The sequence below is a fragment of the Vidua chalybeata genome, chromosome 1 (genome assembly GCF_026979565.1).
Source record: "Vidua chalybeata isolate OUT-0048 chromosome 1, bVidCha1 merged haplotype, whole genome shotgun sequence".
NCBI lineage: Eukaryota > Metazoa > Chordata > Aves > Passeriformes > Viduidae > Vidua > Vidua chalybeata.
This window is the reverse complement of record NC_071530.1, coordinates 52051668-52121789: the sequence shown is the minus strand read 5'-3', so window position 1 is coordinate 52121789 and position 70122 is coordinate 52051668. Positions and strand designations below refer to the sequence as shown.

Here is a 70122-nt window from a genome sequence, read left to right as displayed (position 1 = left end):
GATCAAGGGGGGATTTTGAAAACCAGGAAGTAGAAATCCTGGAACCAGTCCCTGAGGAAAATCGTCGTGTTACTCGTAGCCTAACAAGGGGAAAAGCGAGAGGGAAAGGCAAGCTCTATATCCATTAAGGGAAGTAGCTTTGGGAATGATCCCTAATCCTAATGCTGGTCAGCAGGGACAACCAGCCCAAATTCCGGGAATAGGTTATGTGGAGGTACCTCTTAATTCAGGAGATGTGAGGGAGTTCAAGAAAGAAATGGGACATCTATTGGAAGACCCCCTTGGAGTTGCAGAGCGGGTGGATCAGTTTCTGGGGCCCAACGTGTATACGTGGGACGAAATGCAGTCAATACTGGGGATTTTATTCACATCTGAGGAGCGAGGGATGATCAGGACAGCCGGTATGAGAATTTGGGATAGATACCATCAGGCAGGACCCCAAGCAGATACTAAATGGCCTTTACAGCGTCCTAATTGGGATAAGCAAGATCCCCTGCATAGGACACATATGGCAGACTTAAGAACAATTCTTATCCAGGGGATCAGAGAATCAGTCCCTAAGGGGCAGAATGTGAATAAAGCTTTTTGTGAGAGTCAAAAGAAAGATGAGGACCCCACGGAATGGTTAGGACGGCTCCGGAGATCTTTTCAGCTGTACTCCAGAGTAAATCCTGACACTCCGGAAGGACAGATGTTGTTAAAGACCCAGTTCGTGGCTAGAGCCTGGCCTGATATTAGGAGAAAATTGGAAAAGATTGAGGATTGGCATGGTAGAGGCCTGGATGAATTGTTGCGGGAAGCTCAGAAAGTGTATGTACGGAGAGAGGAGGAAGGACATAGGAAACAAGCAAGAGTGATGATGGCTGTGGTACGTGAAGGGCAGAGGGGAACGCTTAGTCAGTTCCAGGGAAGTAAGCCGAAGGGCCAGAAGGTAGAAGAACGGAGAAGAGAAAAGGAGAGTGGACAAGGAAGCTGCTTTTATTGTGGTAAGAGAGGGCATTTTCGGCGGGAATGCAGAAAAAGGTTGGCAGATGAAAAGCAATTCAAGGAAGATTGAGGGGGTCAGGGGCTCTATTTGCTGGGGACCCAGGAAAAAACAGAGCCCCTGGTAAAACTAAAAATTGGTCCCCAGCAGCAAGAATATGAGTTTCTTGTGGACTCAGGAGCTGAGAGATCAACGGTTCAAACCCTTCCCTCAGGGTGTAAATTATCAAGAGAAACAATACAGGTAGTTGGGGCAAAAGGGGAAGCCTTTAAAGTGCCTGTAATCAAAGACGTGATTTTTGAAACCAGCTCCAAAATAGGTATAGGGTCACTGTTGTTAGTTCCAGAGGCTGACTATAACTTACTGGGATGAGATTTGATGATTGAATTAGGAATTGGAATTGACATAAATGACAAGAAGCTAAATATTAAATTATGTCCTCTTCGGGTAGAGGACGAACAGAAAATTAACCCTGAAGTGTGGTATACCCCAGAAAAAGCAGGCCGATTGGACATAAAACCTTTTGAGATAATATTAAGAAATCCTGAAGTCCCAGTTAGAGTTAAGCAGTACCCAATTCCAAATGAAGGAAGGAAAGGGGTCAAACCTGAAATTGAAAGATTAAAAGCACAAGGGTTATTAGAACCCTGCATGTCCCCTTTTAATACTCCTCTCCTTCCTGTTAAAAAACCCGATGGGAAATACCATTTGGTACATGACTTACGAGAAATTAACAAAAGGACTGTAGAAAGATTCCCTGTAGTAACTAACCCTCATACTTTATTAAGTCAGTTAGGCCCCGAAAATCAGTGGTATAGTGTTATAGATTTAAAGGATGCATTTTGGGCATGTCCCCTTAAAGAAAGTTGTAGGGACTATTTTGCCTTTGAATGGGAAGACCCAGACACCCACAGGAAACAACAACTCCGTTGGACGGTACTCCCACAAGGGTTTACAGAGTCCCCTAATTTATTTGGCCAGGCACTGGAGCAGCTGCTTACAGATTTTCAGTTGAGAGAAGGGGCTGTCCTGATTCACTATGTAGATGACTTGTTAGTAGCTGGGAAAGAAGAGGAAATTGTCAGGGAAGAGAGTATAAGATTACTCAATTTTCTAAGCCTGAAAGGACTCAAAGTGTCAAAATCCAAATTACAATTTGTGGAAAAAGAGGTGAAGTATCTCGGACATAGACTGAGTCAAGGAACGAAGAAACTAGACCCAGAAAGGGTTAAGGGAATCTTAGCTATGCCAGGGCCAAGGACAAAGCGGGAGGTTAGACAGCTGTTAGGATTGTTTGGGTACTGTAGACAATGGATAGAGGGATTTAGCGGGAAAGTAAAATTCCTATATGAGAAACTAACAAAAGAAGGCTTGCTTAAGTGGACTCGGGAAGATGAGGAAAAACTACAGGACCTCAAGGCAGAATTAGTAAATGCACCGGTTCTCAGTCTTCCTGATTTAAAAAGGCCCTTTTATCTTTTTGTAAACATTAAGGATGGTACAGCATATGGAGTATTAGCTCAAGATTGGGCAGGGAGTAAAAAACCGGTGGCCTATTTATCAAAACTGTTAGACCCAGTATCTAGAGGTTGGCCCACTTGTTTACAAACAATAGTTGCAGCAGCAATGTTAGTAGAGGAAACAATAAAAATAACTTTTGGAGGGGAATTACATGTACTATCTCTCCACAACATTCGAGGAGTGTTACAGCAAAAAGCAGAGAAATGGATTACAGATGCTAGGCTCCTAAAATATGAAGGAATTCTGATTTCCTCACCAAAGTTAAGCTTAGAAACCACTTCCCTCCAAAACCCTGCTCAATTTCTGTATGGAGAACCTAGCGAAAACCTGACACATGATTGCCTAAAAGTTACTGAAGAACAGACAAAAATAAGGCCTGATTTGGAGGAAGAAGAATTAGAAGACGGTGAGAGATTATTTGTGGATGGGTCGTCTCGAGTAATAGAAGGAAAAAGAAAATCAGGTTATGCTGTAATTGATGGGAAAACTTTGGAGGTAATAGAATCAGGGCCATTAAGCTCAGGGTGGTCGGCAGAGGCTTGTGAGTTATATGCAGTATTACGGGCCTTAGAGCTGTTAAAAGGAAAGGCTGGAACTATTTATACAGACTCAAAATATGCTTATGGGGTAATACATACATTTGGAAAGATATGGGAAGAAAGGGGCTTGATTAACTCACAGGGAAAGGGATTAATTCATGAGGATTTAATTAGGAGAATACTGCAAGCTTTAAGGTTGCCTGAAGGTATCGCTGTAGTTTATGTAAAAGGCCACCAGAGCGGGATATGTAACCAAGTAAGGGGAAACAATGTCGCTGATCAAGAGGCAAAGAATGCGGCTCTTAGAGTGTTAAAGGAAACTGTAATTACCAAAAGGGGTAGGGAAGACTGCCCCGATTGTGGAGCTGATTTAGAGAGTGAACCTTGTCACGATTGTCGGAAAGAATTTGGGATGTGTGGAATAAATTGTGTTTGCAAGAATCCCAAAAAGAAGTATTGTATACTACATGGACTAATCCAGATATTGGTGTTCACTGAAAAGGAGCAGGAAAAACTAAAAGAAATGGGGATTATAGAAAAGGGAAATAGAAAAGAATTACCAGATGGCCGTGAGGTACTCCCAAAATCAGTGGTTCGAAAAATCCTGGAAGCAATTCACACAAAAACACACTGGGGTACCCAAGCATTAATAGATAAATTTGCAATTAAATATACTTGTATGGGGATGCACACCTTAGCTAAACAACACAACAATGCCTAACCTGTCAACGGGTCAACAAGAGGCAATGGAGACAAAGGGAAATGGGGGGACGGGAATTGGCACATAGACCGTTTTCCCACATTCAAATAGATTTTACTGATTTGCCTAAAGTAGGAAGGTATAAACACTTATTGGTGATAATAGATCACTTGACTCACTTTGTAAAGGCATTCCCTACCTCCAGGGCAACTACACAAACAGTAGTAAAAACACTATTAGAAAAGATAATCCCCCGTTATGGACTAGTAGAAGTAATAGACTCAGACAGAGGGCCACACTTTACCTCCAAAATAACTAAAGAAGTAGTTACAGCTTTAGGAACGAAGTGGCAATATCATACTCCCTGGCATCCACAAAGCTCAGGTAAAGTGGAAAGGGTAAATGGGGAAATTAAGAAACAACTAACTAAATTGATGTATGAAACACAGTTATCCTGGGTAAAATGTCTACCTTTAGCCTTGTTAAATATACGAACTCAGCCAAAAACAGATATTGGAATTTCTCCATTTGAAATGCTGTATGGGATGCCTTATGACATGAATTCTCCGATAGACCACCCTGAAATAAGTAATCAACAAATTAACCAATATGTCATGCAACTTATAAAGGCTCGGGAAGGGTTTAGAAGAGCTGGGTTACTAGTGCAACGACCTCCTTTAGACCTAGCAATCCATAATATAAAACCAGGTGATAAGGTGTTAATAAAAACCTGGAAAGAAACCTCACTAATCCCAAACTGGGAAGGCCCCTATGTTGTTTTACTTACTACAGAAACTGCAGTCAGAACCGCTGAGAAGGGATGGACACATGCGAGCTGAATAAAGGGACCGATTACTGCTGCTGCTGCCGAAGACCCCTGGAGAATAACCAGCCAACCCGGAGATCTTAAGGTCACATTTAAACGGACTTAATGGACTCAGTAAAAATTGTACAAACCAGCTGGTATAGTGAGATATTGGATTATGGATATCCTATAACTGATGATTTTAGAGTCTATTGTACAAATAAGGATTGTGATTGTTACCCTTTTGTATGCTATATTTGTAAAATCTGCCAGGAACGGTGGTGGGTCCATAGTTATAGAGGTACCCCTCCTAGGGGTATTTGTAAAGGGTGTTACCAATTAGAAAGAGAACTGACAAAGTCAGTCCTAAAGATTGGAGAAGAGAACGGGACCCTACCAAGGGAATCCCAAGAGTGGTGGGAGGTGTTTACTAAGGGGGCTAGGCCTGAAAATTGTTGTTACCACTCTAATGAACCAATTCCCCTAATTGTTCAAATTATAAAAGGGAATTGCCGGAAGACTTTACCTGGAATTCAGTGTAATTCACCGCAAGTGAAGGATAAGAATTGGGAATCATTCAAAAAGAGGCAGCAAAAACAGAGTAAGGGTCCTCCTGAAGAATATCCTTGCTGCCGAGAAGATGGTACACCTCGCGGCTCGAAGCAACCGGGTCGGCGAGCGAGGCAGAGGGATAAGAAGCAGTGGAGGAAAGAGCCCTCAAACTGGGACAATTCAAAGGTATTTCAAGAACTGCCTCAAGGGTACTGATCTCCCAAGGGTAAAGGTGAGCCCGGCAATAACATGTCAAACCAAACAGTGGGAAGGGGGAAATAATGATAATCAAGTTCTGGGGCGGTTTGGACTCCACCCTTGCTGGCAAATTCTGTACATATTAGTTATATGTTGTACCTGGCCTGTACAAGGGGACTATGCACACCAACCATTTAATTGGACTCTGACCAAAATAGACCAAGGGAAAGTTGTTAAGCAAAATGCCACCACTGTAGCTCCTACTTTTTTAGTTACTAATGAGGACTTGGTGAACTCTGTGTGGGGATGGAGTAAACCTGACTTCCACGCTATCTATTGGTGTCCTAGCTCCAATCCTGGGAGGGGATATTGTAATTACCCTGGGGAATATCTGTGTGGATATTGGGGCTGTGAAACCATAGCAACTGCCTGGGCTGTCACCCATCCAGATAAATTTTTACAGGTCTCATGGTATCCTAAAGGATGCAAAGTTCCATGGTATGGCGCTCAAGAAGAAATTCTGTATATGGGGAATTGTAGGTCCTTGAAAATACAGGTGCTCAACCCCCTGGACCCAGGATGGCTGGTAGGAAAAACTTGGGGAGTAAGGTGTTGGGAACCGGGTAAGGATCGTGGAGGGTACATTCAAATAAAAAAGGAAATCCTACCACATGATCCTATACCCATAGGCCCTAACTCTGTAATTGCTGAGGAGAAGTTAACCGAGACAGCTATAGGGACCAGTGACACCACAATGCCCGGAAACGGGACCCTCATACTCCCGACCCCGGATCCCCAGCAAAGTACCCTTTGGAAACTTATGCAGGCAGCATACCAAGTCCTCAATGTAACACGACCTAACATTACTGAACAATGCTGGCTGTGCTTTGATATTAAACCTCCTTTCTATGAGGCAGTAGGGCTCAATGAGAAACCCAAGCGAGTTAATGGGAGCAATCCGCCACAATGTAACTGGAAAGACCCCCAAACCCAAGGGATAACGTTAGCAGCAGTAACTGGAAAGGGACAATGCATAGGGAGAGTCCCGTGGCAAAAGAAACATTTGTGTAAAACAGTCAGTAAAGCACAGCATAAGAGTAACCCGGCAAAATGGTTGATTCCAGCCAAAAATACTAAATGGATATGCTCCAGAGGGGGGCTTACACCCTGTATTGCTCTTGACCTATTCAACGAAGTCTCTGAGTTTTGCATACAAGTGGTAATAGTCCCTAAAATCATTTATCATCCTGAGGAATATGTGTTTAATGCTCAAGTCACTTCTGAACATCACTTATCAAAAAGGGAACCCTTCACAGCCTTGACAGTGGCTACCCTAATGATTGTAGGTGGAACAGGTGTTGGCACTGGGGTGGCATCATTAGTAAAACAGAATCAAGAATTTAATTCCTTGAGGATTGCTGTAGATGAAGACTTAGCCCGCATTGAACAGTCGATCTCAGCCCTTGAAAAGTCTGTAAGATCCCTGTCAGAGGTAGTATTACAAAATCGTAGAGGATTGGACTTAATATTCTTGCAACAGGGAGGATTATGTGCTGCCCTTAGGGAGGAATGCTGTGTGTATGCAGACCACACGGGAATTGTGAGAGATACAATGACTAAACTAAGGGAAGGCCTCCAACGGAGAAAGAGGGAGAGAGAGTCACAGCAAAGCTGGTATGAGACTTGGTTCAACAGCTCCCCTTGGCTTACCACGCTACTATCAACCCTTGCAGGTCCTGTGATATTGTTGTTACTAGGTTTAACTTTCGGACCTTGCATTTTTAATAAAATCATAGACATTTGTAAAAGGAAGACTAGAGGCAGCTCATCTAATGCTTATTAGGGAGAGGTACGAGGCATTGCCCAGGGACTCAGAAGTAGATGAAACCGTGGTCTTAAGCCACCAAGAGTTAAAGCGTTTTAATGAACAAATTGGTAAAGAGAAAGAGGTAGTTGTTGTAATAAAAAGGTCTTTGTTCATTAAAACGAACATTGAAAGAAAATAAGAATTTAAACTGAATAGAGAATTTCAGACTGTGAGAAGAGAAAGAGGAGAAAAAAAGGGGGGGTGGTTTGATAAACAACAAGTATTCTGCTTAAGAATTGTGCAAATGCAGCTAGCACAGAAGACTGTGTAACTAACTATATACAAGCTAACTTTTAGGCCAAGGACAACCGGCAAAGAAGATAAGGAGCCTTCATCCCTATGACCACCAAGGGCAGAGAGAAAAAGGACCCCCTAGCAACCAATTGCACCGGCGCAGAGTACATTGAGAGAAAATACGTCAACCGAAAAAAAGGGGGGACTATAAAAACAAAAAGGTCAAAGGGGGAAGGTGCGCCGTGGCAGAGTGGAGACTCCCCGGCCGCCCAGCGCTGTTTTTTTGCTTAATACCACTTGCTTAATAAATTCTTGTTAATTGATTTATCTATAATTAGCCTCCCCAATTGAATTTGTCCATAACAGTTGTGACATCCTGTTTGGCTGTGTGTTGTGCCACTTCCATTAGTTATGGGATCTGATTTATTTGGAAAGAAGGTGGGGTTTTCTTTTTCTTTTTTTTTTAATTCACAAGATTAATTATAAGAGTGAACAGGTCCCACATCCCATAGATCGTGTGGCTGTACAAACAGGAGCATGGTTACTGAATCCAAGGGCTCTGAGTTACATCTGCCTCTGATCACTCCCATATGCATTCATAGTATGTTCTGCTATGCGTTACAGTTTCCTACCACATGCTAATTGATTCATTACTTTGTGCTAAGCATACAGTCACGTGCTAGTCATTAACCGTCCTATATGTTGAATTCATGATGTATATGCTTAAATATTTTATCTCCTGGTCTGCCAATCCTCCTTCATGTAATACCACACATTTGTTGAAGACCTTCAGACTTTAAACTTCCTGCTCATTAGTTTTTGTATGATTTGTCAGTTACTTTTTGGAGCTCCTCTTTATTTCAGTTGTGCAACAACTCTAATTAAAGCTGTTGAGGCATTAGTGCTTTAGCCTATAGTAATACAATGTGTTTGAGAGGGGATGGAAAGAGTTAGTCAAAACAACCAGCATAGTAATGTCATCACAAACCCTATGTGGAGTTGAAGTTATGTTAGACCACAAAAGTTTTACAACAGTTAAAACTTCCTAACTGGCTCAGAAAATGTCACTCTGGCAAATAAAATGTACCTGGGAGGAGGCTGTTCCTATAATCCTTCTGATGAGAAGTTCACAGGTCAGAAATGAGAAAATATGGAAAGAAGGGTGTGTCACTCTCAAAATCCTAACCTGCAGAATTTTAGAATAAATACTTTAAAGAATCCAGGGATGCACTGGATTTTTAATTTCTATAGGAAGAAGATGGGCTTCTTTTGGTATGACTACTTTACACAGCACACTCTAAGATGTACCAGAAACAAGTTGACTTGAGCATACTTGTGTGCAAAACAAAAGAAAAGGTCCTCCAGATGTATTTCTACTGTATGTTTGAGATGGGTACAGAATTTTATCCTTTGTACCTGTAGTCCCAATGTAACACAGTTTTAGGTTCTACTATATGAATGCCCACCATCAGCATAGTCTAGAAAGATCTGTGGAATTCAGACCACCCTAATTTCATACATTGATACATTGTTCATTGCAGGAACTACTGGCCTGGGGGGAAATAGCTGTACCCTCACTGGCTTTTATCTTCCAAGCCCCAAAAGAAGCAGCTGAAAGTCCTGTTGCATGTAGTTAAGAAATGGCAAGTGAAGAGGCTGGGAGTAAGATCTGGGTAAAAGGTGTCTCTCCTAGGAAAAGCTAGTGCTTATGCACAGGATGTTGTCTACCAGGAAGCAAACCCAGTAGAAAATGAGGCAAATAGTCTTGAGTAAGAGCTTGTTGAGCACCTGGCCTGGGCTATCCTAGCAGCTGCTCTCTGCATGCCTCCTGCTTGGGCAAAGCCAGGCACAAGATGTTATGAATAAATTTAAGGTTTAACCATTTGTATGTTTAACCATTTGTCTGTTTACTCCACAGTTCAAAATTGTTTGTATGTTTAATAATTTGTCTGCTTATTCCACAGTTTGAAAGTTCGCTTGAGTGTATTCACTAATTCCACCCCTGTTCGTATCTTCCCTACCTGATATATTTGCCCCTATGCCCAGTTCACACTCCAGTTGTACCCCTCTAGTTTCAATATATCTCCCTGGTGTTAACCCCCTTTGTTAGAACCCCTTTATACTTAGTAAGTTGAACCCTCTTTGTCCCCTTCATGGCGTCCGGTAGTTCAGCCACTGCTCCCCAGGATGACTTCCTGATTCCCAGAAGGCCTAGTGTATTTGCATGTTATTGCTGGACCCCAGCAGAGGACTAAAACTGGACTCAGACCACAAACCAAAGTAGGGACTGCACAACAATCCACATCTATGGGATAGGAAAGTTCCAAAGAATCAGAGAAAGCCTTTAATACCCCTGGAGCTGGTCGCCATGACTTGAGAGAGGTCTGAAGGGAGTAACCCCCTTAGACCAACGAGCCATAAGCAGAGTCTTTGGACGTATCCTCCAAGGGTGAAGATCCCAACCCTGCCGAAATCAACAGGATTGTCTATTCCTCCTCTGGGATATCTACTCCCCTGGGAGTAGCAGTGGTGTTGCGAACCCTGTACCCCACCGCCTTAGGCTATCTTTTAATAAAGGCCTTATCAAGAAAGGAGTACAATGTGTCCGGGCCCTTTATTATTTACATCACAAGAGAGATTTCTTTCCCACTTGGCAGTCTTGAAACTCCCAATTTCCTGAGTACAGATTCATCCTGCAAGGTAAAGCCTATGGCTGCAGCTGGGCAGACACAAGCACTGCTGGTGTACCAGTGTCTGCAAACCACTGCACGAGTGGGCTCTGTGAGTGTCCGGCGGGGGTTGTTGCCCCTAACATGGGCTCCTTTACCTGGTGTGCAATGCCAATTCACACACAGAGGAGAGGAATCTACTTCTTTATTCTAGTTTGTGTAAAGTAAGGAGTGAGGTGGTAACCCACAAAATGCTAGCTCCCTAATCACCAACACTTTACATTTTTTATACGTTTTTGCAAACAAAGTATCAGTATTTGTGGCTCCTTCTGTGCGGCCACTGAGCACTGTACAACTGCTAAACGCCAGCTAGCAGTTCCCTAGTGCAACTGGAAGGTGCCACGAGAGTGGCTGCCCCTGGGTCTCTGCCGAGGTACCCAGGTGATAGTGTGTGCAGCGGCATGGGTAGTGCTTGCACTGAACTACCACAAGGATCTGAGGTGAAGGGACAAAGCAGAGGACACTTGTATGGAGTGTAAGGAGATTCTCTTCCACAAAACAGTCAAGGACAAGTGTCAGAGAAAATGGTCCAGCTTTCACATATAAAGGGTGTGGGCATGAAGGGGTGGCAACATGGAACAACCAATGAGGGTACATCACAGGAGGATTACATCATGGATCACAACCAATGGGGAAAAGATAAGGGTAGGGAGAAGCTTTAGGGACTAATCAACTCTTAGAACACGGGTGATTGATAGTGAACTTTACAGAACAAAATGGGGGTGGTTACACTGACAGGGGAGGTGGGCAGCACAACTTGGATTGACAGAACTATTTAAGGATAAAAGGGGAGGAACAGGGAGATTGACACTTTGAGGGACAGTCAAGTGGCGGGAAACTTAGGAGTAAACAGCCTGGGAGAAACCATTGTAAGGGGAACAAATAGGGGGTATACGGAACATACCAACTGAAACTACCTAACATTGAACTCCTAACTCATATAACAAAACACTGCAAAATCCTATAAAAACACACACCACCACAAGTATTCATTGGCTAGAAGTTGCATAGTTTTCTCACTAATTAGTATTACATCTTCTTAGCTCAGTTTGGTCGGAGCATGGTGCTGATAACACCAAGGTTGTAGGCTCAATCCCCATATGGGCCATTATCTTAAGAATTGGACCTCTTGATCCTTGTGGGTCTCTTCCAATTCTGAATATTCTGTAATTCTACTGGTAAAGTGATTCTCTCACTTATGTTAATTACTCCACATGTTCAGTCTCCTCCTCTTGAGTCAGTGGGTTTCTAGACTTTGTGGGCAGTGAGTCAGTGTTTTCACTCTTCCCCCAAAACCACTTTTCACCCAGTCGGCACTTTAGACTGATGAGTTGCCCCTGTTTATTCCTCCTTCTGGCCCTATCTTGGGTGTTCTGTCAAGCATCCTTGTGGTCTGTTAGTTCAGTATTCCATTGTGACTGATTTCAATACACATATAATCCTAAATTCCTTTTTTCCTATTCTTTCTCAACGGCTGCAGCTACTGAGGCATATTAAGTGTATAAACAGGGTTTATTGATATGTAGTTTATTTGGAAACCCTACATCACAGGGACCACTGCGCTTAATCGGGGGGAGAGGCCAGCACACACTCAGTGCACACTCAGCGCCTGCACCAGCTGCCTCTGGCTTCAGCCCGCCCCTGCAGTGCTTATTGGATTCCCGGCCGAGGGGGTGTTGCTGCCGCGACAGTGACAGGGCGTGCGGCGGTGATATGCCGGAGCTGCGGAGCGTTGTATAAGAAGGAGCTGCAGGGAGCGGAAGAGAATTAAACGGGACCACTTTTCTCCTCTGTGAGCTGAAGAGGTTAGTGACTATTACTTAATCCCTGCTAGCTGTAATTAGGATTTGGAAGCAGGGCTTTCGTTTTGTGTTCCTCGCTTCCCCAGGATTGCTCGTCAGCGGTGTTTCCCCCTCGGTTGTGGAGGACTGGGGGAGTCCTGCAAGTCACGTTGTCCTAGCTGCTCCAAAGACACCCTCCACACCAAAGGGGACGGGCCACCACCTGGGGAGGGGGAAGCAGAGAGAAAAGAAAAACGGGGAAAGCCCTTTGTTTGGAATAATATCCAGGTTGCAGTGAAGCAGAGTACTAGCCTGTAAATTATGCGGACGTAACCAAGTGGCACCTACGAGTGGCCAGGGCACTGCATGGTGAGAGTGTAAGAGGTCATGTAAAACCTTTCCTACAAACTGGACTTCTTTTTAGAAGTGCTGAGCTTCCTTCCAATCCTGTGAAAATCCACGTTTACTGTAGGTATTTGATGCTCCCTTCTGAAACACCGGACCATCAAGCAGGCTGTACCTCAGTTTACCCATGTGTAAAGTGAGAATGAGAATATTTTCCTTTGTAAAGGGACATGGTAGGGCCATATTTCAGACAGCTTTTGGTGGGAGAAAGGTGATTCTTATGGTCTCAGATATGGTATGGAATCCGTGTATATAACACATTGATGCTTAATTACTTTATGTTCTAGTGACAGCTATCACTTATCTCTAGGTAAAAAAAAGAAAAAAAATGCATCAAGGGCTCAATCTACATACAGTGAAAAGACAAGCTCTGCCTTTATGTAACTCCTGGCATCCTGCTGAACTTTTGTGTTGGAGCTTGTTAAAAAACTCCAAACAACCAGTGTTAATTAGGGCAACAGTTTAATGAACTGATTTTTTGTGAAACCATTTTTTTTCCAATTCCTTGCATTGATTTGCCAAATTAATTTTTGTGGAATAAAGATAGTCTTTCAGCTGTTGGATCTATGGTTACAGATGTGAACACAGAATGACATTATGCCAAAAATCGATAGAATAGTGTTTGAACATCTTTCTGTCATTTGTGTTCATAAATAAGAAAATGAAGACAAATATGTTTCAATAATGTAAATGCAATTTAAGGTTTAATCTTCATAATATAAAGAGCAATGGGTTAATATTTTAAATTATTTTCAGCATATATAAGAAAGCCTTAGTTAGTCTTACTAAAAACTGTCACAAGCAGTGCATACCACTTAGAGAGTAATTATTAACAATTAAATTATACCTAAATATTATTAATATAATAATAATAGATAGTAAAATACTTTACAGTTTCTTACTATTGGATCAGGAATCTTCCCTTATTCTGGAGTGCTGATTTTTCTGGATTCCTCTTCTTGTGGATTTACATCCACATGGTCAAGAAACTTTTTTACTGATCGAAATCTCTCAGTTTCTTTAAAGAGTGAACTGAGTTACTGTTTGTGAAGAACTAGAGTTTAATTCAATTAAGTATGGTTTGTGTTATTCTTAAAGCACTGGCAGTGCTTATTTTGTAGAGCTAAAAAGGAGACTCAACCTTTGTTGTTTTCAACTTCTTATTCTTAGTGTTCTCATTATTTTCCCAGTTGTGCTAACTGGATGTTTCAATACCCACTCCTCACGCTCCAAGTGTAATGAGCCAAAAAGACCACCACATTAAGGTCTAAGCAACTTCATGTTAAATGTCAAAGGGCAGATTTGTTCTGGTTTTTTTTTCTTTTGTCATGATGAATATCTGCTGTATCCACAGACTTTGAAAACTAAGCTCAGCAGAAGAACAGGACCACTTTGGTCTCTGGACTAAAAATTAACTGACATTGTCAAAACAAGTGAAGATAAATGGATAAATTAATGGTCCAGTTTTCAAATTAAAATGGGAATCGTTTTCCATATTACACCATGGTGCCAGGACTTCAGTAAGATGCAGGACTAGAACACACATTGGCATTTTTGCTTTTCAATGATGACTCTAAAGTCACCTGAGTTTGGTCCATCTTGTAGCAGGAATATTGTACTCTATATTGTGCAGATTCATTGTAGGAAGCTTCAGAGGGTGTTTGCCATTACCACTATTGTGGTCTATTGAAGCTGTCTCTGCACTGCCATCCTTGGCTAGGTAAGTAGAGCCAGGCAACAGGAGATAAAACTAAACAAAGTTGGGAAGAAGTGGAGAAACTAACAGAGTTTGGGTGGATGTGTTAGTGGGACAATAATGCCCTGAGAAAGGAGCTCCTGTGTTTTACACAGCAGTACAGCAACGTCAACGTGTGCAGGATTGTGGATAACTTTAACCTCGAATTTTCAGGCAACCATAATTTTTCTGAAACTTGCAGGTAGAGCTCAGTGTTTTAAAATAACATACGTTATGCTCATAGTGTGTCTTATTAAGTGAGGCATTAAAAAGGTTTCTTCACTGAGCAGGGAAGCAGTGGGGCTTAGGAAAGAAAAACAGTCTGAAAGCCAAGACACTCTTGCAGTTTAATTGTGTAGTAAAAAAAGAAACAGCAAACCAAAATCAACAAACCCCACTCTGGATAATCCATGCCCTGTTGTAATTTAGCAGAACAAAGGTTGCCGAGGAGCTGTCTCATGCCCCTGGAGCTGGCATTGAACCTTGGCAAGTGTTCTCATGCCTGTAAAACCAAAGTGTGAGACTTATATCTTGAAACCTTATAAAACAAGTGCAACTATAATAAAAATATAAATATGCATTTGACTTGTTTCCTCTCTACTCTCTAAGCAAAAAGAGCTTTGGCTTCTTGTCTAACTGAACTTAAGCATTCCCTAGACTAATATTTGCAACTCAGACAGTGATCTATTGTGCTAATTAGAAAACATTGCAGAAAACCCACCTGACTGGGAATGATAATGAAATGCATTTGCTAATCCTGTTCCTCCAGATGAGTACAATCCACCACTTTAACAATATGAGTTGAACAATTAGCATAAAATAGATTTCTACTTTTTTTAAATTATTTTTTTCCTTATCATGGCTTTCTTAACCAATTAAAAGGAGCCTGTTTGTGGCAGCTAATGTTCCTGTTATAGTAACTAACCTAAATACTAAATTAAAAGCTGCACAACACTGGCTAATAAAATGAGAAGTTCTCATGGCTCAAGTAATGTTACTGTGTTTATTAACCTTCCCTCTCAGTGAAATGTATAGGTACAAAGTCATCTTTATCATCTAGTCATTACCTCTATTCTGTGAATGAGAGGAGAGAAAAGTTGTCAGAAAGAACATGGATTATTGAATAATCCCTAAATAACAGAAAGGAAGCAGTAGTACAGGATGTGAGGGGTAAGTTGAAACCACAGTCATTCTAGTTAAAACGTCGTGGGTGATTCTTTGCTATGCTAGAACGTATACAGCTTTGTGATCCTTTCTGTTGCTAGGGAAAGCAGCCCTTAGTCGGTATTTACTGTCTTTTGCAGGCTCTGACACAGATTAGCAACAGACTGGTTAGTCTGTTTTTTGGTGATGAACATAGAGATCTCAGTGGCTTGCTTGTACTTGTCTTTGGAGTAATTAGCTGTAGTAATTAGCTGATTTTTCTCAGCACAATTGTGTGCAGCTGGAAGTGAGATCAGCATGTTTATAAAGATCTCTCTGTGCTTAGTGACAGAAGATACAAATGTATGAAGGATTGAGGGAGGGGGTGGTTGTGGTTTGTTTATTTATTTTGGTTTTGTTTTTGCCATTAAACCAGATTAATAACATTTGAATGGAGATGGCAGATGAATTCCTGGTTTTTGTCTTTCTCTAAAGCTTTGATTCTTTAGTGACAAAAATCTGTGAAGGACTCAGATACTCAGATTGGAACGTGAATAAGGAGGAAGTCTGTACTGTAGATAATTCACTGTTAAGTGATGAGGCTATAAAGCACAGTGGTACACTTCTGGCATTGGAGGTCATCATGGACTTTGTCTACTTTCATTCTTGTTCAGTGTAAGACAGAGGTAGGCCTGTTTTTGGTAAGTATGGAGTACTTGGATTTGCAGTCCTGGAGTATTGTATCTGTTAAAAACAGTCCCGAGGCATCTGAGATGTCTCAGGTTTGTCATCCAGAATTCAGGATAACCAATCCCAGCAGTTATGTTTGCCCTAGGAAATGTGGTTTTCATTTGGAATTTTTTTTTAAATCTATTTTACATTTACTTACTTGCTTAGAGAAGTGAAATAGCTATCCATGCATTTAGCCCAATATTTTCAAATTAAGATGTATTGCCTGCTCTTATATGCCTGGCATCTGAAATGAGACCTTAAGGCTGAGGGCTCTTGAAATATTTTCAAAATAAATAGGTCATTTGCCTGACTCTACTTACTGTTTAAAAATAATAGTCTTCTGTGATGTATTTCCAACCCAGTCCTTCTTGAATAGGTCCTGGTGACAGCCTGACCTAGTAATATTCACAATAGAGATACAGTGAAGACGTAGCAAAAGAACCATAAAAATAGCTGTATTATATGATAATATAAAGGGGGCTTAAAGTGTCTGGTCCTTTGTTTTAGTGTTAGTGTAGATAAGAGCTTCCTTTCTCCTCTTGCCCTGCAAACAGGGGATGTGGCCATGTAATTCTCTGGCTGCTCTGAGCCCAGTTTTTCTGATAAGGCTTCATCAGAAAGGATACTTCTTTCAAGGACACAGCCTTAATTCCCTGGTATCTTTGAAGAAGGCTGAATTTTTGCACCAGGGAGATGTATGAGGCACCTTTTTTCCTTTTTTTTTTTTGTGTGTGTGTGTTCATGTACTGAGGCAGAGAGAGCACCTTTCAGAAACAACTGCTGGTCTGCTGCATGTTACCCATCCCTATTGCTTGGGATAGCCAGACCTTCCCACCATCAAATGGCCTGTAATATCAGAAACAAAATTTTTCTCTCTTGAAGCACAGGAGGGAAGGTCCTCCTATCCTAAGTACTCTTAAGTTATCAACTTGTAAGAAAGCATGAAGGTGAGGATAACTCCAGAGTTCAAGTTTCTTTTGGTTAAATGACTAGTAAATGAGATGCCAGCTCTTCATCTTTTGCCCATAGGATCTCATACAGCCATACTGGCAGATGGCCTTTTTCATCAAGAGAATCATTATGAGCAGGAAGAACTGATGAAGTTGCCAAGTCACTCTCCATCATTTTTGGAAAGTCACGGCAATCAAGTGAAGGCCCCAGTGACTGGAAAAAGGGAAACATCACACTCACAGCAGGGAGATTAGACTAGATGATCTTTAAAGGTTCCTTTCAACCCAAACCATTCTGCTATTCTAAGAAAAAGAACTGCAGAGTACATTCCTTTACTGTGTGCTCATGATTATTATTTTTATTATCCAGCTCTGACATGATCTTATTTTTGCTTATATGCCTATCTGGAATCAACTTTCCTATTCCAGACTTCAAAACAAATCCATCAGGAGGAAAAGCCATCCAGCCTTATAGCAAGTGTAGTCAAATGGCTTGTGATCTCTAAGTTTGACTCAAACTGTTATTTGGCCACACTATTGCATTCTTTGTCCAACTCAGTTCGATCCTAAACAAAACCAGTGGATCTGAGGATGGATTATTGCAGATATTTGTCATTCACATTTTCTGAGCTGCTGAGGTTCTTCTTCTGCCTTTATGTACTCAAGTCTGATTATGGGAGGGAAGAACAGAGATTTAGTATTTAATGTCTAAGATGGGCATCTATTCAACAGCTTATAGATGCCCACCTGTACTGTTTGTGTTTATCATATTAATGTAAGGTGCCTTGTGTTTTCCATTTCTAATGATAAATAAAGAAATTTTGTGTTTAAAACTAGTTTTGTGTAGGGGCCACAGTCATGCCTGAGATGGCTTAAATAATGAATATTAAGCTCACAGCCTTCTTTCCCAGAACCTCAAGATGCTTTCTTGAGTTTAATTAGCAGTAGGTAAGGAGAGAATAAGGGATTTAGACAGACATTTTAAAAAGGAGTAAGGCTGAATAAAGTAATGAACAGGGTTCCTGTGACATTTTAGAATTGCATTTATGTTACTATTGGTGGCACAGGATGGTGGTAGTTCAGTAAAGCCACTCTTTTCAGAACTCAGTGGCCTCTTTGGCTGTTTAAAGGAATGGTGCAGTTAAGGACATGAACTTGAGGTGGGGACAAAGCTCTTCTCTTACAAGAGTAACTGTTATTTCACCAGAATATTGCAGAAAAAATGAGATGGGTACAATCTAGTAAAATCAGGGAAAAGAGAGAAATGTTTGCATTATGTTTCAAATGGAAGCATTAATTCCTGGAAATCTACTTCCAGGATCCAGTTATTTTTCTGCTTCTTTTCAAAGGTATATTTCCTTCTTCCAGTGCCCAGAGTATTGTCTGCTCCTGAACCTTTGCAAGAGCTGTTTTAGTTATTTCAAAATTAGGTGCTTGTGTGCTTGATCCTGCCTGTGATAGGATATTATCCATTTTATAACAACCACAGTTGTTCTAAATAAAGTAATAGTGCACATTGGTTTGGCAGAGGAAAGAAGAGTGATATGGGGTTCTCTTATCCCAGTTACATGGCCATGCTGGTTCTGAGTAAGTTGTGTATTTAAAATATTGCTCTGAACAGACAGTCATCTTCACTAAAACCTTCTAGCTCACATCTTTGAAGGCGGACTGTAAGGAAATAAAGAAGGCAGGGATGGTGTTTAAGTCTATTACCAAATTATAGTTATTTTTACACAGATTTTTGGAGAGGGTCTTTGAAGTTGCCAGCAGCTTCACTGGTCCCAAACTGATGAGATGTAACAAAGTATGTAGAAGCTAAGATAGTGTTAATCCATCACACAATCCATCCTGTACCCTTCTTCAGCTAGTGGCACTGTGTGAACTGAATCATCGAGTTGATGTATAATTTTTTATGAGTTTTGTATTCATTGCACATTCACGTTCAGGAGCTGAAATAAATATTCATCTTTCTTTAGACATGTTTTAAATATAGGTAGCTTTGGAGTGGCTTTAGCCAAGTAGAATATTCTACTTTGCTTGAAGTTGGACCAACTTGCTGACAGTTTTCTGGGGTCCTTTTTGAGACTTTATGCAAGAATCAATCTGGTGATGGTGAATCTGTAAAGAGGCAGATAATTGTAAATAGGAACCAATTTATAGGTAGTCCTTTTGCTTGTTTATTAACCCTGATCCTGAGTATGTCAAGTTCTACCTTGGCATGCTTGAAGGTTCAGGTTTTGGCATGCTCAGAGCTGACTGTTTGTACAGTCAAATCAAAACTAGTGGTGTTTTAGCCATCTTCTTGGCATATAAGACTACATCTCCTCTTGCAGGAATTGCAGGGTTTGATGTGAGTAAACCTAGGAATTGGGAGATGCGGGGTTTGCTTTTGCCTTGTGTTCAGTTATATACAAATAAATCCTTGTTCTTCCAAAAACACTTTTCATGAACTCTAATGTGCAGTTGCAACAGTACTGTGGGAAATATGCTTTTAGAGGTTTTCTGTAACCTTCATGATTTTTTTTTTAACTTTTTTACTTTTTTATCAGGTTTTCGGTAATATACCAAATACCCCCTCTAGTGGCTGATAACCTCGGAAAAGGTGTTTGCTTTCTTAGGACAATTTTAACAGATGAGTAGCACTTTGCACCTACTTGACTGCTAAAGCATATTGAATTGCAGACTAACTCTTCATGAGAGAGGGGCTGGCTTTTGTGTTTCTTAAGTGTTGTGTTGCCCACTAAGATGAAAAATACTGAGCTCTAAGGTCAGGAGGGAGTAACTGCAGTTGTTACTCTTCGTTCAAAACCTTCTGGTTTTCCCTGCTCTCAAGAAATTTATGACATTGATAGATTTCCAAAATGTAATGAGAATGGAGAGCAATCATTGCATTTTGCAGGCCCTACTGAGTGGTAGACTGATAAAATGACAGAGGTGATAGGGCATAATTTTTAAGATTACAACATTATGCAAAAGTTTATCTATTTCCTAAGTCATCTCAATCTAGTTATTAATGAAAAACAGTTTTATATCACCTTCAATTTATTTTAGAAGGGTGAACACTTCATTTTTTTTTTCTAGGATGAGAAAATTAGCTAAAAAAAGTACTTGTCTGATTAGCTAAATTCTGTGTGTGTTTTGTTTTCTTTGAAGAGAGTATGAGGCAGGCCTTCAGTGATATGAGTTGCTGTCATGCTAGCAATGCAGGCAGAGGATTTCATCAGCCATGGTAAGCAGTATCTTTATAGTGACTGCAGTGTGTAGTAGGGATGCTTTTTTTCATTTGGGGAACTCTCAAAATAGATCAGCCTGTTAGATATCTGGGATGCAGTGACCTTTAGTGGACCGGAAGATAAGTATCATATATTGGGTTGAGTCCATAAGGATATGAAAAGAACATACTTGTAGCTGGATATGTGTTTTGTTCTTGTGCATACTAATATTACAGTCAACAGCAAGAGATCTTTCTTGATGGGCTTGTAGGAGTATTCTCATTGAGATCAATGGGATTACTTGTGATTAAAGCTAGGCAAGCATATAATTCCTTTAAGGATTTGGGTTTCAGATTAATTTAACGAGAAGGAAAAGAAGAAACCTATATAGTTTTGTAGTTTGTTTTAGGGCACTGTTTTATATAGATATTTCAGTGCAAACTTTAGTTATAATCATATTTTCTAAATGTCTGATCTGTGTGGGATTTCCTGTCATGAAGAAGAGAGGTTGTAACAATACCTACTTCTCACTTTGCACTTATTTTTCAGTAGGTCTGAGAGTGCTTTACTCTCTTTAGAAGAAAGAGATTCCCACTGTTCTGGAACTAGGGACTGATAGGGAAAGGGGATAGGATTTGCTTGCCTTGGGTCAACCAGTGAACTCTGTGAGAAAGTAAGATCACAGCCTGGAGATACAGCTTTCCTGCTTCTGCCCAGCCCAGCTCTAAATTTCTTAGGCCCTCTGAAGAAGAAAGAGCTTGTAGAAAGGACTGCAGTAATTGGCAAGGAAAATGCAGGGGCAGATGTAGTAAGTGAGAAAATATTTCAGAACATTTTTTTGTATTTGTTCATCATCACTTTCAGTTGTGTTATCGCAAAAGGTTGGAAGCCTCTTCTGACATCAGAGTTTATCTGCAAAGCACTTGTCAATCTATCAAGTGAGGTGGAGAAGCCTCTTCTCTCAGTAGGTGACACAGCAAAAACAAAATGAGCAGTGTAAGCGAGGGAAGGGAATGGGCTGAGATTCTTGGGCATGTCTTGTGGGCTATCCTGTCATCTACACCTCTTGTGATTAGCTCTGAGCAGTTTTTCCAGAAATGAAAGTATGGATAAGTAGTTCTCCAATCTATTAAAAAAAAAAAATGAAAAGCACTCAATTTTAAACAGTGTAAGAGTAAGCATAAAACAGCAGTTCCTTTGTATGAAATAGGTGTTTAAGCAGAGTCTCAGTAATTAGTGTTCAGATACTTAGCTGTGCAGAGACTACTCTGGGGGCTTTGTTGCTCTGCAGGGAAGCTAGGGGACATGGTTTATAGTCCCCAGGGACCTGGCAGAGTTCAGCTTCATGACAGCTTTAGTGTTTATGCAGATGTTAAGTCAAAATGTAATGAAGGATCTTTCATGCTTTTTTTTCCCCCTTTTTTGAGTTAGTACCATTTTTAGCTTTATTCGGGGTTATTTTCTCAGGCACAGATCATTAGTGTAGCAAAACTGTTGTTTGGTCACCTGGAAAATTAGGATCTGTGAATCACTGATAGCTCCAAAACACTCCATTCTCCTGAATGGACTTTACTGCCAAGTAATTGACTCACTGCTTGTTAAAATTCTCTCTCCTCTCTCCTCTCTCCTTTCTCCTCGCCTCCCCCTTCCCCCTCCCCTTCCATCAAATTCACTTTCAAAAACTGTTACAGAACATTAAAGCCTGAGAGAAATTTTGTGAACATTTTGTGGCTCTCTTTGCTTAGGCATATACTAATTAGCCACATAAAAGCAGTCTTTTGCTTAAAATGTAGCAGTGATGAGGCTGCAGTTATACGCAATTGCTTATTTACCTGCAATTCAGTCTAGAGCAGTTCCTGGAAACTTACTATAAGTAACAGTTTAATTTTTAAGGACATATTTTTATAAAATAAAATTTGGAGTCCTTCATGTCTATCTCAAATTAATTTTCCAGGTGCCCCTAAGCAGGCTCAGTGCTTTCTTGGATAGTTTCAGACTTAGCAGTGTAGGTATATTGAAATGTAATTTGAGTTTCAAACAAAATGAGTCTGACTGAAGATAGGTCCCAGAGATACGTAGAGAAGCTATTTTAAAAGTGTTCTTCCTCTTCAGATTAGCAACCAAATCTGAATCACAAAGGGTGACTACAGGCAAGACAACATGAACAAATGGTCATTCTTAGCATGCATGTACATCACAGAACTTCTGTTTCAATCCTCCACAGTGTGGAATATGTCACATATTAAAACCAGATCTTCAGATTTTTTCAGTACTTCTCATGGTTTTATATTACTTTTGTGGAATGATTTTGCTTCAAATATGGAGTTGCAGGCTCTGGAAAGCAGCCATGTGATGGGTGTCAGGACTACTGCAGACTCTGGGGTTAGCATAACTGTGTTTAAATAAAAGCTTTCCTCCTGCTCGGGTATTAATTCTGGAGACAGCGTATCTGTTACTACTGCAGTTCTTTATTATCAGCCACCTGCTGAATAGAATAAAGGTGCTTGTTTGGCAGCTTAGTACAGCATCTGTCCATATATCAATGTACCTATATCAACTTCAACTTTGGCAGTCAGCTGGAAAACCATAATTTAATTGGTGAACCTGCATATAAATGTAAAACAATGCAGGCATATTGTTCAAGTGGCATTTAAAAGCCAGGAGGAAAAGTCCCCTTTGGCTGTTTCCAAAGTACAGTGGTGCCAGTTAGGATGAGAAATTGTTTTCTGCTGGCAAACCTCTGTGAGTGTTGGTGCCTTGAAGTTATAACTCACTCAACAGAGCCAATGTGCCTATCAGAAGGCTGTGGCCTGGGTTGTGATAGCCAGAGAGATGGGTGGGAGAGATGAAGAGGTGCTGGCAAGGGTAGATATTTAAGTCTATAACAAACAGCTCTCAAGGAAAATCTACATGGTTGCTCTCTTTATTTCCAGGTGCTGCTGTTTTCCTCTGAAATATGGACACTGTAAATGATCTTGAGAAAATTTCTGATTTTTGAGAAAATTTCTTATTCTCATTTTGTGTTCAATTAATGTTTTGAAGAGAAGTGGTGAAGAATGTTGGGGGTCACCTTTGTGGCTGTCTTTTTCTTGAAGAAGACTTTGCTTTTCTCTCTAGGTTGCAGTAAAAGCAGAGCAAAAATAATCCATCATGCTAACTGAATTCAAACAATTTTTTTTTCCTTTTTATTTAAGATCTTCAATTGGGAACCTGTGCAGGGTCTCTTTCCAGGAGGTACTTCAGCATATACAGAAGTTAAAGTGCGTAACTGGTCTCCTGCAGAAAAAAAAAAAAGTATTTATGCCTTTGAATAGGCTGCTAAATTTGAGTATTTGTGAATATTTCCTTGGTAAAAGGAAACACTAACAACACTAACAGAATGCACTCTGTTCAGCTTCTGCATTCTATGCTCTGGGCAGATGTTTCATGCTCAGGGTAGACAATGAGAGCACAATGTAGTGGAAGAGGTTGTAGCATGTACCAACACCCTGAGTACAGCATCTGCCAGGTCTCTGGGTATTTGAAATCAGAAAGTTAGGGCTGAGAGAAACCTCAAATTTTCATCTTGATGATTTTCAGTGACTGCTGTTGTCTATCTGGTATTTCCCTGTAGACTTCTGATGAGAAAGGTGCTGCAACCCTCATCTCAGGGCCCTGCTGCAGTAAGAGAGAAAAAATATTTTGTACGATATCTAAACAACAAATCCATTTGAAGGGAGCTCTGGAAAACTGTCGCTATTGGACACGAAATGAGTACACAGAAGCTTGGTGAGTTCAAGAGAGAAAAACAGCCAATTTTATTTCTGACTTTGCAATATATAGAATTCCAAAAGTGACAGTGGATTGGAGGATGAAATTGCCACCTCTCCAACCACACTGGTCAAACCAACAGTCCATCAATTCTCTCCTCCCACAAAGAAGAATGCAAAACAATCATTATTTACATGAACCCTGCGTGAGAACTCCAGTAGAAATATGTAAACATTATCAGAAGGCTAAAGGAAGTTCTATGAGAACTTTAAAACTTTCAAAAGAACTATAAAAGAAAACTTAACACTTTTAAAAATCAGGGCAACAGAAAACTTCCTCAGTCTGTTACCAAACATCAGTAATAATAAAAATGCCTTAATGCCAGTGTAGCATTATGAAGCTAGCATTTTTTATTTGGCCAGATGCACGAGGGGCTATCTTCTTCAAAAATCATGCATGTTGAATACAGAAGTGGTCCTGTTTATATACTATATTTTACATATATGTTCATTGATTTTCCCAGAATAAACATACATATGATAATAATTTCCCAGAAATCATTAACATATTTTCCCTCCCCTTTACATATGTGTTCTTTTTGGCCTGGGGTCTCTTTGGTGGTCCTTGACAACAGTATTTTCAGATTAAATACTTATCTGTGCGGTTTCTGCTACTCTTAAGATACATGTGGCACTTGAAGCAGTACACTTTAAAACACCAGGCTGAGATTGCTTCCTGCCAAATTGCTTCCTTTCCAGGAGGAAAGCCTTCTGCATCAGTGTTATTAACTATAACTGTGACATTAACTATAAAATATTTTGATTTCTGATGTGAGTCACTCATTCATATTTGTGGGAACGAGAGTTTGTAAACTGCAGGGAAAATGCAGGAGGCTTACTGAAATTCTTTATATATTACAGGAGAAAGGTGCTTGTACTCATTCTGTAACATATAGGCATGCCATGAAAAACTTTCTTGAAGGGGAGATAATTCCTAAGTTTTGTCTTTTAGCTTGCTTCTGCACTACTTTGCATGGCCTTAGTGATGTTGCACAAAACAGAGGTAAGCCTCACTTCCCTCAGGCTTATTTCAGTGAGTGTTAGCAGTTTTGAGATATAGGATCCCACTTGTGATTGTGCTGGGGAGGAACACTGGTGCTGGATAATGGATTTCTTTGGACTTACTCCATTGTTTGTTTTGCTGCTAAATTTTGCAAGACTATTTGGTATGGACTACTTTTTTTTTTTGTTTGGTTGGGGTTTTTTTTGTTTTGTTTTGTTTTTGTTTTGTTTTGGTTTTTTTTTTGTTAATTGCTACAGGGTACCCTTGATCTAATGCAAGGAAATATGCAGCAGAAGCACAGAAAGCTGAAGAGCAGGGGGGTGATGGTACGATGATATATTGGTGTAGAATAAATGATCCTCTCCAGCTATTTGCCTTTCTCAGCTCTTTCTCTGTGTCATGCAGGGCTCATCTCCCTTGATAAGAGGAGCCACTTGTGCTGGCTGTCAGTGGGGAAGAGCTTCTACAGCAGTCAGTGTCAGCCACCATCCCCCTTGTCCCAGTTCAGAGGGGACCTGTGGTGAGCCTGGCAGGGCTGCCTGCAACCTGGCCAGGGTGGGTGCTGCCGTGATGTGAGAGACATTCCTTAGTCACAGCATGTGAGCATGAAAGACATCTCCTAATCTTCTCATCAGCTCTCTTTGCTTTCATGCAGCCAATTAGTAAAGGGTGGAGAAAATGCTTTTGGATACTGTTGCATCACTTACGGTATGACTTTTTTTCAGTATGACAGGAATCGAAGTTCAGCAGCCTTGAAAATGCCTCTGAAATTTTTTTTATTAAAGCTTTAGCAGAGATCACTGATTTTAACAAAAAGGTGTGAAAGGAAGGCAGAGCAGTTTGTGATTTGGGTTTCCTACTTCATCATTTTTGTACTTGAAAGATTATTGTGGCTATTATCCTCTTTGAGATTTGAAAGAAGAAGTAAACTTTTATATATTCATCTGGACTCTCAGATGAGAATTCTCTATTCTGCTCTTACCTGGTTTGTAACAGTTCTAAAAAGCACCTAATTTACTTTTCTCCCTGAGCAGCTGCAGATTTTGGTGTGTGAGCAAAATGAGGGTAATAAAAAGCCGCAGCAGGAATGCAAACACAGCAGTTTTTCTGTTAGCTACGTGTGTAAGCAAAGGTTCTGGACCATACATTTAATAGCTGTCTCTTTCAGTGTATTAGCCACTGAACCCTTGACCTGGACAAATGGCTGGTTGCTATGGCAACAGGTTGCAGAGTAACAAGTTTTGTTCTTAGATAGAAATCTTCTTGCTTCTCTTAAATGTTAGTTTTGAGTAGATCAGAAGAAACCAGGAAATTCTTTTTGGAGAAGGAGAGGCAAAAATATTGATGTTCAGCTACCTGAGCATCTGCAGAGAGACATTCTTTGGTCCTTGAAGAAGGTAGTCAGCTCCCCCACTTTCTCCACTTTGTTGAAGCAGAGGTCAGCAGCTCACCAGCAAAAAAAAAAAAAAAAAAAAAAAAAAAGTAGTTCTTGGAAACAACATGACTGTAGGAAGTTCAGGGGAGTTTGTTTGCTGTACAACTCCAACTCCCAGTCCCGCTGAAGGCAATGGGAAAATATTAACAGCTTAACACTCCACTAACCTTGAAAATTTCTGAACTTAAAGTAAGCTCCTGATCAGCTCTTTTCAAGCTGGACTTGTGAGAGACTGGAAAGATTGATGTCTCGAGATGTTATGGGCTGTATGTGTGTGGAGGAAGGGGCAGTGCCCTGCCCTGTACACCCCCACCCTAGAGCCTGTATCCCAGCCTGGCAGTGGCTGCCAATCCCTGGCACACTAGAGGTGATGCTCCACGCCCATCTCTGGAGCCCCTAGCTCAGCTCCTGAGTGGCTGAATGACCAAAGTCCCACCTGGGCGAAGGGCCCAGGAAGGCCAAGGGGTATTTAAGGCCTAACACAAAGCAGTCAGATGTCTTGAATGTACTGCCTCTTGGAATATGTGTCTGTACACCACTGGAACCCAGGAGCTGTTTGTTTTTTTCTATATCTGTTGTGGTTTTCTTTCTTTCTTGCTCTGTCTTCTAATTCCCTCTTCTTGGACTTTTGAGTAACTTAAAATTGAACTGTCTTTAAGTTTGCAAAGTTGAATGAGCCAAGTTAATGCTTTAAAAAGTGTTATCTGTTGATTGAATGTTGCACTAAACTTGCCAAATTTGTCTGATTTTCTAAAGCTGCCAGTAAAATCTTTTTTGTTGTTTTGACCTCTTGAGAGTATCCTCTTGGTATTTCTCCTGTGCAGCTAACTCAGAGTACACAAACAACTGTAAGCCCGTTTAAAAGTCTCATTGATCAGGGTTATTTGGAGCCTTACAATACTAAAAAAAGTTCTTGTTATGACAGTGGTCAAATGCTGTGGCAGGGGCATGGGAGGTTGAAGGATTGCCAGCCATGGGGCAGTCAGAACTCAGCATGGCTCTGGTGCAACTGAGTGGGGATTAGATTGGGGATTAGATTGGGTGACCTTCTGGGGCTCCTTCCAGCTGAGGTCATTCTGCAAGTCTGTCCCTTTTTCTCTTTGGCCACAGCAAAAAGCAAATGTGATGGAGAGCCCAGACTAGGACTCTGCCTGTGTGTGGTACTAAAATTGAGTTTTGTGGTTACATTGCCCTCCTCTACCTGCCCCCACCCCCACCACCCCCACCCCAGCCCTACACACTTCTTTTCCCTGGTGAATAGTGTCACCATGCCATACCTCAAATACTTTGTAATAAAATGTCACTGTAATTCCCCATGAGAACTCTTTGATATATCACTAATTTATTTTCTTACACTAAACATGCTGCTCTGTTTTTTACCTTTGTATCTTTTTGGCATGTATAAAGTGAGGGGCATTCAGTACCATAGGCAGGAGCTTAAAGGAAAACATAATACAGACATGGCATGTGACTGGAGAGGGGATCTTTTTTCCTTTGTGCCAGCAGCTGTCAACCTCTTGCACCGCCAGAACAGTCACTTATGGCTTTGCTGCTGCACTGTCATCCCGTCAGACAAGAGGCACAAGGAGGACTTAAGTGGGGTTGTCCATTTACCCATCTCAATCTCAGAAAGATGTGAAGGGCTGCAGCCAAGTAGTGTAAACGATCTAAAGAGTTCACTCAAGTGAAGGGATTGGCAGGAAGAAGACTGAAACAGAAGAAACAGACATTGAAGGGATGTTTTCATGAGATAGAAGGAACAAAAAATGAAGAGAGTCTGATCTGATCTGACACATTTTAGGCCATTTTCCTGTAAATCTTCAATTAATTTAAAACGTGTTGCTAGTCCTCAGGATGCTGGAACAGTGCAGGTTTGAAAGGTTTCATCAGTTGTCAAGTGCTTCCGCAGATGAACAGCAAATCATAAAACCAACAGAAGACTATTGCCAGAGGCCCAGAAGCCCAGCCAGTGAGTGCAATACCTGTCTCACCCTCTGTATTATGCAGTTGTGTCAGCAATTGCATTTGGGAGATGTAAATCTTAAAGAGATGCCTGCTTGTCATTAAAGAGATGGCAGAGCTTTCTTTGGGCATGGAAATGTCAAGTAAGCATCTTGATAAAATTCGGTGATTGGTTACAGCTTGGCATTGTAGGATGTGCTGGTGGTTACGTGGGGAACGCAGAGATGCTCTTTGCTTCCTGTCCCAAAGTATTCCTGCTATGCTACTGAACACTGGGACTGTCTGCGTGGCACCGTGCTGCAGATGCTCAGGAAGTCAGCAGGGTTTATATAAAGTTCTGCTGGGTTTGCAGAACCTCTTGGCTCCTTTCCAGCTTGGAAGTGGCGATATAAATAGAAGAATATTTCACTTTTGAAGTCTGCTTTCTATTCACTGAGAGGAAGAACTTTGCTGGAGCTGTGATTTAATAGCTGTTAAATACAAATATCAAGACCAGTCCTATGACAGGCTGAACTGCTGGATCCCGTTTCAATGGGATATGAGTGAGCTCAGTAACCTATAGCATCACATCTTTGTTAGTTGGTTGCTGACACCTGAATAAGGTTTGCTGCTATGAAAGCAGGGTTCAAGAGTATCCATTCTCACACTTTCCCCCCAATTGCGCTCATCCCTGTTACAAAAAAAAAAAAAAAAGTTGCCTTTTTTTTTCTTTTGGACAGATTAGCAAAATGTTTGGGACAGTGGTGGTTGGAGTTGGAATTGCTGGTTTAGCACGAATCCGAGACTTGATGAATCCGATGCCTTCCAGCCCTTCTGAGCATCTGAAACTCTTTGGATTTGTATCCAGGTTAGAAATTTCATCTTAGCATGTCTAATATGTATATTGCAATGTTTTTTCTTTTTTTTCAAGCCAAAAAGGGAAAGTTTGTGCAAATATGCCTGTCCTTCTGAGTGGCAGCTCAGAAGTGAGCACAGAAAGCTTTGCAAGAGGGAACAAATAGGTTACCTTAGTGAGATATCTTTCAGAAATTACTAAAAGAAAAACTAAATTTTTCTTGCTGTTCTAAATGTTCTTGCTGTAGAATCTGTGTGATAAAAATAAGTTGTCTGACTGGAATTTCCTGTAGATTTAAGGTAGTGCAGACAATAATGATCTCATGTCTGCATGACACTTCTAGAAATGTTTAAAAAAAAGTTTTACAGAGTTTTAAAAAGTTATTTTGCAAAAACATGTTTTAATTCCCCCAATACTCCAACTTCATAATAAAATTCTAGTATTTTTTTTAAACCAGGTATTGAACCTGTAGATATCTAAAAAAAATCTCATGATTTGCTACATGCAATACGGTTGATTTTTATCCTTCTTATGCTTCTTAGAGAACAAGAGTTTTTCTCACTAGTTTGGAACTGTGGAAATTTAGTGTGGTCCTTCCTCTGAGCATCCCTGCTGGACTCTCTGATCCATTACAGTGGAGCATAAAAGTTTGAAATAGTTAGGCAGTACCTTTAATGGATCTCAGATTGCGAATGTGTTTTTCCAGCTATATTTAGATTGTACAGGGTTGTTTGAGACAGAAAGGACTGATCAGGTCACCCACTTTATCTTCCTGCCAAATACACTTTTGGTTCTCTGATGCCTCTGCCAGTGCTACAGGTAACCTTGAGGAGCACTGAAGATAGGGTTTCCGCCATTTTTTTTTTTTTTTTTTTTTTTTTTTTGAGAAGCAGTGCTATTGAAATTCATGATTCACAGCAATCTTCCTTGGATCCCCATCACACACAATCACCACCTGTCTTTGCTTTCAAGTCCTGCTTGTGGCCTGCCTTCCTGCCCTGTCTTAACACTGTAGGGTGCCTGCTCCAGTCAGTAGTAATGCAAAGGGCTTTTGGAGGGATTATGTGTTTTTCATTTTCAGCTGGAGCTGTGCTCAGCTTGCTGCCCAAGAGAGCTTTCCCCATAGCACTAACATGCTGTGTGTGTTGCAAGATGAGCCATCGTAGCCAAGCATCTCCTTTGTCCCTCTCCTGCTTGTCTGTACTTGCAGTTGTGTGCATCGCTGCCACCTTGAGTGCTTTTGTCCACATTGTCCAGGATGGTGGGGAGAAGTTCTCCCATAGGAGCACTGGTCTCTTTCAAGTCACTCTTTCACAACATCTCTTTGGTAATGCTTATTAAAAACCGAAACACCAAAACCAAAAAGGACTTGACAGTTCAATAGCAGGCCAGTTTCTGGACTGATACCACCACCTGCACACTGGTCCATTTTTATTGGTTCTCTTCTCCATTCACTGTTGCCTGTAAGTGCTCATGCTCTTCCTGGATAAGAAATTGGTTATTATACCCTGGTTGAACTCTGTGGTCCATGGGAACAATTTTTAGGTACTGCCAGTACATGGACAGTGGTCCATGGGAGCAGTTTTTAAGTACTGCTACACAACGTATGGTTGGGAAAAATGGATCGTGACGGCTGTATTTATGCTGAATATACAGGAGAAGTTTTGGCCATATTAATGATGCTAAGCAGATTAGCCTGGAAGATGCTCTGGAAAGCAAAGACATTCATGCAGCCTTCATCAGCACAGAGAACAAAAGCCATGAAGAAACCATCAGGTATTTTGGGGGGGTTTCCCCTGCTCTTTTGCCCTTTTCCCCTGTATTTTAGAAGCACAGAGGAGTTATGTAAAGCTGTTGCAGGAGAAGATATGAACACTGAGGAAAGACTGCCAGACTAGAGGCCTGAAGTGAATGATAGTGAGTTCCCAGAGCACCAATAAGCCCTGGAAGAGAGTAGGATTTAAGATGCATTAATTTCCCAAGTAATTCCATTTCTGCACCTCTAGGCCTGTGTTTGATGGACAGGCAGCTTAAAACAGGATTTAAAGCCTTTCCTCACAGATTATATTGTGGAAGGGTAGTCCAGTGCCTCACTCCAACTGCTTACAAGTCTGTAAGTCATAAATTGCAATGCTGAATGCTGTAGCATTTTAGCAACTTGTTATAGGTGAGTGAGGGAATTCTGTGGCAAAAGAAGCATTAAAACCCCGCTCCCCTGCTGTTTAAATGTGTGATGTAGCCACTACACCATCCTTCCTAGGAAAGTTGCCATTTATTTCTGTTACTCCATGTTGTGCATCTCTCCATGTGAAGCTGGCTGTGGGAATGAGAAGCAGCTTGCATGGTGAGAGAGGATTAGAATAATATTCTTTTTAATGGCTGACCTTTTATCCCTTTCAGAATGTTCTTGGAAGCTGGGAAACATGTCCTTGTTGAGTACCCCATGGCTTTGTCTGCTAAGGCAGCCCATGAGCTCTGGGAGATGGCTGAGCAGAAAGGTAACACATTTGTTCTCAAGAGTGTAAGCAGTCTTCCCTGTTGGGTCCGAACTCAAAGGCAAGTCTCCAGCCTACTTTTAGTCATCGCATGCAAGGGAGTATGACTGTCTCAGAGATGTGCCAGTCTAGGATGTAAGACTTGTGCCAACAGGGGAACAAACACACAAATGTCAGTGCTAAGAATAAGGTATGTTTGCCCTCACAAAAACTCTAGCCTTTATTTGTGACGCTTAGAATGCAGTTAAAGAGGAAAAACTTTTGTCACTGTGATAGGAAAGCCCTTGATGAGTGCAGCTATCAGACTTGTGCAATTCCCTGTCCTCTCTTTCCCTGGAAATTAAATTGTAGACAGCTCTCCTAGCTTCTAGCATTTGTGATGTGCTAGCCACACACAGCTGCTCATGCTACTGTAGGCCAGCAAGGCATCCCTGTCTGAAAGACAGCTTATCTCTAAGCAAAATCTTTTTTTCCAGAAAGTGTGTGGTCCCATTCCAGTGGTGTAAAGGGATGAATGGGGCTGCAAGGGGAAGAGCAGTGCTGGGCAGAAGCGGAGTGCAAGTCATTTGCACAAGCTGCACTTTTTGTACCACTGCTTCTTAAAGATCTCCTTTGTGACTTTTGTCCTGAAACACTGGAGGTGTAGGATTTCTGCTTTGCTGTTTCCCTGTACCAACACATTACTGCCTTGTTGATCACCAAATGGTTTCCCATTGAGCAGAATTTATGTCTCTTTTCTTGAAGTAGCAGCAGTTACTGTCAACAGCCTACAATGATTCTCCTGGAAATCTTCCAGAAAAACACATACTGAATGAAGGACACATTTAACTTGTATTGGATAACCTCTATTTCAAAGTAGCCCAATTAAATGCAATTGGAGGGAGATATTCCTTAAAAAATTGTTTCAGTCTGGGTCTGAGCATTATGGGTTTTTTTCCCCCTTCCTTTTTCTTTCCTACTACCCCGAGAGGAAAAATGCAGAACAAGGAAATGTGAGGGAAAAGAAGCCAAGAATTAATCCACCCGCTACTCTGAAGACTCATGTTTCAGCCTTAGCTGGGTACTGAGTTTCCTTACAGAGTTTCTGTTAAACGTAGTGGCTACTGTTCCTGCAGTCTCTGTATTTGTTGTCTCCTGAAAATCCTTAACCTAAATTGATGCTTCAGCTCAGGGCCCATGTTTCCATGTTTGATTTTCTTCCTGACATCACTTTGTGAGCCACGCATGAATATTTCTGTGTGAGTTCACACTGGTGACTAGTGAAGCCTTTACTGTTTAGACATGACTTTGATTAACACAGAAAACTTATTTAATCTGTCCTGATGTTCTTGTGGTTTTGTTTTGGTTTTTTTAATGGCAGGTAAAGTACTCCATGTGGAGCACATTGAACTTCTTACTGAAGAGTATAAGCAGCTGAAAAAAGAGGTGGCTGGGAAAGACCTGGTGAAGGGAACTTTGCATTTCACAGGTCAGTAGCTCTGAAGAAATCAAAGTCCATCTGGATTTGCTCCCCAGGGATGCCAGTGCTTTCAGGCTTCATTCAGTCCTTTCACACAAGACTCTGTCTATAAACTGAGTAAAGACACAGGTACTCATTCTGGATAATTCTCGTTGAATCCACATGCACCCTCCTGTCCTCTACATGTCCTGAAGGGTTTGTTGTATATGTACTTTGTGCAGCCCTTCCTTCCATAGCTCATCAACTGATCCATTTCGACATTAAATGTGTTTATTGACTTTCTTGCTCAGTCCATCTACTGACCTTTCTACACCCTGATCTTTAAACCTGCAACACTGCAGTTTCTTAATTCTTTCCTATGCAGAAGGCATTATTCTATTTCCTATTTCTCAAGAGTTTCTATTCCACCAGGTAGTGTCCTTGATGAAAACAAATCAGGATTCCCAGCTTTCAGTGGAATTGCCCGTCTGACGTGGCTAATTGACCTCTTCGGAGACCTCACTGTTATCTCTGCCACCAGAGAGAAGCAGAAGGATAAGAATTATTCCAGAATGACTGTTCACTTTCAGACAGCAAACAAGAAGTGAGTAATGTCTATGGCAGGACATGAGCCAGGCTCCTCGTCATCTGCAGGACTTTTGCCTGCAGGAGTTCTGCATTCTCTTCTCCTCTTGTGGAAACAGAATGGGTGGAGGCTAGCATGAAAGTGTGCATGTCTTTTAAAGATGCATTTTATAATATTGAGTTTTATCTCTCTTTTATTATGCAGTGACAATATCCTTCCTATCAACTAGGATATTTTTAATAGCCTTGCTAAAAATTGGTATATCATAACTATCAACTAAGTCCCCAGTATTTCATTGTGTCGCTTGACTACTCAGCTTGGTCCAGAGAATGGTGGAAACTCTCAGGTTTGGTCATTCTGGGCCAATCTGCGCAAAGTTCACGTCCTTTCAAATAAGTTGAAGTTACTTACAACAGTTTAAAGCAAGCAGATACAATTTGAGAATTATCTGATATGAAAAAGTAGAAAGAAATTATTCAATGGTGATGGAACTCCATGTTCTTTTTTTTTTTCTTTTTTTGATTGCAGATATGCCGATAGACCTCTTAAAAAGCCGAAACCTAACCCAGGGTTTTAGATAAATGTGTAGTTAAAGTAGTAACCTGAAGGACTAGCTATTTGGGGAGTGAATAATCAGGGCTCCTTTAAACTCTTAATTTCACCACAGGTCTACTTAAGCATTTCATCAGCTGCTCTACAAACCCCATTGCAGTTTATCATGGGATTATCATCTTGTCTTAGCAATCTTCCTCTCTCTTTAAATAAAACAGCATTTCCAATTCCTTTTAAAATGCAGTTGTGAGAGGACAGAACTCTGTATACAAGTTCTGTTTACCCTCTTAGCAATTTGCTAGGAACATAAGTAGCTGTAAAGATCTAGATAGGGTGAGATTTTGAACTAATTCCAGCAGATGGAACTAGTGGGTGGTTTAAACATTTCCCTAGCTGTCCTGTCTCCTGGATAGTCCTTAGCTGCAATTTATGATATTTGCTGGATACAGAACTGGTTCTGGATTACTTTTTTTTCCCTGCTCCTCAGCACTTACTGATATTTGCTTCTCTTGGCCACTACTATTTGTATGGATCAATGTTTTCTTACCATAAGTGTTTTAATAACTTTGGGGACAGTCACTTTTATGCCTCTGGGATAATTTGGGTTCGGTGAAAAATTACATAGCGTTCCTGTATTGTGTTCGGTGCTGGGGCCATATTTCCTGCTGACCTTCCCCACTGACGTCAGGGGAGTTACTGCAGTAGAGAATTTGGCCCGCTCTCTGTCAAGTGAAGTTATGGCCCAGCAGTAATTGTGGTGGTGTTACAGATCTAATTTGCCCAACCTTTATTTTGCTGAAGGATGGGGAAAGGTCTGTACCTTTCATGAGAGCTATCCCATCCTTTTTTGAAAGACATGAATACAGTAACCTTGAGAAATCAGGTCAATTCATCCTATTTTCTGCCTTGGAAAATACAGCAGGTGCAGAATGCAGGAGCCTGTGTTCTGCTTGTTAAGCAGGGATTTGTGTAAAGGGTATAGTCTGTCTCCACTGCACAGCCCATCCTTGCTGCTTGTCTGGCTCTGGATGGATTTTGGAGGTGTGTTAATGCCTGCACCCAGCTATTTGAAGGGATGACCTCTGCCTCTGTTGTGTGTCCAAGACAGCTGAGCTGACAGCCTCTCTGTGATAAAGCATTGAGCAATCCAGGAAGAGCCAAACCTCTACTGACAGCACATCTAGTTTGGGACTGCAGTTCCTGTCCCAGAATTACAGAGCTTGGATTCAGTAAATGTCAGAAATCAATTTTTAGTGCAAGCTGGAGAGATAATGATTTGGGCAGCATTTCTTATAATGTTAACTAGGGATAGGGTCCAATTGCCTAATTCTCATGCAGGCTAAGGGAGCCTCTTGTTGATTTAATGATAAATTTAAAATATTGGCATTTTCAAATAGTTAAAAGGAAAATGTTTAAAAGAAGTTGAAGATATTTCCTAAACATGTACTGACAAGAAACATTTGAAGTTATGTTTTTATGGAGAGCTAAGCTTACAGAGTCTAATAAAATACCTTCAAATTGAACATTCATAGAAAATGATGTAATAGATGCTTTCTCCAGAAGTCGCTGCATGAAATTTTAAGCTGAGTGGACGCAGAATTCTTTCAAACATGAAACCAGCTTAATTCTTCTGGCAATAAAAAGAATGTTTGCTTCATACTAGTTTGTTGAGCTATAGCAGTCCAGCGAGGTCTGCTCATTATTTGAGGAAAAAGGGAAACAGGAAAGCAAAAAGTCTTTTTCAATGTAGCTGAGAAAATGCTATCAGTTTACAATTTGGAAAGACAAAATGGCCATAGAAAGTCAGGGTGTTTTCTTCACTGGAGACTGTTTGCTTTGCAAACAGTCAGTATAAAGGTGGTTTGTTAGTGCTTGATTAAATTTTCTTTTTCTTTAACTACCCAACATATATAACCCGGCTCTATTCAGACATCAAAAACGTTGGATTTGTTGCTTGTAAGTAACTCTACTAACACTTCTAAATAACTAAATGTATCTGTAAGTAGATAATATTTTGATACAAATTTTTAATAAAAGTGGGTAAATTGTCTGTTTACCCAAAAAAAGCTACAGCCCTTCACAATTTTCTGACATAAAATACAAATCTGTTTCTTAAGCTACAAAACTGCTTAAATAATGTGTGGGCTTACAACATACTTATAGCAAAACAAGAGGCTTATTTCAGAGTAGAAGTTGTTGTTAATTAAAAATGAGTACATTTTGCTTACCAATCAAGTAGAATCAACCTCTCTTTGGGAACATGACTAAAAATCCAATTGCAGAAGAAGATAAATCTATTAGTAAATCCAACATTTTCCTACTCACTGATCTAAATCAGTCATTCTAATAACTTCGATTAAATTCTTCCCGCTCCGCATGTTTGTGTTTCTGGCTCAGTGGCTTCCCAAGCTAGAGCAGAAGGCATACACTTGAGCCTGATCACTGGTGTGCATGTGCTCTAGATCACCCCAGGGAGGTGATCCTGCACTGATAGGGCCTGTTCCAGATCATACCAAGAGCTCCTTGCTACTACATAATGGAAATCTTTGCCTGTGCCTGCTCAGTGGTTTCTTCATGCCTACCCACCTGAGATAAAGCAGCTTTGAGTAACAGTGGCCTCAACCCTCTCTGACTCTTTACTATCATAGGAATATAAAACCAGCTCTGTCAAGTCAGAGCAAAGCCCAGCTTGCTTAGCAGCCCGCCTCTGACCCAGATCAACAGCCTTTACCTCAGGGAAGTAGGATGGGAACATGGAAAACACTGAGCAATATAGCCCCTAAACACCCTTCTGGCTCTGGGACTTCCTAAAACACATGGTGCCTTTGCATTTATTCGTCCTCTGAGATTTTTTTTTTGGTGCATTTTTGCGGGCTGTGATTTGGATATTTTTTCCCCCTCCAGTTGTTTCATTCTGTTCAATCAGGTTCATCTGGCCATGCTTAATTTGTAGGGGAAGTGGTGAAGATGTATAAGTACTGGTGAGCAAAGAATAATTGATACGATGATGTAAATATAGAAACTGAATCCTAGAGCGTAAAAGATGAAAGGTGCAGAAACATTAAGCTGAGCACTCTGCAGAATGTGTTCAGGGCAGATTGATAAGGACTTTCTTTCCAGATCTAATGATACTGAAGATTTCATGGGCAGAACTTGGAGACAGAATTTATTCTTCCAGGCTATTGATGCCTTCATAATTTGTGAGTGGTAGGCTAAAGTAGGCCATAAAGGACTGTGGAAGGGCTATCAATAACCAAGTAAGAAAAATAATGTGCATCCTCTAAACACAGGCAGTAGTGAGTGCTGATGAATGAGCTGCAGAAAGGCAATGGTACAGTTCAGGCAGTTGACAAAAGACCAGGAAGGGAGCATTGTGACTGTGGCTGATGTTGAGGGCCATTCCTCAAAGGCATTGCAGTGTTGGGTCAAGGACTCTGTTAAGACCCCTGAAGTGGCACAGCATGTCCCATGGCTCCTTTCCCCTGAGCCAAGATGGAAGTTGGGAAAGAAGGTGTGAGCTATGCAGGTCAGTGGCCTATTCCCCAGCCTTTATTTGGAGACTGTGCTATCCTGTTGGCATAAGACAGGACTCTGCTCTGATTAAGAAAGCCCTTATTAAGAGTCTGTGTAGGTATAATTTTTAGCATCAGCACAGTGTTCCCAGTGATGAGAACGAAACATTTTGAAAGTTCAGAGTATGGACACTTGTGTCTGTATCAGTGAATTTGTTCACTGGGGTTCAGCTCGCACAGTAGCACCTGGGTCACGATTATGTACCTGTGTGACTTAAATCTATTCTTGCTGGAGGAATGACTAGACATTGAGGGCCTTTTGAGTTTAGCTGTGACTGAATTTTGTACAAAATTTTTGGACATTTAACTGCACTTTCCATCCAAGTCCACAAACAACCCACAAACTTACCTCTTCCTTATGACGTGGCTTGATGTTGCTTGCTTCACATTGTGCATAGGGAAAACAAAGCTGGACAGAGCTTAGATGGTGTGCTGAAAGTTATGGCATGAAACAGTGGCAGAGTTAAAACTATTACCTGCTGTTGAGCTCTATAACCACAAGGCATGTTGGTCAGGACGCATTGCCTAAATGTGCAATAATTGATATTCAAAAATTGTGCCTTTATTAGAGCATTTTCTGCAAATACTGAGAAAACAACTCAAACAAATTAGAATTGTTGATTCAATTTCTTAATTAATACTTTTTTTCTGCTCCTTCACACTAGACCCTTGACTTGGATTGAAGAAAGGGGACCAGGGATGAGACGTGAAAAGAAAATCAACTTCTGTTTCACAAGTGGTTGCCTGGAGAACTTCCCTGAAGCCCCAAGGTCTTCTGTGGGCCTTTTCATGCAGGATCAGAACCTCTTTGCCAAGAAACTGCTGGGCCAGGTCTCCAAGGAGGAGCTGGCTGCTGAGAAATGGCGAATTTTGCGGTGTCTTGACCTTGCTGAGATGATCCAACAGTACTGTGAAGAGCCAGAGAAAATCTATTCCTGAGACTGCTCTTAAGGAAGGAAGAACATGGCAGACAGAAAAGCTGTAGGGCTAGAAGTCTCTGTTGTCATCAAGCAGTTGCTATTTCTGTTTCATTACCTTTTTTTTGACTACTTGTGATTCTTGGGCTCACTAGGTGTTCTGGGAGAGTCCGGGCTATACCCTGTGCCTTCTGGTTTGCACCAGACCAAAGCAGTTCCCCTGCTCTGATGCATCCCTGTTCTTTCAGGTAGTTAGGAGCCTAGCAGCAACCAGGTTTTCTGTGATTCAGCTGGGAATATCCCTGACAGTAGATCCTGCAGGACTGTAAATACTATATATAATTCTCTCTCTCAAGGTCTGTCCCCCCATTCCAGATATGTCTGGAAATGAATGTGTCTCAGTAGTATTCCTGTACTATTTTCTAGACTGAAGTTCCAGTTCAGTTTTCCACCTCTTTACTTGAAATACTGAACTTGTGCCACCACAGTCTCGACCTTTTCTTCGAATTGCCCTGAATTGTTCTGTGTGTTTGGTCTAATTAGTAGTCTTGCCTGTTAGGAATTGGGCGGGGGGGGGTGGTTTATGTGGTTTTTTGCTTTTTTTGGGTATGGCTGGTTTTCACACTGGAGGTCAGCTATCGTCAAATTAAATCTGTATTGGTATCAAACCAGAATAGAAGAGTCTTGTCTCTTGATAGATGTTGATTTCATTCAATTTCTCTGGTGCCCTGTGCCAACACAGAAATCCTTTCCCAGCAGAGATGAGAAACATGCATTGAACTAATGCATTACTGAACCTAAATATTTTTGGTTCTGTACTGGAAGCAGCATATTATTCTCCTTCATTTGTGTTCTAATTCGGCATGGGAGTGGATCATAGCAAAAATAATAAATATCTTGCATTTAAGAAAAGAATATCAGTAATGCACTTCTAGAGACAGAGAAATTCATTAGGAATAGTGATAAATTTAGAATAGCATTGTAGAAAACAGCAATTTGCAAATATATCCATGTGTTTATGTCGTGGTTCAACCCCAGCTGGCAACTAAGCACCAGGCAGCTGCTTGCTTATTGTACCTCAGTGGGATGGGGGAGAGAATCATAAAGGTAATAGTGAGGGAGAAAAAAGGTGGGTTGAGATAATGACAGTTTAACAGATAAAGCAAAAGCTGCATGTGCAAGCAGAGCAAAACAGGGAGTTCATTCACTGCTTCTGATGGGCAGGCAGGTGTTCAGCCACTCCCAGGAAATCAGAGCTGCATCACCCACGACAGCTACTTGGGAAAACAAGTGCCATCACTCTGAATGTCCCGCCCTTCATTCTCCTTCCCCAGCTTTATACGCCATATGGTATGGAATATTGCTTTGTGGTCAGCTGTCCTGACTGTGTCCACTCCCAAATTCTTGTGCCCCCCCAACCTACTTGCTGGTAGGATGGGGTGAGAGCAAGATAGGCCTTGAGGCTGTGCAAATGCAACTTAGCAATAAGTAAAATATCCCTGTGTTATCAACACTGTTTCCAGCAAAATCCAAAGCACAGCCCCATATTAGCTACTCTGAATCAAATTAACTCTACCCCAGCCAAAACCAGCCCAGGTTATAGCATAAGACACCTGTGGGAATGGGTCTTTAGCATTTTTACTGTAGTCACAGGCTCACATATGAAAACATTATCACTTCCCTAAAGAAGCATTTTAGTTTTAGAAGCCTAAGCACTGCACATTGCTATTAACAATTCCTCTGGTTGCCTTTTACTTTCTAATTACAGCATCTGCTGATGCTGTATTAATATAGAAGCCAACTTCAGTGTGTGCAATTGTTCTTTCAAACCAAAGCAATCTCTTTTTTTTTTCTTTTTTTTTCTATTTTATCATATAGGCAAATTTTTAATTAGGGATCATATAATGTTGTGAATGTATACATAATTGCAGCCAGTCATTATTGACAGTTACAAGTCTTCCTTTGGGTAAATGTTCCTTCAGGAGCTGGATACAATTCACTCTGCTGGAAACAAGAAAGAAAAGTGTGTACAATTTTCTTCCAAATCAGATTTTAGCAGTGACTGGAGCTTGATGTGTGAATGAGTTCTGCATGTGACATTTGTTTAAATCTACCCTATCTGTGAAAATCAGTTAAAATTCTCCTGTGGCCTTCAGTGGATTGAGACCCATGTGAACTGGCAGCAGATTTCTGCAGGCAGATCCTGTGCTTGTCCACCCAAATGGATACCTTACCGAGCATTCACAGGGATTTCTGTGCCACTGTGTTGGACATGGCGTGGACAGATCTGATGCTCTGTGAGGGGGGAAAAGTGGATTTTCGGCAAAACACAAACAGTCCATCTGGAATTAGAATGAATAAGAATCTCCTCTGTGTGTCTGCTAGGTATGACAGCCAGTGAAAGTTCCTGTTCCTTGACGAACTGCTGATCTGTGAATATGGGGTGAATGCCACTTGCTTACATGCTGACTCATAATGGGTAGCTGGGGAGAGAGGGAAAAAGGAAAGGAGATTCACACATCTCTAGGCAGCAGAATTAGTGAGCACATCTCCCTGAGCATGCTTTTCAATTGCTGGTGGGAGCAGTATTTCCCTACGAAACAAATTCATGGGAGCTGTGTAGAGCAGCAGTATAATATTGTGCAGTGAATTGTCCTCTGGAGAAGCTTGCTTCTACAGAGAGCACCTGTGGAAATTAGCTGGTTAATTTGAGCTAGGGAAGGCAGATGCCTAGAGCTTGGATATCCCACACTCTCCTTCATTCCCCTCCCATTCCTTCCAGCTGACCTTCTTACCTACTACTGTCTCCTGCTCCTGGGAGCCTGCATCATCTAAATGGCTTTTCCTTCTGCCCTGTGAATTTGCCAAGGTACCATGGGTGTTTGTATATGGGAGCTACTGGATGTCTAGTTCCAAATGTATGTATTGTTCAACTAGGCATCAAACTCACCAATAAAATACTGGGGCTCATAATCATTATTTTTTGTTCTGTTTGTCCTTTATTAGCAGTTCCCATTGCCTGTGCTGAAAGTGGCTCTGGTGCAATTGTTTTTTTTTTCCCTTTTCACTCCTTGAGATCTATGAAATCCTGCCAGAGTCTATAGGCTGTGATAATACCCTAAAGACCTCAGCTGCCTCCTTCTCCTGTTTCAAAGTTCTGAATACAGCTGTGGTAGGATTTGTGACTTTACCTCACCTCATGAGCTCTCTCACAAAATTCCTGAACCCAGGCTTTTTTAGAGATACAGAGGTATGGAAATGCAAGTATAAGATGTGACATGAGGAATTATTATATTTTGTTCTTTAGATGTAGTTGATTTTCTATTCATTCTGCTGGAAATTAGCCTGCTCCTGTGGAACACTCCAGGAATTCCTCTGCAGGAACCTAACTGCCTGATGCTATGAATTTTCCTGGAAAGTGCTATGGTACTCAATGCTCCCATGTGGAGGAGAGATGTTCCTTTCCTGACAGAGGCTGGAGATTGACTCTGGCAGATGAGAGGTGTGGTATCACTAACTGCAGCAAGCTAGCTGAAACCTGGAAAAAGTGGTTTGATCCAAAGCCCTTCTCAGAGAGCTAGAGGTCATGGGAATGGGAAATTTCCAAAAAGCAAAGAAACTAGATATTGGTATGAGGAGCTGGAAAGCTGTGCGATAACTTCTGGCTAAGATGGAGAGATGCCTATCATTCTGGGATCAACCTGAGAGCTTGTTCTGTGGGTCCTGGGAACAGGGTCTGAATTACCTTTGTGATTATTTAGGGCTATCAGGAACAGTATGGGAACATGGGAGGTGGGATAAGGGGGAAGGCAAAGACTACCAGGGGACCCCACAGGAGCTCATTATTTATGAGGAGGATGTCATTGGAACCTTCCCCCAAGCAGATCAGAGAGACAAGGAAGGGGGAAGGCAAGGGCTGGCAGCTGTGCAGACTGGGGCTGCTTTTCAAATGGTCCTACTGCATCAAAACCAGCTTTTAAAAATGAATAGCATGTTCAGAATGGCATCTGAATAAAACTGCAGGGCTGAGTTGGGATTGCAACCCCTCCAGCAGTTTGTAGAGGGGTCACGATGTTAAAGACTGAACTGTACATCGATTTTCAGCTGTCATTCAAGATGTTTGATTCCTTCAGGTTGGCAGTATGATCCAGGGCCTTGGACATCTTCACAGTTTGCCAGTGAGTGGTGCACCAAAGGGCAACTGGCAGCACTCTGTGCTGATGTAGTTCATGCAGTAGCACTTACTGCTCCTCGAGGCATGTGATGTGCTCTGTGCAACAGTAATAAAACACAACACCAGGAAGCTAAGGATCTCCAGTAAAATAACTCCATGTTTTTTGACAGGGATAGAGAGATATTTGGTTGTAGAGATACAACCAAAATAGAGAGATATTTGATGTAAGCTGCTATTTGTAGAGGCTGAATTAAATAAGGTTACAGGACTCTGTTGAGAAACCCATCAGAATTTTTGTTTAAAGAAGGGATATAGCAGAGGTATTATCAGTAGCAGACTTCATCTCTAATCCAGAAGAACCAAGCCCTGAGATGGGAAGACAGAAGATGTCCATGCAGTACAATTTGTTTCAATACAAAACACTGGAGCCAGCTCTGGTTGAGCTACCTCTGTTACCACAAGGGCTCGCTTGCAATGTAATTTCATCTGACCAGATTGCACAGCTTCTCAGCAGAGCTGGGTGGCCCAAGTGGAGCACTGGGCTAACTCATCAGGCCAGGGAAACACACCTTCAGCTCAGCCTGAAGCGCCCCTTTGCTCCTGGCCTTAGCAGCATCAACAGTAACTTTGGTTTACACTTAACCTTTTGGACTGCAAAGGGAACTGAAACACAGCTTCCAACCTGTGCTTTCTGCTTTCTTGCTGACCCAACCTGATTAAAACAGACAGCTTTTCTCCCACCTTTGAACAAGACATAAGTGACAGGGCTGCTGCTTTGTGATGGCAACAAAGCTGCAGGGACCATTGTGGTGTTACCAGTTACGAAGTCCCAGGTTTAGTGCTTGTCTTCCACATCTTGGCAATAAACACACCTTACTGGAGCCCAGCAGGTCAATAAGCAGAAAAATGTCAAACTAATAATTTAAGTAAAATTACCGTCATCAGAAGCTCTGAATAGTAGCCTGCAGAAATGCATGCTAGAACTTATAAAAATAAATGTGTCCTAATGTAATAAAAATCACTTCATCTAGGTTAGTACTTCCAAAAACTTCTCTAAAACTTCTTACTCAGGGTATCTTAGATCATGTTGTGTGTTAGCTGACTTTCTGATTTAGCTGCTGCTGCTGTTACAACCTGCCTTCTGGAGTTCCTATTTACCACACCTGGTGTATTGCACCATCCTGCTTGACCTCCCCTGAGTCATCCCTTTTCCCTGATAAAAGTCAACCAACAAAGAATCCAGTAACATGTCTCTAAAAGAGCTAGATTGCCTCAAGACAGTGAATAAGTAATTAACGAATTAGGGCTTACTGATGTTCTGTGCATGGGTGCTATTTGAGTAACAAATAAGTAAAAATAATTTAAAACGCTAAGTTAATCATTAGCAGAAAGTCAAGACAAGCTTGACAGATTAACAATAATAATAGCAGTAATAATAACGGTAACAACAACAATAATAATATTAACAATAATATTTTCTGAAATAATGTCCCTTTGTGAATATTCTGTCTTTTGGGAATTCTAAAACACTCCAGAAACAGATAGGATAAAGCTCTGTATTAGTAGAAGGCAGTGAATGAACCATTAGTTCTTCTTTTTTCTCTACATAATTCAAATGTTGTCTGCAATTCAAATATAGTTCTAATTAAAATAGTCTCTTCCAATAATTTGGGAAGCAGTGCTCTGGCAGCATTTGGGTTTTTTATTTGATGCCAGGATTTATCACTGGTGTCTCTGTCTGAGTAGGCAGCAGTATCCTCCTCCTGTGTGACTCTTCAAGGAGTTGTTTATATCTGTTGTCTCTCTCTTCCTCTCATGTACATCAAGGGCTCCTCCACCTTTTAGAAACTATGCAATTCCCTTGTAAGTAGTCATCTCTCCTTTATTCTGGCCCTTATTATAAAAAGTACTTGTAGATAACATGTCTTTGCAAAGACTTGGTGAGTATCCCTTTTCTCAGTTTCTTCTGATGTGAGTTTTCATTTTATTAATTCCACCACTGCTGGACTTGTTATCGAATTCAGCAGTTTTCTTTCTAGTACTGAAGCAAAGTACACATTTATTATAGAAAAGGCCTGGATGCTGACATTACCCTGTCATTGACAGTACATGCATTTTAATATTGTATTTTTGAATATGGGGACTGTTTTAATTACTAATTTTGTTCATATAGACAGTGTTCATGTTTAGACCTTTTCTTTTACTATGCTGAAACCTATATGTCTCCAGACTTCAAATGTTATAGAAATTTCTTTAAGAACTGTTAAGATGGGGAGTTACAAATGACTTATCATCATCTTTATCTTATTTTGACCTGTGGTAAAATCCAAACTATCTACATTCCTGTTTCTACCTGTATGGCTTGATCTTGCCTGCTAGTCCAGCTGCATTGAGCTCAGGCAAGATGGGTTTATATGTAGGTCTTTGTGTGCACCTTGCCTCTCACCAGGCATGCTTTTTGCTTTGCACAGTGCAATCCACCTCTGCTGCAAACCTGCTGTGTTCTAACATTTGCTTCTCTTGTAATAGCACATCCTGCTGTTGTACCCTCACCTCTGTGGGCTCGTGAGACTGTTGCTCATATCTGCTTTATTACAGATGCCTATTTTATTACATGACCATATAGGTCATAACTGCACACCAGAACACTCCTGTGTACTGTTTATATCTTGTTTTTCTGTGTTAAATTATCAGCCATTAGACCTTTCTCTACATTTGCTTTTGAGCTTGGTTTTATTGGGAGCTCATCTTTCAGTCTGTCATCCCAGCCTGCCAAGGCACAGTCATTGTCAGCTGTAGCCAGGTTACATGCTCATGAATCATTTTGGAATGTCCTTGATTTCACTCACCAGAGTGAAAATAATGGGCTTTGTGTATCTCAAGCAGTGGACCCAAGCTTTATCTTCCTATTCTATTCCTTATTTTTGTTGCTTCCAAATCCTTTTGCAGGCACAATGCTCTCAGAAACTCAGCCCTGTGCATGGTAGGGTGTAGCTGTGGTGTTTTAGGGTGCAATTTGGCACACACTTATTTGGGCAGGACCACCAAGCACCCATGGCTTGTCCCTGCCAAGCTGCCTCTATAGAGCTGTGGTGTTTCCAACTTCTACTGCTTTACCTGTTGAGGTTCCTTGCTAATTGCCCTGAGGTGATTAGCAAGAGGATCAACAGGGGGCTGTAAAGAAAGCAAACAGAAAAGAAAGCAGCAGTAATTCTCCATCCAAAATCTGGCCAACAGTGGGAGGGATGGAGCCTGTTGTGGAGGGAGGAGGGAGAAGGCTGAGCAGTCACTCTCAGTCACCACTTCACCAGCACCCCCACAACAAGGTAGAAAGGTGGACTCAGCTAGGCAGCCTCACATTCCAAGCTCTTGATCTTCTCCTTGATGTCCTACTAGAAGTGATTTCAAAGGGGCCAAGTGTCTGTGATATCAATCACAAAGGGAAACCTGTTAGAGGAAGGCTCCCTTTGTCTCTTATCTCATGCACACCTACCTCAAACATACCTTGCTTTCTTTTGAATTGTAGCAAAGAGCCACATTCCTTTTAGCATCTTTTTCAAGAGGCTTCTTCTTGCCAGCCCACAGCACCATCTGGGTTTTGGAAAGGAGGTGAGATAGGAGAGCAGCACAAAGTGAGGTCCAGCACCATGCCTGCCTTTTGAAGCTCTATGTGGGAGTTGTGCCTCACCGTGAGAGCAAGGACGGTGATGGAGGAAATCCACTCAGGAGAAGGGTTTCACCTGGATGCTGTGCTCTCTTTTTCTGACTGCTAATGAAACAATACACGGAATAAATAAATAGACTCCATAACTTAGGGTAGTTATGAAGTGGGTATGTATGTCAGCACCTGGCACAAGTGAGATAGCTCTCCAAAATTTGTGCCCCGAGCCTCAGTCTGACCCACACCTTTATTTCCAAAGATGTTCCATACGCAATACATTGCACAACTTTTTCTTGCATATTCAACCCCTGGCCCCGCCTGTCCTCACCTCTCATGCTAAATAAGTCCACGCCCTTCTGGGCACGCATGGTTTGCTGTGGTGGTCGTACGGGGGTCTCTCCGTGGTCCTGAGGCTGAAGATTGTGGTCTTCCTCATGATTGAACTTTTGAACTTTTCCTCTCTGCGCGTGCACTTTTGGTCCTTTGGTGCTTATCTGAGTACGTCTGTCAGTCTTGATAGGCTTGGAGACAGAGGAGCTTCTTTATCTGGGTTCTTTGCCTCTTCTGGTATTGTTCTTTATGCAAGAAGCTCCAGAAATTTGCATTTTCCTATGCCCTTTGTACCAGGCAGAGGTTTCTTAAGTAAAAGGTTAAAATTCAATACATACCTCTACAAGCTACATTATAAATGCTTAATTCATTTTGTTAACTTAACTCCAAAAATCTCTGTTTCACTAAGTTCCTATCATGTGGTCTGCAGTAGTAAGGGCTTGTCCTGTGGCTTTGGAAATCCTGGAGAAGAGAACTTAGAAATTTTCACATGGAGTGAAGCTCTGGACACAGTATAGGATTGGGCTGGTCACAGTCAGTTTGGCTTCTTCTTTTGAGCAGCAGGATTTGCACCTTCTCTTTCTCATAGTTTTGCTTGAGTCACCTTCTGAAGGAAGCAGTGATGCCTTGACTGGCTGCATGGGTCTGGACAGCCATGTTGCTGCCTCAGGAAAGTCCAACAATCTGCCAGCTCCCTTGGGGAAGCATTGGAATTTGATCTGTAGCATCACAAATATGACAAAGTAGTGAATGTAAGCCTCACTATTTTCTTACTCCATTGTATGTAGACCTCTCTCTCTTCACAAGTATTTAGTACAGATTCGAGTTGCCAGCCCCAGTACAAAGGTGAAACCAGTAGTTCTGGAGAGTGATGAGTTGCTACAATATGGATGTATGGGAAAAGGATAAAAAAGTAAAAACTAAATAATTCCAATAAAGAGAAGGTAGGGGAATTTTTACCTCTACTCTCAGTTGCTTCAGTAAGATACTCTACAAGGTTCATTTATCCTCTGCATATGCAGCTGAAAGAATTTTTTTCTGCATTCATATTCCGTTTGCAATGGCTTATAAGAAGATGTCACTCACAATGCTCTGGTCCCTGAATATGTTCAGGCTTGTTTATTAGGCAGAAAACTGCAGTAAATCATAGTCAGGTAGCTATTACTGGCAGTGTAATATCTTAATGCAGCTCTGATCTCTTGGAAATTCAGGACACAAACAAAGATATATCAACAACTCAGTCCTGTGAACATATCCCACTGATTCTTAATGCATTGAATAATCACAGTTTAATCTGCCTGTCTGCTTTTGGCTATTCATGTCAGGAAACGGATTTGTTTTAAACAATGTCTTGCAGCTATTTTCTTTTTGACTGTTCAGTTTATTCAGACTAAAGCACAGTTTTCACATAGTGAACGCCTCACATAGGAATCCCGAACTGTGAAAAAGAATACAAAGGGTAACAACATCAAAATGTACTACATTTTACCCACTTTCTTCAAAATGCAAAACAACAGAGAGCTTCTTGAGTTGGTGCTTGTCTATTCAAGCTCATTCTAAGACCCTCTCAGAGAAGCTGTGCCATTAACCTGTCACAGGAAAAGAGAAAAGCAAAGCTGGAGGGACATCTGCTGATTAGAGGTGCAACAAAATTAGTCCCAGCACCTTCAAGGAGTGGGACTTATTCAAGGGAAGTGTTCAGTGGTAGCGTGTGGATGCAGAAGTGGAACCATGTAATTTGTCTGGCTGTCACAGAATAAACAGAGTGAATAAAGGCCAACCTGAGCATGTCCAGGGCAGAGCTGGCAAGAGCGTAATTCAATTTCGTGGTGCCAGAATGGACTTTTTTCCAGACTGGGAGAAAGCAGTATTTCTGACCCATTTTTGCAGACTTAGAAAGTGAGTTTGAATAGTGATTGAGATCCATAACTGCAGAGTAACACTTTGCCTCATTTACAACAGATCTGGGTTTTTTCTTCTTTTTCTCAGATCACTTTGAGTCAGGCAGAACAAACAACTCACAGGACAGATTTTTTGCTTTCAATGTAGACATTATGACTTCCAGGAAATATTCTTATTAAATGAAACAGAAAATAGAAAAAAAAGCTCTATTTGGAAATGGAAAAATACTTTTCCGGGATTGAGCAACACCATGTGAGATGTCATTTTTTCAAGCCAGCTCACTGTATGAGTTTCAGGGGTGGTAGACAAAAATAGTTAAATTACTAAAGTCAGATTTTAAATTGGAAAAAAACCCCAAACATAACAAAAACTTAGAATTTAAATCTGGCAAAAATTGCCTTTGAAATTAAAATGCAATGCCTGTAGTTATTATGTAAGTAAAATAAAATAATGGGATAAAACCAACAAAAAAAATAGCATATTTTCTGCCTAAGTTTAAGATAAAGTCTCTGAAACAGGGGAAAGCTCTTAGAAAAATGACTAGGGCCAGAATTTTCTGAATTAGTAAAACAGATTTCTGTGGCCCTAACTTCTCACAGAATGCTTTTTTAATTTTACTCCATTTATTTCAGTATAGCTGCCTCCAAACAATGACTAAGCAGTAACTAACAAACAGACTGGAAGTTTATAAAGCAGAAATACTTGCTTGGTTCTTTAGGTCTGGGCTTACAAACAGTGTTTTATATTACTGCTCTTATAAATTAGAATAGCCCACATGCCATCCAAAGCAAATCACAAGTGAAGATTTGATAGCTCAGTAAATAAGAAATGCCATTTGTTCTAAAATAATAAAATGCTCTCAGTGTGAATCTGAGCACATATACTATAGGTATATGAACATGCCTTGTATTCTATCCTCCAGAGTAACAGACAGAAAGTAAAAGTGAAATGTAACTTTTACACAAAAGTTATTTTTGTTCTTGTCAGTGGTTCTTCATTAATGCAGTTCAATTCTGGTTTCAAAAGTAGGTACAAAGTACATATTCAACACATTTTAAACCTGTTATTTACATTGAAGTGATTCGCCTTACTGAATTAGATCCAAATTTTCAGAGTTTTAAATTACTTTGATATCAATATATTATTAATTTGTAACTTGATCAATATATATATATATAAAATAGGCAATCTTTTAAGTTCCCTGACAACTCAAACCTTTCTATGATTGTAGCCTCTTGTGTGTCTAGTATCTAACTGAAATTTGTTGGTTTCCAACTATACAAAGAGATAGAAAATTCTTCAGAAGAGTCACCTCAGTGATAGCCCAAACTCTGAATTTTGGCCCCATCATATTTTTCCCTGTGTCCCTAACCCCAAAGTGAGATACCAGGGTCTTGGTGTATTTGGGATATTTCCACTACTTCTAGAGAAGTTGTAGAGCTTTTAGAGGTTCTGTGCAAGATGTCCACACAGCCAACAAATGGAAATACTTATCTGGAGAAAATGAATGCATCCTGCATGGTATGAAAGAAAGACACTATCAGAGATGAAACTTAACTTTGGTCTATTTCCTCTTAACCACAACTGACAATTACTTCAAGGTTCCTTCAGCCCCACAAGGAAGTAATCTTGATGGAAACTAGAACTGGGACATGACAATTAATCTGGAGCTGAGTGTGGAGTTGCACAATGAGGTGTTCACATGTCTGGCTTTGACTGCAGTCGTGGTCCAGGTTTATGCTGTGGGAAAATGTAGAGTGTAAGTGAAAGGTTTAATGTTATAGACTGGGAAACTGCAGTTATTATTCTTTTTTTGAAGGAGTTGCTGTTCTTCAAGTATGACAACCTTCCAGTTGCTCACCTGAGGGAGGAGAGGAGGAGCCAAGCAGTGAGCACAGCCAGGATGTGGGGAAGGCATGGACTCCTAAAAGGCTTCACAGCCTCGTTCTGGTTCTGACAGTAATCAAGAGAAATGGTAGCTAGAATTTGGCAGAGGAAAGGGATGTAGAAATGTTTCCTGCCTTTGTCACCCAGGCCAAGCAAAAGGGGAAAACAGGGGGACTATTCATCTTGTTTTGGAAAATGGCAGTACATGCTTTTAAATATATATGTGACCTATGTATTCATTCATGACTAAAGACATATCTCCTTTTAACCATATGTTTATATTCTGTTAAGTGACTGTGGCATCAAGGATTTCTAACTTTCCTGCCCTTCTGTTTCTCTGAGATCAAGCTGACTTCTTTCATTCAGACATCTGCCTCTCTTAACCCCATCTGCCAAGTGTTTCCCTCCTGGCCTGTCACTGCCTGACATCACCCCATGGGTTATGTCCAGCTGTGCCCTCCCCTGTGGCTAACATGGGCCAGCTGCTACAGACTCCTTTCCATCCTAACACCCAGCAGCCAGCAGAGAACTGGGGAGAGGAAGGAAAGGTTTGCCACCTCTTCAGTCAGTCAGGTCGAGCCCAGGACATGTTTGGGTGCTTTCCTCTGAACATTTGTTTAGTGAAGGAGCATTTCTTATGCCAAAGCTGCACTGAAGTGAAGGGCAGAAAACCACCCAGCACAGAAAGCAAGTCCTCTGGGTTCTGTGAGAAAGAGATTTCCTCTGTAGATTTGGGCTGGCTGGAGCTATGCAATACCTTTCAAATGGCTCGTAATGTTAGATGTGTTAAATGTAGGAGTGGTGCTGGCTTACCTGTAGTTCCTCATACTTGTGGTTTTGTGTTGGGTTAAGTAAAGAAGCCTCAGCTATAATTATTTTGCGTTGGAGGAGTCCCTAGTTTTGAAGCAAGACTCAGTGCGGGGCCTCACATTAGGATCTTCGGGATGTTCATTTATGAGCACAGTTTTCCTGAGGAATGGAGGTAGAAGGACAGGAAACCTGAAGAATCACTTAAATACTATAAACTTCCTATGTAGCTGTGGCACTCTGTGAAAAAGTTGTTTTTCAAAATGGAAGTCCAAAAAGATGTTTAATTTTTTCCTAAGTGTTGAAGTTGTTTTGTTTAAAACAAGCATATGTAACATTTCTAAAACAAAGGAAAAAATAGGAGAATTAACATCTGTCATTGATTTCACTCCCTGAGTGCAGCAGTTCCCTGTGTTTTACAAGAAGGTTCAGCCAGAACAAGGATTAAATTCATTATCTTTATTTTTTAATGCTTATTTTGTTATACAGAAGTGAGGGAGGAGAAAGGGGCGGAATGGATGCTCCTTCTTTGTGTGGGAAAAAGAACATCTGAAAATCAGCTGTTTCCAAGCTGGGAGCTGACTTTTCTCCCCAGGGAAGTATTCCTCCATCTGCATTGCTATTCTGAATCAGCAGAGGTTCAGAGAAACTGGAAGAGCATGTGGCTGGGGAGAGATTAGAGGAGCAAGAAGCAACTTGATGTTGCCTTAGGGACGATGCAATCTCCAGCAGCAAATACCAGAAGGAAACTAATCTCCCCTTGAAGCATGGTTTTTGTGCCTGATACTACCAGCATGCCGCTAGAAATCATTATCAAGAGCACTGTCCAAAGCTAGGTAAACCTGGGTGGTGCTAAGTTACTTTTCTTGGGAGAAGAGATGTGTCCAGTGTTACTAAAACTTCCTCACCTCCTGAGCTGTACTATTTCAGCCTTAGGCAATGTCAAAATTTAGGTATGAGAGTCATGTTTCCTACCTGCTGACTTAATTTGAGTTCACTTTATTAACCTTATTGAGAATGCAGCCCACAGACTGAGCTTTCCATCCTCAGAGACAGTCATGGTTCACCTTGACCCTGACTGGCTGTAAAGGTGACTTCTCAAAGCTTCGTGCAAAACAAGAACATCATGGATTGGCAAACTCAATTTGTTGCACTTGTCACATGAAAAGAAAGTTTTTCTTGCAGTCCAGCATGCTTCTCCTGCAGTGTGTAAGTCTGAAATTATTGATCCTACTTCAAGTTATATGCAAATCAGGAACCATCCTAGCTTTTGAATAGCAATTGCTAGTATTAAGTGCTGTGGACACCACATTCTTCTCTGACACTTCAAACAGGTAATACCTGTATATTTTACAACTGAATTAAATCTCTTTGTTGAATGGAAACACATTCAACAAACACAAGCGGATTAAACCTCTTTATTGAATGGAAACAACCTAGGAATACTAGTAGAACAGAATAGTCTGGTTTAACCCACTGAATTAGTTTATTTTTACTATATTTTTTGAACTTGTGAATCCAGTTTCTTTTGACTATAGATGGCACATCCTCCAAATGTCATTCATATCTTAAACTGGCATACTGCCTCCTCTTGCTGGCATAATTTTGCTTGTTATCTTTGTCTTACAATAAAATCAGAGTCTGTTTATTCAGTTTGTGCAAGATCCTTTGTAATTGCTGTAGCAATATGTAAGTTCAAGTTGGACTGATTTTTAGTATCCCTCTTAGTGTTGTGTGTTGAAGCACAGAGTTTAGAGTTTGCAGGAGGGACTTAGAGATGAAACAAGACCAACAAAACACATGAAACATTCAGTACTATTAGAGCATATGGGGTTTCTAAATCAAAAGGAAAAGAGCTGCAAAATGCTGTACTGAGCTGATATTATAATCAGAATACCTTCCTCTTCTGTTGGTTGTGTCCTATAGCTCTCTGTTGGTGTCAGTAGAGCAAATCCCCTGATATAGTCACTTTTTTTTGTTAAATGAGCTTTTTTGTTAAAAGAGTGGGCAGGGATAAAATAGTGTCAGTGAAACACTGACTCAGCCTTTGAGAAAGTATGGTCAACACCTTTTTGAGACTGATGAAGTAGATGCTTCTGAATATGAGCTACTGAATATCCTGGCTGGCCTTGCAGCAGCAAAAGGCTTGAAAAGAGCTGAGCATGAGTGAGGAAAGGGCTCAGTGAACTAAATACAAGATGAGATTTGCAGGTGGATTTAGGGTTTTGACAGAGAGAAAAATGTCTGTGGGAAAAGCTGGTGAAAGCAAACCTTAGAGGACATCTCAGAGAAGATGAGATGAATCGCAGAGAATAATCTCCAGATTCTCAAAAGGAGAATCTAGAGCTGGGTTTGGAAGAGGAGAGGGAGACTGAGAGAGGGAAAGTATGGGTGACATGGTTTATTGCGGTCTGGAGTCCCAGGGGTCCGTCTGGCCCCTGGGGCAGCAGCCACTGTAGGTGTCCCGGATAGCACTGTGCTGATGAGACGCAGCCTGTCTGGGACCTCCGGCTAGCTCTGAGCCGCAGGCATCTTAAGCGAGCACTTGTGGAGTGATTTCAGCTCTAGTGATTTCAGCTCTTAGTGATTTCAGCTCTGTGCTTGCAAAGTGCCTTGGCAGATGCAGGGATGGAAAGAGGTGAAGGCTGTGTGGAGTTCTGTGGAGATGTCTTTATTGGCAGCTTCTGCAAAGCGTTCCAGTGACAGCTCTTCCGCTGAACTGGGCAGAGGTGAGGGTTTAAGTAAGCTGTTAGGGGATCGGGAATTGTCCAATGGCTGAGGTCGAGGAGAATATGACCTATAGTCTTACAGAGAGATAACAGGGGTCTGAGTGCAGAAGAGGGGCAGCTCTGGTCCACTCATCATGACTCTGCACTTCTTAGGCTAGTGACCGCAATGGAGGCCTTGCAGGGCCTCTGACTGCTGCAAGCAGGAGAGTGAAATATTGTGTAGAGAATAGTGATGAGTGGTGTTCCTCAGGGGCCAAATACTGGGACTGTATAACAACTTTGTCAGTGACATGTACAGTGGGATCAAGCACACCCTCAGCAAGTTTGCTGATGGCACTGAGCTGTGTGGTGCAATCAGCACACTGGAGGGAGGGAATAATGCCATCCAGAGGGACCTGGACCTGAGAGGTGGACCTTTGTGAACTTCATGGAGTACGAGGCCAAGTGCTAGGTTCTACACCTGGCTTGAGCAATCCCAAGCACAAACAGGCTGAGCAGAAAATGGATTGAGAGCAGCCCTGGGGAGAAGGAGTTGGGGGAGTTGGGTGACAAAAAGCTTAACATGACCCAATGTGAACTTGCAGCCCAGAAATCCAGTTGTGTCCTGGGCTGCATCCAAAGCAGCGTGGCCAGCAGGGCAAGGGAGGTAATTTTGTTAATCTACTCTTGTGAGACCCCACTCTGAATTCTGCATCCAGCTCTAGGGGCCTCAACATGAGAAGGACATGGACCTGCTGGAGCACATCCAAAGTAGGGCCACAAAACTCTCAGAGGGCTGGAACCTCTCTCCTCTGAACACAGGCTGAGAGGGCTGGGGTTGTTCAGCCTGGAGAAGAGAAGGCTCCAAGGAGGCCTTAGAGCAGACTTCCTGTACCTAAAGGGAGGTAAAAGAGAGCTGGAGAGAGACTGTTTACAGGGGTCTGTAGTGGCAGGACAAGAGGGAATGGCTTTAGATGAGATATAAGGAAGAAATTATTTTCTGTGAGGGTGGTGAAACACTGCAACAGGTTGCAGACAGAAGTTGTAGATACCCAGTCCCTAGTATTGTTCAAGGCCAGACTAGATGGGTCCTTGAGTAACCTCGTCTAATGGAAGATGTCCTGCCTGTGGTGGCGGATTAGAACAAGATAATCTTTACGATCCCTTCCAATGCAAATTGTTCTGTGATTCTACCCAGGAAATAGAAGAAGCAAACCATTTTAAGACGGAAAAAACTGAAGTTGGAATGATTTGCATAAAAATAGTAATCAGGTAAAAATGGGAAAGAATATGTGTTTTGGTGGGAACTGGGAAAAAGCAAAAGGAAGGAACTTTTACAGAGAAATGAAGAGAGAGTCTTGTGGGAATAATAGGAAATATAATGGGCTTGGAAGTGTTGATGAGAGATGGAGTTTTAGGGAATTAATCAATACTAGGAAAGGAGGAAGGGGCATCTCAGAGGCAAAATGGGCTTGCAGAATACAAGGACAGGATATGAATGTTGCAGAAGGGACAGGATCACCCAGGGAGCAGAAAGGAGCAAAGATGTAAAATGAAGAGCAAAGTAGCAGAGTTCAGAGGAGGATGAGTTTTTAGGGAGAGGACAGGATACACTCCTTCTCAATAGAACTTCTATTCTCTTCCGCCATCCTATTGATACCAGTTTTTTTGTTATCTTCATTGTCTATCCATGTTTCTATTTTTGCCATTTGCTCCATCCATCCATCCATCCATCCATCCATCCATCCATCCATCCATCCTCACTCATAAGGAAGAAGTTCAGAAGGTACTTTCCCTGTGTAATGTTGCCCTCAGGTAGAATTCAGCAGATATTTTAGGCAAATATTCAGCAGATATTTTGACTTCTGGTATGTTGTAGATGAAGCACTCTGCTTTCCTATTGGCCATAGTGTTTTGTTTACTTCCTGGGAAATGTCTCTGCCTCTTCACTTGAGACAGGTGCTTCTCTTCCAAACAACACTGGATTCTTGAATTCTTTTCCCCAGCATCTCTTTACAACATTTACAAAGAGCTGGAAGTCCTTCTGTGTTGAGGGAAATCTCATCGGTCTCTAGCAAGTTCAATAAAAAGAGACCACTTGTGTACAATGATAAATAGATGTGAATGCAATTGTAGTAAGTGAGAGGAAACTGTGCATCATGAAAGAAGGGGGAAAGGCTAAAGCAAACCACTGAGTGAGAATGCCACTTACACTGGAAAACCCTACTATGTCTTTTGCTAGAAAAGCCTTTGCAATGCAGAGTAATCACAATTGACCAAAGTTAATGGCACCTACTGTGGTGTTGAAAGGGTTAGACATTGCTATTGTTGATGCAGAAATGGATTTTGCAAGAATTTGTAAACTTAGCAAGGTACAAGGAGGTCAAGACTAATGATCCCAGAGGGACACATACAGTGCTATTTGCATCCAGTTTTCAGACTGGCCTCTTACTGATCTCGAAAATATGAACTAGAGTTATTGGGAGCAGACGGTAAGAGATGTGGGATACTAGGTCTTCTGGAAAAATGCATGGGTAAATATTTGGCAGCACCAGGCATTGAATCCTTCTGAAAAATTATTATATAAATGAGTCAGAAGAATTTGAAAGAGGCTTGGAAATCCCTACATCTTTAGCATATGTGTGCGCATGTGTATGTTTAAGCCTGGGTTGGCTGTTTGGGGTTGGTTTCGGCCATTTTTGGTCGGTTGTTTTTTAACAACTGAACAAGATTGACAAGAAAAGACCAGTTTCAGTTGTTCAGGGTTTGACAGATGCTAACTATGGCTATAGCAGAGCCAAAGGAGGCCTTGAAAGAGGATATGAAATGTTCACCATAAAGAGACAAAGGTGAAAATCAGAAACTCAAGCCAAAGATCACAGAAATGAAAGCTGATACATGATACATCTTCAGATATCCTGGCAGAAAAAGCTGAGAAACACTGTGACTTATCAAGGAAGGAGGTGGGTAATTTGGGCTTACTGGAGAGTATATGGAGGGTGGTAAGTTCATAGAAGTTGTTACAAGGTAGAAGTCCTAGAAAGTAAAGGCATTCACCCAGGAAACTGATGTTTGTCAAGAGCTAACTCCTTCAGTAGTCAGTCAGAACTGCCATCACTATTTTCCTGCTCACTTGGTAAAATCAGAGAGGAACAAATGTGACTATATAGGGGAGGCATGGGTACTGTCACTGGGATGAGGCCAATGGATAGAGTTTGTTGTGGAGTGCTTAAACACAGTGCAGAGAAAAAACTGACTTTCTGACTTCATTAGAGGGGTAGGATTCAGGTCAGATAACCCTGTCTGGGAAATAATCTATCAACAGCCACTCTTGCATTCAGAATCCGCTAACACAGGAATAGATTTGTAACACATCACAGAGGATATCCTGCAGATACTCCAAAATAATGACAGCTCCTGAGAAGCGATGGAGAAAACTGTAATAATATCTCCTGACAATGCCAAAGACGAACCTAAGGATGCTGCCAAGCTTGGTGGAGATTGAATGGTTGTAGGAAGACAATGTATGTTGTACTGCCTGACTCAAATCTAGAAATAGATACAAAATTTTCAACACATTTTTTCCTTCTCATGAGCATTTTATCCCAGAATGTCCCAATAGGTTCAAATAGAAAATATAATGGCTAAAGTTGTCCAGAAAATGCAGAGCAAATGTGATTTTTCATCAAAAAAAGGAATAAACCAGAAGTCACCCTACATATAGAGGAGAAAAAACAAGCTGATGTATCACTTCATTAAACTATTTATTAAGCAATTTTTAATTTTAATTCTTGAAAATTGATTAACGAACTATTAATTTATTAATATAGGTTTTGTACACTAAAAAGATTTCTTGGCCGTTAAAAATTGGGGAATTTAAAAATTGGAAGTCAGTTGATGCATTATACCTGATTAAACCTTTTATTTTTCCATAGGGAAAAGCTTCAGCAGCCTCAGTATTCTTTCTTAGAGCAATAATTTTTTTCAAGATGTAGTAGTTCCAGTAATGACTGAAGCTTATGAAGAAGAAAATCAGGTAACAGATGGAAAAATATTTGCATGTGCTTACACTTGAAGTTGAAATCAGAAAGGAAATAAAATGTTCTCCCCACACCTAAGCCTCATTGCCTAATAAAAAATAAGGAAAATCCATCTGCCACTAATGGGAGGCTGAGCCAGATTCAGAATAGGTGTTTGTAAGTCACGTGAAATCGGAGATAAAATTAGTGAATGAAATGTCTCTACAGCAACACAGATGTGTAAGAAATACCTGGCTCTGCCAGGCTTACATAGCACTTCTGTGTGCTCCAAGGAGGGGAATGCAGGATTGTTAGTACCTACCTGAGTTTTATGTTGGTGTTATGGATTATCTGATTTGTGTCTAGATCTATCATCAGCATGCATTTATTTGACTGTAGTTGAACAAAATGTGAATGTTAACAAGGAGTACCCTTCAAAAATGTTGACAACAGCTATTGTATTACATTTTTGAGGTATTTTTAAAGATGTGTGCAAAAGTGATTGCGTTCCCTTGTAGCCCATCCTACTGCAGCTCTTAAGTTCATCCACCAGCTGAGCCAGAAATGTATTAGAGGCTTTGATCTACTCTAAGTCTGCTGCAGGCATGACAGAAGAGCACCCTCCTTGATCAATGCCCTGAAGCAACAGCAACTTGATGTGCAAGTTTTCTTCCAGATGACAAATGTTGACTGAATAGAGCAGTGGGATTTGGCAATGGAATAATTTTTAAGTAACTGGGAGCATCAAGAACATGTTAAATAATATGCAGTTTTGTGGGTTATGTATAATGTGAAAACCTGACAAATTTCAAGTTGCCATGACAGCTGACAGCTTTCTCATAGAAACTGTACACTTTCAGGTGGAAATCGTGACAGAAGTGATGTGTGAGTTTTAAGTAATCAGTAGATGAGATGGGGACAGGGAGACAATTTGGCAATCAAAAGGTAAAATGCTACAAAATGGAGGGAAAGAGAGAGATTTGGGATGCTGGAGAGGATGTCAGCTTGAGGCCTCTGTACTGGAGGGAGTGGTGGGAGGAGAAGCAGCAAGCAAGGGCCCAGAAGCAGAGGACATGGGTGGACATTAATAGTTCTCAGTGGGAGAACATAGAAGAAGGCTTAAAAGCTGTTCAGAATGCACATAGCAAGACATCCAGCATTAAATAGCATCTAGGAGTGTTGTGTGCCAGGCCACTTCATGTGAACAGGTTCCTGCACATTATGCAGCACATCACTCAGTTCCATGGTTACAAGCAGGATATAGAGAAGCCCAGCATGGAGATGGGGAGGGAGGAAAGCATTTGGGTCCATAAACCACAAGTGGCTGAAACCAGGTAAAATAATTAACATGAACTGAGAGAGGAAGAAGGAGTGCTTGGTGGTCCACCCTTCCCAGGAGGAAGGTGGGCCCAAAGACTCATCACCATGCTCGTGGCAGTGCCGGATACTCTGCTTGTTTGCAGACACTGTGGAAGTACGTCCAGGCTGTATTGTACAGGTTATGTCCTCCACAGATAAGAGCAGAAAGGCACCGTGGAGTTTGGGCAGCCCTGGATGCCTTGTATTCACAGAGGGGTGGTGCCTGGACATGGTACTGTAAGGTGCTGAAGAGTACATTGCTGGCAAGTGATTTACCCTGGTGAAGAGGCCCCAAAGGCATCTGCTGGATGCAGGGTAATGCCTGGGTTACAAGGGTTGAAGAAGGCAAGAAAAAGGTAACCTGGGGTGCAGAGTGTGTCCAATGAGTGGCGTAAGCCTGCTGACATGGCTGCTAGGGGTTTTGTTTAGCAATCAAACAAGTAACCAAGGTGGTAGACGGAGTCCTTGGTCACAAAGCCCACAGTGTTCAGCTGTTGACCTTTTGCTATTGCTGCTCTGGAAGCTGCAGGTCAGCAGAAGTGAGCTATCCCTCATCTCTGGTAGGATGTGACAAGATAATGAGTGGACAGCTAAATCAGTTGATAGCCTAAGGAGTCTACATCTCCAGAGAGATGCAGATTTGCTAGGAAATTCTGCTTGGTAAGAGCTACCCCACACATGCTCAGAGTATCTACTGTGTGCAGTCATTTAGTGAGCTTTTTCTAATAAAATGACATTATAATATTGTTGGTCATTTGCATGCACAAAGCTGAAGGCTTAGAAGAAAACTTGAAGAAATGTATGGAAAGCAGAGATCTTGAATCCCCTGAAAGGATTTGGAAGTTCCGAAACACTGAGCATTTTTGCAAGAGTTTGTTGGACAGTTATGAAGAAACAGGAATTAATATTAGTGAGGTTTCAGAAGTGATGTACAGAGAGAAAGTGGATTATAGAGGTGGGGATGAAGAAAAGATGAAGACTCAGGAGGAACACTTGGAAAATTAGCTGAAGACTGATGCAAACTAGCAAGGATTTTTATTAACAAAAAAGAACAGTGAAAGGAGGGAAATAAGGGATTTAAAGAAAGGAGATATAAAGAAGGGCTGGGATGTTAAGGAGGCATCAATTACAGAGGGAAACACTGTGACTGATCCCAGAGGACTGTGCTCCTAATGTCAGCTTGTACTTTTGGGTTACTTTCCCTAATCAATTAAAATGTTACCCATAACTCATTTTGGCAGTGAACTTTATTCCAAAAATTGTCCCTCCTGCTCTTGAAATAGCAACCTGCAGGCTTGCCAAAGTGTAGTATCTTTTCACAGGCCAAGTTCACCCAAGTTTGTCCTCCATTTGCATCTGGCTGTTTCACCTCCAAAGAAGGTCAGCAGGGTAGAATCCACTTATTATGCCTCAGCACCCTCCTGTCCTGTAAGTGCAACATCCACACCTTAGTGCATCAGGACAGTGTTACAGAAAACACTGCTGGAGAGCATTTGGAGAGAAATTTACGTAGAGAGGCTTCATCAGCCTTGGGTCTCCTCCATGCCGTCTGTCTCGTGTTCCAAGGGGAAAGAGTGCCTCAAGATAACCTCTTTGCTCCTCTGGGAGAGGCAGAAATTACTTTGTGACTCCTGGTGGTTCAGCCATTAATGGAAAAAACATGAAAACACATGACCTGGTTAGTCAAAAATCTGACCAAAGCTCAGTAATTTCTGTTTGTACAATAGCAGCTACCAGTGAAGGAACCAAGGCAAATGTAACAATTCAGGGTATGGTTTTTACCCTGGCAGCATGGACTTAGCTTCTTTTCCTGGGTTTATGGCTCTGAGAAATAAATTTCAGGCCACCTTTCATTTCTGTTTAATGCTATTTGTATGAAGACTCTCTCTGGAGTCCTGTATTAGCTTAACAGATGGAGCCAGGGCAGAGATTCATACTGTGATGCTTATTTATTAATACAGCTTTTCCTGAGACAGGGAAAAAATATGTTTTTGTAGGAAACCTTTTCCCCTTTTCCTGGAATGGAAAAAGAATGACATCTGGACCTCTTTAATTCAGCGGTGCTTGGGATACATATTTCCCCCAGCTACGTATTTCTGAATCTCATGATGATCTGGTTGCTTAGAAGTAGCTCCAGTAGCCAGTTTCTTTTTCCCACAGAAATCTGTTTGAATAAAACAGCACTTTTGTTCTATGTCAGTGCCCTTTTTCTATTTTTGATCTCAAGAAACTACTGCTCTTGCTTATCTATCCTAAAAATATAGAAAAACACACAAGAGTAAAAAATTTATCACGGGCAGTTTTTCCTCAATGGGTGCAAATTTGACTTTGTTGTCTGTGAGAAAGGGGTTTGAAGTAGGTGGAGGAAAATTTAGATAGGCAAGTGATTCAAATTATGATGTTCATTTCTTAATGTCTGTTTTAAGAGAGGCAGAATAAAGGAACATTGCTGCAAGAGCCACTATGAACTCATCCTTCCACTTATCAGACCCTGTGAAAAAGATGGAAATGTCCTCTTTGGATCTTTTTTTCCTCAGGCAACCAATCCTCCCCCTTCTGATTGGTATTCTGCATCAGTGAGGTTTAAAATAAGCCAGAGGGGTAAAGGCCCAGAGTCAGGGGATACTAAAAGGTAGGGAATAGGGAAAGAAGGACAACACAGAGGCTGCATTTATGGATAAAAATCAGATGAAAGGCAAACCTCGAAATTTTTGATATTTTGCTCTCCTTGGGGCCCAATCTACTAGCTTGGTACCACTGTAGAAAGAAAATGATTAATCAAGAGCATAGTATCTAACAGATCCCACGGAGCACAAATCTTGGGCTAATGACTAAAACCAGTAACTTGACTTTGCAAAGAGCATTTTACCAGCTCCCAATTTTTTTGGCCTGTAGAATGGTAGAATTTTGGCATTTAAGGCCAAGTGTACTAGCAGGCTTCAGACACAGAACAGCCCTCACTGCCTTATGCTTTGCATCTTCTTTTCAGGCTGTGGGCCAGCATGGCCCTGAATCTCTTCTTAAACTTGCAGGAGTTCAGATCTTGATGCATAAAAACCCATTAAAAAAAAACAATTTTAGGGTTGGCAGATGACAGTTATTGAATTGGCATGTAGAAAACAAAGGTGCTGCACTGTGGAAGGCCAGCTGGCTCCATCTCACTGCAATTTATAACTGAGATTAATGGAAATACTTTCATTACTACTAGAAACTGGTGAGCAGTTCTGCTCTGTTAGTTGTTTCAGCCAGACATTGTGTGTACACAGGGAGCAGACTGCTCCTTGGATTGGTGCTGACTTCAGATGCTACTTAAATGACCCTCTTGTCCCAGTTTGATTGTTCTTTTCCTTTTTTTTTTATTTTTTTTTTCTGGGGAGAAGGGAAGGGGAGAACTGCACAATGCAGGAAGACCAGCAGCTTTTTCTCTTTCCTATCACATGCAACATTTCACAGGTGCATTTTTTCTCCTCTCAATGCGTTCAATAGCTGAGTCACCAAAGTACAGAAATCAGAAATCAGAAAACATTTTTGAAAAGCCAACTGTATGCAAAGAAATGCTGAGGTATTTCCTTGCTTTCACCTATGTAATGTTGTATTTCAAAGTGTGGCAAAGTGTTTTGAAATCAGCAATGGTCTAGAAAATCTGTGAGGTTAATACTGGGCTGATGAGAGAATCAGAACACCCCAAATGCCAGGGAATCGTGTAAGAGTCCACAGCTTTCTCTGTAGCTCCAAAGATGCCAGGCAGGGTAGGGCTGATCTCAGTGGTCTCTCTCTGTGCTCCTCTGTGAGACAGATAAAGCACAAGTCTTGAACTCTCAGATGAGTAAAATGTCATTTGGATGATCTCAGGACAGCATGTGAAGCCTTCATTAGTCTGTGCAGCTGGAGATTGGCTTCTGCCTGTCTCAAACTGTGCCCTTTCCTGGTGTTAGTTAAGGTGATCCTGGACCCCTCAGAGTGGTGAGATGTATTTCTACAGGTTTTAAACAAAATACTCTTGACCCTATCAGCATGATATACTCTTGGTGATTCAGGGCTCTGAAGTAGAACAGCGTAAGCCAGGGGAGGGAGTGACATGCAAATAATAAATTATTTAGGCCAGAAGAACAAATCTGGTGTGGTAATCTTTGAAGAACACATAAGAAGATCTCTGTTGAGACCACAGGGGGGTTGAAAGGGCAGCAGGCTTGCTGAGGCCTAACCTAGCTCTGCATGAGATCTCTCCAGGACACTCTGCCACAGCTGCATCAGCTGGGGAGAACTGGTGGGTGCACCATCCAAGAAATACACCTGATGGTCCAGAACAATCCATGAGGACAAGGGCCATTGCTAAGGGATGTAGTGAAGAAAAGCCTATAGCATAGCAATTGTTTTTCCTCCTCTCATGCACTGCAGCATCTCATTGTAATTGCTTATCCTACAGGAAAATGTTATAATATTATGGATGTGCAGCATCCAGAAACCTGATGGTATTGATGACAAACAGAATCCATGTAGAAACAAGTGGCTTTGAGAAGAGGAACAATACCTGTCTTGTGCCTACGCTCAGCAATGTAGATTTTCTGAAAGCCTTGCATTCTTCCATGCTCAGCAGCCCTTAATTCTTTTAGAATAATTTTCTCCTCTTTTCTGGGATATGAATATAAATGGCATTTCTTGCTTCAGGGCATTGGGACAGGCTCCACATTGATTCAGCACACAAATCCATTGTAAACAGTATGTCTGCTAGAGCTGTGGAAGTTCCTCTTGGTTGCACCTGGCTTTTCACTGTTTTATGTTAGGAGAGTTGACAGAGGAATGTGTGTGCCCTTAGCAAGATGAGGACCATGATGCAAAGCAGCCTGGCAATTAGTGTAGCAGCACTCGTGCAAGATTTCTGCTACCTCCAAGAACCACCACAAAAGATGGTTCACTAGGTCTTCTTTTATCATATTTTTGGAAAAAACCCTAATGCCTTTATTAGGTTTTTACAAGTATTGGTTTTGTTTTCTATCAACACAAACCTAAGGATGGAATCAACCAAAAGCAACAGAAGTCTTTTAAGGGTCTCCCTAATTATTTCCATCAATTTGAAAAACAGGTCAGCAAACAAAATAGTGTTGATGCCTAAAATGAGGAAAGTTGTGAGAAATAGCACTTACTGTATTGCATATTCTGCAAGTATTCTTTACAGGAAAAAAAAAAAAAAAGAGAAAATAAGGTACCAACTCACCTGATCAATACAAACTGTTAAAACTACCCTATTTTTCTCTTTCAGCCCCTTTGAAAGGAAATAATTTTCTTCACTTTCACAGTTGATTTCCTTACCTAAGGTATCTTTTGGATTCTTTTATGTAACAGCAAGATAAAAATATCCCAATATTCAAAATTGTTGTAGAGCATGATTTTACGTGTCGGATAACACGTAACTGAACAGCCACTAAGCATCCCCTGTCTTCATCTTAGACTTTTTGTTGAGCTGAAGGTGTCATTATTGGCTGGATAATTGCCCAGTGTCAAATACAAGTTGTTCTATGAGCAGCAGAGCTAATGAAGCCTGCTTTACCACAATGTTTGTGCCTTTTGTTCCTTAATTCCCTTTTGTGCATGCAAAGTTCATTGTAAAATGCTTCCCGCAGAAGAGGCCAAATGTGCTGTGTTCTTCAGTTTCTTTAGCCCACTGCTTTTCCCCAAAACTTACAGGACTCCAGATAGGTATGATGTGATTTCCTCTCCTTTTCAAATGTGACTGAAATGGCTCAATGGCCTAGAAAAGCATTGGGGTTGCCAGGAAACATTAGGCAGAGGCTCATCCCCAGACATCACCCCCAGACTAGCACGTTCCTTACCAAATTAGCACTACTGTTAGTGCAAAATGCTCTCCTGGAACCACCCAAGATGTATTCTGCTTAGTTAGAGAGCTGGGTGTGCCCTGATATTTGCCTGATGGCCAGTTATTTATATCCTGAATAACTATGAGAGTTTTCATTCACATCAGCAAGGATGACATAGGATGACATACTTGTCAGCTCAGATTCACTTTTTTTTTCTTCCTAATACAAAATTAAAACTATGTGCAGAGTTAAAGCTGCTGTCATGATTTTAGCAGATGTGAGTTTGAGTATTAAGAAGATCTGAGTTTTAAATTAGTCTAAAAACATGAACAATATGTTGATTTGAGAGAAATACCAGCTGACTGAAAATAACAAAAATAAGAAGGGAAAATGAATCTAGTGGATAGTTTAGGGTCTAGGGTTTCTTAAACTAGAGGGAATTAACATGTTTTGAATTTCTTTTTCTGGGTTTTGATGCTTTTAGGAAGACTTGCCAGGAGCTCTTCATTTGAGAAGGCACACGCAATTGCCCTTTCATTTCTTCTATTTGTGAATATTGAAGGATTACTTGGAGAAACTGTGCAGCTGCCAATGCCATGGCCAGTGACAGGGCTGCTGAGTCCTTCTGTGGCCTCAGGCATGAGGAACACCTACAGATTTTGGAGCAGGAGAAAGGGACTGCATTGCTCGGACAAGCACAGCAAAGGTCTCATCTCACGGAGGGCTAGCACAGTGGTGCTCAGCTTCTTCAGGCTGAGTTTTAGGATACAGCTGTGAAGTAGGGTCTGAGGTTTTAAATAGCAGCCTGATGCAGTCTTGGCTTCTCTAACAGCCTAACACCTGGCTGCAGCAAAGGAAAAGGGAATTTGGGCACATCACTTATATGCTGCTGATATACAGTGAACTCATTTAAAGCCAGAGGAGAAATACTGCTTAAAGAGCCTGAGACAGAAGATGGTGGCCTTCATATGGTTTGACTGAAGCAGAAAATATTTTTTTTAAATGATAGTGCATTTTATAAACAAGAGTGTCTGTAAGTCCCTTGGGACTTTGAGGATCATTGTCTACAATTCATTCTATTGGAGGCCACCTGAGAAGTTTGAGATGCATTGACCAGGTGATAAATACAAGATAGGCAGAGATACGAGGCATACAGAAATGATCAGTTTACAGGATGCAGAAATCCAAACATTTCTCCTAAAGTTAGAATAAAAGGAAATACTTAGTTCTGCAGTCACTAGCTCAGCTTTCCTGTCTGGGAATAAATCCCAGGTCTTCCCAGCAGTCAGGAGGGAGCCGCTGCCAGGGGTGAGGAGGCTCCAGAGGCAGACATAAAAACATGGAAACTGAGCTTTGCCAGTGCTGGAAAGGGTGAGCAATGTAAAATGTTCATAAACAGAAAATCACCAGGTTAGGCCTGACTTCTGCCAAGCATCAGAGCGCTGTGTGAGGAAAAAAACTTTGCTAAACTTCTCCCTTGGATAGTTACCTCTGAGTCACACCTATGACAGGTAAACCATAGGGTTATATATTGTGTAAGCATGCCAGCTAAATCTTCAGTGCCACCCTGGAAAACAGTGCTCTGAAGACTACCACGAAGAAAGCAGCAATGTGCGCAGTAATCAATATCCTCAAGATCAAACTTTATGCAGTATTTTGTTGTGTTGTTGAGGGGTTCTCATGTTTACAAATAGAAAATTTTGGATCATTGAAATTACTTTCTAACTATGTATGCTAGCAAGATGCTACACTAATAAGAATTTTTTCCTCAAAAATAACCCTTTCTACTGATTTTATCCAAACCTTGAAAACAGTGGTTCAGACATGTTTGTGCTGGAGAGGTGGGGTCTGCTGTTGCTTTGGCATCATGTGTGCCTCTGTGCAAGCACACTCAAGCCAGTGAGAGTGCATCTCAGCAATGGCAGAGGGAACCTCACTGGTGGGGAGCAAGACATAGGAAATGATACAGGACATTCTGCTTGCATCTGCTCAGCTGGCACATATAAACAAACAGGGCTCCCTGCCTGCACTATGAAGATCTTGACAGACACCATAATGCTCCACTATTTAACAGTGGAACTACAACTGAATTGTGGCTGTGAGTTGAGCATATTTGCATACTAAAAATATATTAATGCTTTTTATTTTAATGATCTTGACTCCCCATGCTGCTTCCTTCCCTGTTTTATCAATTTTCTTTAATTCTTGTTTCATTTTTGCCTCTCATTATTTTGCAGGTACCTCCTTTCTAGCGTGCTTTCCATCACAACTTCCAGAACAGATTTCACTAGTATCATTCCCCTTTCTCTATTTTAGAGGATAAAAAATTAAATCATATTTCACATAGTGTTTCCATTTGAGACCTGCAGTAGAAAGCAGCAATGAGAAGCTACTCAACCCATGACCAAGTTGTGTTACTGTGCTGGAGACACTTGCCCTGTTCTCTGAAGATATTTCATTTCCTATAGTATTCTCACTTGGTAGCAGCATGCTATTTTGAAATAATTTCAGGTTCTTCTTGTTGCACTATGCAAAAGTAGCAAAAATATTTTTTAACCATTTAAAAACTACAAAAGGTTATAATAATGATGGATCTATGCTCCCAAATGTAAACCCAAATCTTAATCATTTAAATACTTACCTTAGTAGTGTGAAATTTATCAAAGAAAGATTTTCCTTCTCTTGTGTATATTTTAATTCAAGCTGTGGACTTAAATATACTTTTTAATTAATTACAAAAATTCTGTAAGATTTTCTTTCAGCCTTATGGTCTCCTTAGTATAACATACCTAATTAACAGCCAATTGCAGGATGAAAGTAAGCTCCCTCATGCACAAGTTCATTTGGAAGCAGAGTCTGATCTGCTACATTTTTATCTTATTGACAAAACAATCACCAAAAGTCAGGCTGCTCTTACATTACAGAGTGCATTTGTTATGCTGGCAGCCAAAGGAAACATGTTAATTGTAAATGGAGATGTTACCTGAGAAACTGCTAACATAATAAATATGGAACTTTGTGCCACCATTTATGAAATTATTTATCTAAGTAGTTTGTTCCTTATGGTTCCTAAAAGAAAATACAACATTTTGTATTAAACAGTGTAGGTATAAATCCTAGAGATGAGATCTTCCAAGCATTTGGATTGATTGGCATTAGTCCTTTTGAAGCTAAATCTGGCAGGATGGGGAGGGAGAAGAGTTTTGAAAAGTCCATCTGACATCACATATTGTCACTATAGAAAGAGAGGGTTTTACTTCACCTGCTTTTATAGAGTAAAAATGATGATTAAAGAAAAAATATGAAAAAAACATTGCTTAAAAGGTTGAAACGCTTATATGATTATACCACTAGGCATAATGTGGGATAATTAGGATGGGTTACCAGAAATACTTTCTCTTTTAATGCAAGCAAAACACCTGTCAAATTCTTTTAGCATCTTATACAAACACTCATTAAATTTTCAATAAGAAGACAAGGAGAATGAAGAGGATAAAATATATATGTAATATAGGTAGGGCTTGTTTTGCAGTGGGAGAAGCTGGAAGAATAGGAGGTGAGCTGGGAATATTCGGTATTTGGGGTTAGAGGGAGGCAGATATCTATTGATGGAATGTGGTGTGATTATAACTGATTGGTTAAAAGCTGTGAGTGTGGATCTGGCATGCAGATGGAGGAAAACCCTCTTATGGAAGATGCAGACAAAGAAAGAGCTGTTATTTGGACTGGAAAATGCAGGTTTCTCAAGCTATAGACATGTTTTTGTCAGCAACAGTGAGTTTGGAGTGAAACAAAGTATAATAATGACGTATAATATTTGATGTGCCTGCTACAGGTTTTAGCATAGCAGCCCAAGATTAATGTCTCAAACAAAATGAAACTGGAATTAGTTCTGACAAGCTTACTAAACTGCCTGCCAGCAGCCAGGTGGGTTTTTTTTGAAATTATTTTATTTGGGTTTTTTAAGTATGATGACATTTGGAGTCTGGACAAAAATACTTTGAATTGAGAGACAATTAAGTGTCCTGTATAGAAAAGGAAGCTGTCACTGGCAGAAGGTGGGGAGACAGCTCTGGCTGAGGCTACACACAGAAGGCTTCAACACTGAAATGTCACAGGCTTCATGAAGAGCTCTGCAAGAGGATTTCAAATACAAAAAAAAGTTGGTTAGGCTATGGGTCAGGATACTCTAACGGCTCCAGAAGAATGGGAGAAACCATGTTATTCAGGAGTTGGATCTTCACACTGAAGAGCTTTGATAGCAGTTTTAGGAAAAGCTGCAGTGGAGAGCAGCTGGATCAAGTTTGGGATTTACCCTGTTTACTACTCAGCCAAGTCACGAAAACAGAGATGCTTGACAGAAGAGTGTTTCTTGGCTAAGAAGGTACAGCACTGCTCCCTGGAGCCATATGTGTATAAAGAGGGACAATATGCCTATGTGTCATAAACACAAGGATTCACACTATGGTATTCAAAATGGAGGCAAGTGTAGGAGCAGCAAAGCTCTTGACTTTCAAGGATCCAGAAGGCAGTGGACAAAGGCCCTAGGTCAAGCGTAAAATAAATGAGCATGATTTTACAGCACCAGAGCAAAAAGCAAAGCTTAAGCGGCCTTTCTGTTAGGGTAACTTATCCAAGGGTATTTAGAGGTAAAGGTAGTGAGATAGAAATTGGGTTCAAACAAATATGCTGGACATGAGGAACATTCAAAAGAAAAATGTTGAGCTGTATGTAGTGCAGCCACATACAGATAAACTCATTTTTGAA

General features: G+C 41.1%; 1 protein-coding gene across 4 annotated transcripts; it reads left to right on the top strand.

Annotated features, from left to right (window-relative positions):
- The first annotated feature begins 11763 nt into the window (after positions 1–11763).
- BLVRA (biliverdin reductase A) lies at positions 11764–41671 on the top strand. Of its 4 annotated transcripts, XM_053934090.1 has the most exons (8): positions 11764–11935; positions 23702–23856; positions 29017–29144; positions 30789–30908; positions 31533–31630; positions 32988–33095; positions 33498–33669; positions 38441–41671. In XM_053934090.1, the coding sequence occupies exons 3-8, from the start codon at positions 29026–29028 to the stop codon at positions 38712–38714; spliced, it is 891 nt and encodes a 296-aa protein (XP_053790065.1). In that variant the 5' UTR covers positions 11764–11935; positions 23702–23856; positions 29017–29025; the 3' UTR covers positions 38715–41671. The 4 variants fall into 4 exon arrangements, with proteins under 4 accessions (XP_053790065.1, XP_053790061.1, XP_053790084.1 ...); XM_053934086.1 differs by lacking the exon at positions 23702–23856; XM_053934109.1 differs by lacking the exons at positions 11764–11935; positions 23702–23856 and adding an exon at positions 25436–25455.
- The last annotated feature ends 28451 nt before the right edge of the window (positions 41672–70122 follow it).

What these genes read in the sequence shown, in the direction of transcription:
- BLVRA (XM_053934086.1), top strand. Translation starts at nt 29,026, where the DNA reads ATGTTTGGGACAGTGGTGGTTGGAGTTGGAATTGCTGGTTTAGCACGA. An exon ending in GGGAACTTTGCATTTCACAG is followed by an intron (nt 33,096 to 33,497) that starts GTCAGTAGCTCT and finishes CTATTCCACCAG; the next exon opens with GTAGTGTCCTTGATGAAAAC. An exon ending in TTTCAGACAGCAAACAAGAA is followed by an intron (nt 33,670 to 38,440) that starts GTGAGTAATGTC and finishes CCTTCACACTAG; the next exon opens with ACCCTTGACTTGGATTGAAG.